This window comes from Argiope bruennichi, chromosome 10 (assembly GCF_947563725.1).
Source record: "Argiope bruennichi chromosome 10, qqArgBrue1.1, whole genome shotgun sequence".
Lineage (NCBI taxonomy): Eukaryota > Metazoa > Arthropoda > Arachnida > Araneae > Araneidae > Argiope > Argiope bruennichi.
The window spans coordinates 17702811-17772880 of record NC_079160.1 but is presented as its reverse complement, the minus strand read 5'-3'; the positions used below and the strand labels follow the sequence as shown (position 1 = coordinate 17772880).

The window sequence follows — 70070 nt, the reverse complement described above, 5'->3', positions numbered from 1 at the left end:
TTCATGGAAAAAAATGTTTACTTGTTATGCCATTGAAATTTTCCAAGAATTTTTCAATAATGTTTATTTAATGCATTTTATATTTTTAAACTTTTTTTAAAATGTATTTTTGTGAATCTTCGAATTACACAGAACTAAAATTATTTTTCTTATTAGAGGAATATAAAAGAAGCAAGTCCACAAATGTAAATCTATAAAAACATTCCCTTCACTACCACAGTTCAAGGTCTAGTTCAGGTCACCAAGTTTATAAACCTTTCTCTGCATGATTTTATCTAAAATGCGATTAGAGGTAATTAAAACGTATTATTTCCACGATTATTATCTAACAATCGATTGCAAAATAGTTCCTAAGAAACTACAATGCACTTCTTAAAAAAAACTTTATTGTTGTGATTACGTTCAAAATAGACTTGCTTTAATTGGATTCTTGAAGACATCTGCGCCGTTGATGTTATCGTAACAGTTGGCGCGTGTCTAAAGTTCACGCGAGCATGGCGAAAGTTGCAGTTAAACTCCTATCTTCAACAGTTGCATCAAAAATCTTTTTCTGTTTTTCATGCTCAATGGCACTGAGTGTAATATAGTTAGGAATAAACTAACAGTCCACTTTCATGAACTGACTTTTTTTTAACGATAATGTAGAACCTGGTGCTAACTATAACTATGTTCTTTTATTTAATTATAAATGATTAACTATAATTTTGTTCTTTTATTTAATTATAAATGATTAACTATAATTTTGTTCTTTTATTTAATTATAAATGATTAATGAAAATCATTGAAGCTAAGAATTTCAATTAATGATATCGAGATTGCATTTTTGTTTTTGTTTGACTTTTCAGGTTTCTAATATACTAAGAAATCAGAACTGTTCTATTTTGGGAAATTAAAACACCGTAAACTCTTAGCAAAAAAAAAAAAAAAAAAAAAAAAAAGTGTTTTTTAAAGTAAGTGTTTTTATTGTCAAAAGACATGATTAATATTAAAAAGGCAATTAATTTGTAAAATTTACCCTTTATATAAAAATAAATTACTGAAAAGAATAGTTTTTTGTTTTGAAATTAGGTTGTTAAGAGTCTTATCAAGAATACTTTTTTCTAAAAAACATCAATTTTCCATTTATAAGAAATGAATTACGCTTTCTTTAATGAGGAATTCTTGATACATTCTTTCATCATTCATAAAATCTTTTTCTTATATCATAACAAAATGAAAACTATATATGCCTTTTTAATTCTCTTATTTCTGATACGTTTTCAGTCTTTCCGAGTTCGAAAATTGTTATTGCAATTAAGTCCGTTTATTTGTTCATATGTATATGGATATAAAAACTCAAGAAAAGAATAAATTAAATGGATAAAATATAATGTTCAGTTTTAGCACAAAATTGAGGATTTGTACTGAATTATTGACGAAGTTCTTTTTAGAGAAGTCTGTTAGATTGTAAAACTCTTCGTCTGTTTGCGAACAGAATAACTCATTTTAATGTTACCCATCTAGCAGAATGAGCTAGAAGAAATTTGAAACAAGATCTCATCAACCAAATACAGATTTATATCGAATTTTGGATTATAACCAGGAAAAAGGCTTCCAGTTTTATTTTTTTCAAGATTTGAAAATTTTACTTTTTTAAGACAAACGTTTTTCAAATTTCAAATTGCTGTTTTATTCATAATGTTTATTCAACTGAATCTGCATTGCTGAAAAAAATCCAAATGAAAAATACTAATATAACTTATTAAAAATCTAAACATTCTTTTTATAAATTTCAGTTGCCTTTTTTTCAAATCCTGTCTTGCAGTTATTTCATGTAGGTAAAAATGTTTAACAAAGATTTTTCCAACATGGTTTATCTAGTCATAAAAGTTTGTAAAAAGCTTAAAAAATAAATATCATTCTTTTATTAAAGAAAAAAAAAAAAAACATCGACTTTATTAATATGTTTTGATACGTTACTATATTCCCGAATACAATCAGTTTTTTTAGCATTTTTTATTTTTTATTTTAATGAGATATTCTTTCTGTAAGAACAGTTCTGTTAAGCATAATTTTTTTTAAAAATATAGTTTCCAGTTTTTGAGAAAATTCTTCTATGCTAACGTGTAAAGAATTCTGTAAACAAATAAAAATATTAATTGTTTGCTGCCATTTTCATTTCAGAAATTCTAAACATTCAACAAACAAGAGTTCTAAACATTTCAGATATCGAATAAGAGAAAATCGTAATGAATTTTTATAAATATGCCAAATAAAATCAATTGCGCATGTTTCGATGAAGTTGAAACTTTCTTTCAAAGATCATTTTAAGTAATAACTGTCTCTGTTATAAATATTTATTAATTATCTTTCTATTTATGTCTCATTAGCATCCCTTAATTTACATGATACTTCTTTTTTAATTTCATGGTTCTTTTTCAAGTACAAACGGAACAATGTTTTAGAGAAGAAATTTATATTTGCACACAGAATAAAAATATAATCATCGAACCCAGCAATGTGCAATGAAATTTTTATAGTTGTATGTTGTTTCTTCTGCTCTTTTTTTCCCCCTATTAATTACATTTAATGAGATATTATTACCCGTGGTAATATAATAAAATAGCATTAAATATTTTACAGATTCGTTTTGAAATTATGTAGTTCTATTGCTGATTTTTTTAAAGTCATATTTCTGATTGATTTAATCTTATATTTTTTTTTTCTGTTCATTGTTTTACTTAATAAAATCCACAACAACAAAAAACACGATATTTTTTACATTATAAGGAAAAAAGATATCTATATTGCCCAAATGTTTTAAATTTTGTTAAGTTTAAAAATGGGAATTTTGTAGAAATAGATCAGAGATAAAATGATAGGAAATGCTGAATTTTAATTTGGTTTCTAGATTGAAAATTATTTGCATTGTATTATAGGATGGTCCATAAGCTTAAATTCGCTCCACACATTCTTCTATTTTTTACTAATTACCGTTGAATACTTTGGTTTTATGTATAATTTGATACGATAAGTTTTTTGAATAATAAATATCAGAAAAATATTGACTACACATTTTAACTTGGTTATATTTTTTTGGCTTGCATATACTACCTGTAAATTACTTGATATTTATTATCAAGTAATTTACAGGTAATTATTCCAGATACAATGCTAAAATCGTTATGTAAAAAAAAAAAAAAAAGACATTGATTTTATACAAAGCTGCTATAAGACAGGCGGAAAGAATATTTTTCTGTTAAGTAAAATGATAGAAAAATCTTTGCATATTGAATGCAGCGACTGATGCAATCAAACCAACAGAACAATCGAAAATGCTGAATTTGAATTAGATTTCTAGATTGAAAATTATTTGCATTTCATCATAAGATGGTATGTAAGTTTAAATTCGCTCCACACAGTCATATATTTTTTAACTTATTATTGTAGAACACTTTGGTTTTATATATAACTCGATGCAATGAGTTTTTTGAATAATAAATATTACAAAAATATTGACTGCACATTGTAACTTCATTGTTTTTTAGGCTTGCATATTACTGCCTGTAAATTGCTTGATACACAATGTTAAAATCGTTATGTAAAAAAAGAACTTAATTCTATACATGGCTGTTATAAAACAGGCAGAAAGATAGGTGAATATTATTCTCTGAAGTAAAGTGTTATAAAAATCATTGCATATAGAATGCAGTGACTGATGCAATCAAGCCAAACAAATCAATGGTAAAACATTCTCCTGATACGAGATTTCGGTCTAGAAATTCAAAGATTTTTTTCCTAAAAAATTATTAAAATACGCTTGATCATTAAAATCTTCTTAGAATTCGCTACTAATCTTCAATGATATTATTTAACATTACTGAATGTGGTATTTGCCACTTTTTGTTGTTACCTTATTATTTTAGCTTCGAAGATCGTTTTTCACGTCTTTTGGCACATTACAAAAAGAGCCAGGAAAATTACGCAAAGGTAACGAGCAGTTTCGAAGAAGCAAATTAATTAGGTAACATTTTTTGCCAGCGCAAAATAAATATATAAAAAAGGTATCTCGTTGTGACTTTTCCATGGGGAAGTTAAAACAAACAAATAATAAAAAAAAAGGGCACTAAAGCTTCGCTTTGTAGTATTTCGTAAGCCTCGTGGCGGGAAGGCAGCTAAGCATGAAGAAGCTTTTTGAATTTGAACTCCCCTCGTGTCGAAAGTGCCAACATCCGGTGTCAAAAGAACGAGGGGATTTGTTTCAGCTGCAGTTAACACGAATCTGAATATGGGGAAGTAATTTTCGTTTACTTTTGCTACTGATATACTCGACGATTCGCCGGATAGGATTGTTTTCATTATTTGAATTGATAAAAAAAATCAACGGTTTATTTTATTGACTCAACATATGTAGCAGTTTGGAATTTTGTAGCTTACAAATTGCAGTAAACGCAAATTTATCCGCGGTAGTAAAATACCAACAGATATTTCATGAGATATAAAAAAAATATTTTTTAATATGCTAAAAAATAAACGCTTTTAGTATAAAAAAAAGTAATTAACAAATTTATCAGTTAAGCAATATATTGTTAATGATCCTGTATTTTCATATGTTAGATCGTCTATAAGAAATCAAAAATTTTCAAGATTATTTTCATGCTATTTGTGTTTTTTTACGGTCATTATTTGGATTATTAACAATTGCCGCTTCCAGTATTGAAGATAATCTAGAATTTTTGTATTTATGGATTTCTCTTATATTTATCGATGTATTAAAAATAATTAAGAAAATCAAAGACCTCAAAACACCAACCATTGTAAGATTCAAACAAATTTTATATCAGATGAGTCTGTGAATCCTAGATATATCATCAATGATTCACTTCCCCCAATTTTGTATAGATATCCCTATATATGTACTTGACAGAATTCCCAGCCTCAATATCTGGACATAGTAGCATATTAATTTCGCCATTTAGCGATCTTATTCACTAATCAGAATGCTCCGTTTGTTGTATAAATACGATTTAAGTAATATTTCGTTTTATGTAATAAAATGCATATTATCAAATTTGGTTGATAATACTAGATGAATACGATTAATATCCTATGCGAATATGTGGTTGCCGAAGGCGATTGGCATATATAATAGTGAAAAATGTAAAGTATGATAAAATAAATTGAACTTCATGTTAACTTGCAAATTTTACCATTAAAATAAAGAATTGAAATTATAAAAATAAAATAATAATAATGGAAAAATTAAATAATAATAATAATAAAACGATAATAAGAAAATTGACTATCCTTATTTCAGAATAAAAAGTGTGGATTTGTATAACGTCTTAAAATAATAAATTGAATTTTTTTTTAAAAATGATAAAGTTTACTTTATAATATTATTAATACATACTTACATAGTAACAACTAAGGAACAATAAGAAAGTACTTCTTGAAATCGATCGCTTTCTTAGTGATAATGCGATCGATTTCTCTGATTACAATTTTAATGCAATAGATCTCTTCTCTTCGAAATATGGTAAGTGTTCCATGTAAGTAGAATAAAAGTTAGGAAAGAGCATTATACAGAATTCAACTATTTAAAAAGTGGATCTAATTAATCTAATTTTTAAAATTTTTGATACTTTTTATTTACTTAAACTGATAAGGGCATATCAAGGATTTTACTCAAGCTAGAACTATCTAATAGTTCAAGACATATGGTCAGGGAATTCTGTTAAAATGTCCTTGCTTCTTCATACTAGAAAATGAGTCCGTCTAAACGGCTATTATTCTGTTAACAATACCTCGGATCAGACTGTCATACATTAAGTAACGAAAGTTGTAGTGTAAAATCTCGTCCGCATTGGCATAAAGTAAATAATTTTTCCCCCTTTCTTTAACACCACATTTTATATGTAAACATATCGTAACATTATTTTTTTTTCTTTTTCTTTCTTTCCTCTTCCATTCTTTTCTTTCCTCTCTACCCATAATGCTCATGAACATTCAAATGAAAATTAATTACTAAAATCGGTTTGAAACAAATAGCGGTCCATTAACAGAAAAAAAAAATGTAATTCCAAATTCAAAATAAAAGCAATGCTGAAATCAAACATAAACAATAGTAGCCAAATGTGAATATTATGAATCAACAAGCCTCGCCTCATAAACCTTTGCTATAATCCAGCGTTTAAAAAAAATATAAATGTAAAATTTAAGATTTCATAACTAATTTTTCATTCATGCGCTGTTTTATTCACATATATATATAGAGAAAAAAAAATTAGAATATTTTTAATTTCTTCCAGCGATACAGGCTGCGTTGGATAATTGTATATACTGATTACATAATGCATTCATAAGGAATAATTTAAAAAGGTGATGTACGGTTAAGTAAGACTTGTACATTTCGGTATCTCTTTAGAGATGGTAAAATCTCTTCTATAACATTTAAAATATTTTTTTTAATGGAAGGAGGAGAGGAGGAAGGAGGTTTAGGAGGCAATTTTGGTAAAAAAAATCGCCATTTTATTTTATACAGATTTTGTAACATTTTTAAATTAAAAATGCATTCTATTTTTAAAGCCTTAATAATCGAATTCGTTTCTAATCTGCTATTTTATAACTGAAGCTTTAGTATAAATTTGTATTTTGATTTAACCCTTCAACCGGCTGGAACGTAGGAAGTTGCTTTCCGAAAACTGTTTTGAACCCGGCTGGAACGTAGGAAGTTGCTTTCCGCAAACTGCTATTAACCCGGCTCCAACGTAGAAAGTCGTCAATGCTTTCCCCCTTAAATGCAATAAACGGGGTGGGTCATCTGCTTGTTAAGGTCATTTTGTGGTTTTCGCTGACAGTTAGAATTTGGGTGGTCCCTCCAATTAGGGGAACGAACTCCCGAAAAGGGGAAATAACGCTTTTCGTAAGAATTCGCGATTGCAGGATCGATTGGTGATATGAGCTGTATACTTCATTTCTGATTTGGATATTTCATTATTTCGCCACAAATTTAATATCCAAATGAAAACTATTATACTTATTAAAGGTAGGGAATCCCTCATATTTACATGTCATAATCATGTATAACAGTTAATGATTGTGATTAGTTCGCAAAAAAGTACGTTTGAACTTTTATTAATACTTTTATTAAAATGCTGTAAAATATAAAAAAACAAATCCTTATATAAAATTTTTAAATTTATTTTCATCCCAATTATTAAGCGAGACAAATATTTATTTATAAATGTAATTTTAACTATTGTTTAAGCTTTGTATATAGATTTTGGCCAAGCATTTAATACGTAATGAAAGGCAAATTTGAAAATTTTTGGATCTAATTATTTATTTTTTACTGTTTAGAATGAGTTTTTAGTAAAAGCGTTTTTTTTTATAGACGTTTTTATTTAAAGTATCTTGATAAATGTAGTTACTATTATTCTCTTATACTGCTTAATATTATTTTTTATTTCACTATTCAAATACAAGCGTTGTTCACTGGTTTTTGCAAATCATATTTGTCTTTCGTTTTTTTTTGGGGGGGGGAGAGGGCTCAGGTTATAAAAAAACCCGCTTTTTTTATAAATATAAAAAATATTTTTTTAGAAATTATATCTTTAAAATATATAATTATATTATAAATATATATTTAAAATCTCTATAAAAAAATCAAAGCACATTCAAATGGGAGGAAGAGTTGTGTCTTGTGACGGGCTGCGAAAAGCGTAAATGAAAAAAATTACTTGGTAATAATAAGGACTATTAAAAAAAGTTTGGCATATGAAAGAAAGAAAATATATTTAATAAATGGAAAACATTTATTTATATTCTTCAAAATTGGATGATGTGTATGATATTGCTTTGAAGAATAGAATTAATGAATGTATCTGTGCAATTATAATTATTGCTTTGCAATAAAACAGCATTAACTATTTAATGAAATTAAATAAATGCATTAAAGGCTGATACGATTTCTAACTGTTTGAACGTATCACAAGGCTGTGGATTCAGAACTTTTTTTATCTATGGATCTCGGTTCCTTTCAATTGCTAGTATTCGGTAAGAAAATCCATGTGTTTCTCTATGTGAAAGTAGTTTTTCGGCTTGTTCGCATTGTTAAAAGAAGTTTTACGATCAAATCAAGCAGTAAAATGTCGGTAGGTTTAGTGCTTAAAGTTGCCCAAGTTACATTACAAAGAGAAGTGCTACATCTGGTGAACAACAGCCTATTCAAGGAAAATTAGTGTCTCAAAATGGGTTATATAGAACATGCGCCAGGCAGATTGTACAATAGAAGTACTTTTAATACGAATCTTGCATTGAAAGGGAGGATATTTTCCCTTGCTAGGCATTCAGCAAGACAAGAATTAATTCTTGAAAGAGGTTTTGAGTAGTTCTTTTAATCTTTACCATTCTTGAAATTTATGAGTCTTGGATTCAAAAGATTAATTCATCACTCCTGAAAGCGGTGTTCTTTTTATTAAGTTAACGTGGGTATTATGGCAATAATCTATGAAAAAAAGTTTTTAAGCTTTGCTCTTTAATCAGTTTTAGATTTTATGTCAAACAAAGTGTGTGCTCTACTATTTTTGATTTTCATATCCATTCAAGTTTTTTTTCATAGAAGATTTAAAGACGTATTTCTTAATATATTCAATAATAAGTAATGACTAAAAAATAAAATAAAAAATTCGATTTCTCTGTTCACTAATACAATGCAAGTGGGTTTTCTTACTACATTTGTTTATATTCTGGTTGAAATTCGGCTATTGATCAGATACTACTGAAGATTGTTTCCAATAGAAAAATTGCTTCCTTTAGGAAATTTATTTCTAATGCACTTCCTAAGGGCAATCCTAATAGCAATTTTCAAAAATGAGCTAAAAATGTTTCACCAATGCTTGATTCTGCACTTGAACTTTATCTAAAGTATAACAGAATTTTTAACAAAAGCATACCACTGAAAGATACTCAGCATTAAATAATTAGTTGGATCATATCTTGATATCAACAATGGAAAAAAATTAGGTTGAAATGATAGAAGCAGCAATGAAGACAATTTAATTTCACTTCCATAATGAAATATATTGATGTAAAATATGCTTAAATTCGATAAATTAATATACAAATGTCAAATTAGTTAATTTACTTTTCTTCGAATTACCACGGAAAAATTTTAATTAAAATTTTTACTATGCTTTAAAAATTCATAATTTACGAAAATAGTAGCGTTTGGATTTTTAAAAAGCTATTTGTGAATATTATTTTTGCTTTGATAAAAAGTAGTTACAGATGATAAGAACATCATGAGACATTTAACATTATGAGAACATTTTAACATCATGAGACCACGATGAGTCATCTGTGACTAGACCACCAATAACTTGCTGCTTTATCACACCAACATGATTCTCCGACCTGTCTTTGCTAATTAATTCTAGGATGTAACAATTCACGCTTATCTCTATTTTTCTTAAAAATATAAAATAACTTATATATATATATTATTTCTGATTTAGCACAACCTTCTTAATATGTAATGTCATTGTTAAGCAAATTTTCTCCCATCCAATTTTTGTGACCGGAGGATAAGATCATTTAAATGAAGAATTTCTGCCCTTCTTGCACAAACTGGAAAAATAAGGAACTGGTAAAATAATAAAATAATTACAGATTCATTAATATCTATAATTTGTTTTATTTTAATGAGTGTGCCAAAATTTGTAGCAAGTATTTTTATTGTTGCAATGAAATAAAAACCTTAATTTTCACTCACTGGTTTTAAACGTTATTGAAGTTATGATTACTTACTCTAGATTGTTTTTCATTTATTTTATTGTGCATCTACCTTTTGAAATTCACATGCAGCGAAATACCTTATAAATATTGCCAGTGAAATTCGTTTCAATTGTTCAGAAATGAAGAGCATGGAAGCAAGAGTCTGAAAGGGTAATTCTTAACTGTTGGACACATGCAGCTAAGTCTCATTTTTCGTAAATTATCTACGAGATAATTTACGAATTTTCATAAAAAATCATAATGTTGTAACTTAATAAAATGGGTACAGTTGAAATTTTGATTTCATTGATGGAGTTAGATGAAAGAAAGATTCTTCGCAATATTTAACGGCAGAGAAATGCTTGGATTTATGAAAATATTTCTGCACTGACTATAAGTCATTTTTACCAAGATTTGTGACAAAATTAGGAATGATATAAGAAATTGACATTCAAAATATTCACTTATTAAAAATATGAATGAAATGATGATTTTTATCAGATATAAGCCTCGTGAGTAAATGGATACACTATGATTTCTTATTTTAGCATTAAAATTAACTTTAAAAATTTATTATTTCAACTTATTTTTTAATTATTTCAAAATAAGATAATTAGTCAAAAATATTCAAGTTAATAATATTTTCATCAACATATTATCATTAAAATATTCACGTACTATATATTGACAAAAGATTGTTTTATTATTTTTCAAAACTTAAAAAAATGAAATGAAAAACAAAAATCAAAAAATAAACAAATTTTTTATAAATTTTTATTTATAATTTTCAATAACAGATTATAACAGATTTATATCCGAAATGAATGTAGTATTTTTAAATTAATAATAATTTTTTATAATTTATTTCAATCAGGGAGCTATAAATCATGCTATTTTCATTTCGAATACCAAATATGCGAGTAAAAGGCTTACAACTAAAAATTAGAAAAAACTTAAGTAAAATTCACTGAATGTCAGTAAAAAGAATGTATTATATTCGTAATGCAATTTGATGAATGATAATTCCTTTTAAATAATTTATTAAACAAATTTTTCTATTACTAATAAAAATTTATAAAATCATACTGCGGATTTTTTTAAAAATTTATTTTTGAACAAATTCTATTTTCTGCAAACATTGCAGATTAAAAGAGAAGTTCTTAGTTCTCAGAGCGAAAACCAACTTCTTAGTTGAAAAACCGCATGGCAATTGCCCTGCGTCGACAGATTTATTACTTGATTGATCAGTCAGTCCTATTCAAAATCCCCGGTGTTTAGGGGGTGGCGATGGTCGAGACGCGGGAAAGTTTACCCCCTGTTGTTAATGGTCAGGGGAAAGCAAAAACATACCAGGCCGGTTTAGGAACGTTCTGCCAATTTCTTTTCTAGTAAATTGTGTTCAACCTTTATTTTGACTGCGGCCGTTTTAAGAACATTCTTAAGCTGGACAGCCGACGCTCGATGGGTTAAAATATGGCTTTGCGTCGTCATTATTAAGGGTGTTTATACTTTTATAATCGGTATTTATTTACATTGCATTTGTAAACTGTGAGTTTGAGGGTTCTATATTTTAGTTTCACCGAGTTTGAACTTGTTTGAAAAGCACGTAAATGTTCGTACACATTGTGTAGTCACATCTAGCGCGCGAACTACTGGTGAGCAACCAATCCCAAACGATTTTTTTCACCCCCTGAAGCAAGTAAATTAAATCTTGTCAATTTTTTGGCGAGCACAATGAGATACGTGGAGGGGCTCGCCTTCCTTTCTAATCCTCGCCTTCCTTTCGAATTTGAAAATCAAGGCATTTGCTGTTAATTTAGATGTCAATCAGATGGCATTGTGTTCGCTTCGTATCCTTTGTTAGCGATGGGTTTGACATTAAAATAATTTTCTCGAACCATTCGCAAACGTTTCATGAACCAGTTGGTTCGCTGGTATATAACTTCCAGTTTTCGTTCATTCACTAATTTTTGCTTTTTTAAGAAATAAAGAATAACAACCAATGAAATAGAATCGGATTTATATATAGGATTAAGGAATTAAAACTAGGTTTCGTACTTATTGTTTGAAAACGCTTTCAATGCATCGGAAGTTATCGAATCAATGAAAGAAAAATATTTTGAAAAAATAACGTGTAGAATGTTAACATTGAGAATTTGCATTCATGTAATTTCTGACAGATTTCGATGCTTTGCTGCCATCTATTGATTGAGAGATGAAACAGAAAACAGAAAAATATTCGTACTTTGTTCATTATCATTCATGAAAAAAAAACAACAAAACAATGCATTTATTATCAAGATCAAATAATAGACATAAAATTAATAGAAATAAATTAAGAAAGAGAAATTGATTTATATAATAATAAAAGAATCTAAAAGTTAACATTCGATATAAAATCCAAAAATATCTTTTTTAGAAAAGGCAACTATGATAAAAAGAGTAGAAACATCTTAGCATTTAAAAATTGATCTCATTTTTATGAATAATTTTTTTGATTTCTGAAGATTTTGCATTCTGTTTTTTAAATGTATAATGAAATTCACAACTTCTAATAATATACTCGTATTATATTACAATGTTCAAAATGAAGAATTTTGATTAAAAAATCGTAATCATGTTTAAACAGAATTGTGCTGCCATCTAGTGTTAATAAATGATATCCAAATTTTTTTAATGGCTAATTTTATGCTTCTATATTACATTTTGCATAAAATGCAACATTTAAGTATAGAATAAAACTTGGAAAAAAAAGGAAAATTTTTGAAATTAACCAGGATTTTAATGAAATTATATTTCATAGTACAGACGAACCCCCCCCCCCCCAATTTTTCTTTTAAGTTAATAAACAAATTGTGTTATTGAAATTTATACAACAAAAACAAATGCAAATTTATGAGCTAACGCTTTCAATAGTATTTATTTTTTATTAACACTTCACGTATAATTTCATTTTGGCACAAAGTATTTCTTTTATTCAGGAAATCACCATAAAACACATTTTTCTGTGGGATTCATTGGAGAACCAGGTTTGCAGTGATACGCCTTTGCAAATTCTTTAAAATTGGCCAGAGGGACATTGACCCTGAAAGGAAGCAAAAATTGTAGCTAATTAAGCATTTACGAAATTATACCACAAATATGGATTTAATTACAAACAAGTAAAATATTTGCTCTTACAGGTCTCTTTTAAAGGTACACATATAAAGTCTTATTTAGAAATCTTGTATTGGGGGCAAGGATTGGCATTGTTTCAGATTGCAATAAAATATTGAAAATAAATAATATAGAATAGAAATATAATTTAAAATCCTTAAAATGAGTTATTTTTTTATCACTGTATATAGCAATAATCTCAGGAAAATATATTAGGATTCATTAGTTGAATTAGAAATATCTATTAAACTATACACAACTATTAGGAAAAATATATTTATTAATATCAATTCTTTTTAAAATTTTATATTATCTTATTTTATAAATTTTAGAAAGTCATTAAAAGATCATTCCAGCTTTAAATTAAGAACAGAAACATGATCCTAATTCTAAGCTAAATCCAAGGAATAATCTCAATTTTTTTCTTTAATTTTTTAACAAAAAAAAATATAGAAATAACAAAAGTGTAACATTATTTTTATACATTTATAAAAAAAAGCTTCAAATCTCTTGTATTCAGAATGAATATAAATATTAATTTTTAAGAATCTAGCTTTAAGTTTCTCTTATAGATAATTATTCTGAGTATAATTAACCATTATTAGAGGTATGAATTTCGAATGAATTACATAAAAACAGTATTGATCAAAAAATTACTGTAGTAGAAAATTAATGTAATATAATTTGTTATAAAAAAAATCTTGGAAATAAACTTGGTATTATTGTGGCAACGTGTAAAATAAGCAAAAAGTAATTGTAGTGCAAAGATAAAATAAATAAATAAATTTAAAAAAATGGAACATTCTCAAGTAAAAATAATTTTCCGTCGAGCCGGAGTCGAACCAGCGACCTATGGATTTCTATGGTTTACCATCTACAGTCCACCGCTCTGCCAACTGAGCTATCGACGGCTGTTTATTCTGAACGCAAAATGGAAGTTAAGCCATGCACAGTATATCGTTATGAAATTTCTGCCTGGGATGTTTCTTTATGTTTATTGAAAGAGGAGGAAAGTTTTTTTTTTTCACTAATTATTGTCAAAGTCTAGACAACAAAGTTAATATTAGAGGAATATGCTATACAAGTTAAATAGAATGATGGTTTCTAATATTTCAAAATATATTTGAAGCTTTGTGAATTTGACAATTTTTTATTCAATCCAAATATTTGATAGCGAAATGAAGAAACATTCATGTCAGAAAATAATATGCTAATTTAGTTTCTAAATATTTATGCACGCTTTTTCTTTTCTTTTCAGATTTAAGTGAGGAGATTATTTTCTGACTCGGTATAACTGAGCCTAGATAATCAGAAGCTTTGAAATTTTAAAAAGAACCTACAGTTATTAAAATGATATCGAAAAGTTTTAAATAACAAAAAATTATTTACTTTCTAGGATTGTTTATATTTATTTAGAATTATTTATAATATCATTTATTTCTTTGTTTTACAAAAGTAAGTTATTTGCCCCAGATAAGTGGAACTGTTGCGGATAAATGAAGCTGAAACTAATACTCAGAATTCGATACGATTCCAAATGTCATATCTCTGAAAAAACTAAATAACTATAACAACCTCTCGGTTGTACTGCCTAAAAATAAATATTTCCCGTGATAAATGCATTGCTCAATTAATATTTGAGCAAATTAAGCCTAATTTTAAGTGAAATACGTAGACTCAACAATGCATATAATTTTGTTTCTCACAATTAAATTTAAATTTATATTTTAAAATTTTCAAAATGGTTTATAAATGAACGCACACATTTTAAGATAAATTTTGTGAAACCCTGTTTTTTACTAAGAAGTCAGAAAATATAAACAGCGGATTATAGCCTTAAATAGATATTTTAAATGTTATTCACCTGGTTAAAAATGAGCATTTATAAAATTTAAGCCTACCGGCAGAAGCGGATATTCAAATAAGTGAGACAGTCAAATACTTATTTTAAAAATAATGTAATTCTGCATTATTATTTGATTTACAGGGGCTGTTTCTTTGAATTTATTTACTTGAAAGCTGAGAATAATCTGAATATCAGTAATTCATTATTAGCAATTTTTGGCAGTCGACTGATTCATTCACAAGTCAACATTTCTAGCAAATTTTGAATTACGATATTTTGAAATATGAAAAGAAAAACTTTTTTTTTAACCTAAATTAATTTATATTCCCTTATAAGTGAAACGAACTATCTTATTGAATGCAATCCGAAATTAAATTTTTAGTTTGCATAGAACCTTATGCAAAATAGGACACTCTGTTCCAATCCGAAAAAAAAAATACTCAAAAAATTTATAATATAATTTATTATTTATAATGCGTTGCCTAAAGGCTTCCTTCAAAATTGTTTGAAAACAAGACACAGTATTATTATTAAATATGTTTGTGGCCTGTATAGCTACTGTCTTATCAGAATAATACTTCTCAACATACGAAGCGTTAATTTCCTTTGCTTTAAACATCTCCTTAATTTTAGTGGAAGATTGTTGCTCTGTCTTCTCCTGACCAAATCTCTCCTTTGGCTCTGGCTATGCTCTTCTACCAGCTCATCAGTATTGTTCCTATCTGCCTTTAGCCCTAAAAATTATGCCATAGATACATCGATTAATGTCCAAAGGTACTTTTTCAACCTCCACGGAGTAGTATTCGACTACGCTATCCGATCAAAACTTCCATGTTTATATAGATCTTAAACTGACGACTCCGACCCGTCCTAAGACACACTCAACAAAACTGAATGACCGACTGCCGCTATAACAACACTGGTGGGAACTAAAGTTGAATCCTAAGTGCCATCACCGTTCACGGAAAACCTTTCCAGTGGGAAGTACGTCCCGTTATTGATAGGAGGTAGCCAACCCCCACCATTTCTGTACATATCAGGGTGGCGAGACGGTACAGATCAGGGTGGCGTAGGGGTAACTTGATGGAAGATATAAAGGGGGGGGATATTCACCATGTAGATATAAAAGTTGTCTTCAAATAAGCGTTCAACAAAGACTAATACCAGCCAATCCAGTGTGTGACGTCACGGTATCTGCAAAAAATTTCTCGTTAAGTATCACTTTTCATATTTGTTTTGAATTTTATGCGAATTACTCATTAAGTACTCGTTAATCGAGATTTGACCGTATTTACTTTTTTCAATTAGTTTTGATTAATCTTTTTTTTTCTTCAACATAATAGAATATAGATTTTACTTAACGAAAAAGCTATTTCACGGAGTATCACAAATAACGCTGCGTCAAATTGCGCCAACACCTGTTGGTACTATTTAAATATGCTCTAAACGTACATCCACTTACTTTTATTTATCGCTACGACTTTTAGAATTCTCTTAATTCAAATACGTTTACAAAATTAAAAGATTTTGAAGCGTTTAGGAAGAGGAGAAAAAAGAAAACAGCAAATAAATTGCAGTTTGTTTGTCTGAAAGCATTTTGTGAAATCACTCAACAAAGAATTGTATTAAAAAAAGTTTAACAAATAGAAGGAAATGCATTGCATTGTTTTGTTGCGCAATGATGTCTTTTTTTAAAATTTATTTATTTTTAGCAAACAAAAACTTTAAATGTACTAATACACTAAAAAAAATAATCAAAAAAAACTTAGTCAAAACATTTTTTTAAGGATCTTTTATATTTTCCTTTTAAGAAAGCATTTCTTTTATTCTTTGAAAAAATAAATAAACGAAAAAAAAAAAAATAACAAAAAATTAATTTTTATTTCCAAATAATAAAATTTCTGTTTGGTTTTCAAACAAAAGCAGTTTATCTCGGATTTTTTTCCTGCTTGGAAACATTTTTCAGAAAACCGGATTTACAGAATTTTTTCTTCAGTTGTGAATTAAATCCGTTCCTATTTTAGAAAAACACCCACCTATTTCTCTATATAATATAGAACTGCGAGGTAATACACCTATTTCACGTAAATAAATCTTAAAAATAGAAAAGGAAGGGCGTGGAAAAGGGGTGAAAAGGAAAGAGATTTTTTTATTTAGAATTTAAGTATTTTTTCTTTTAATTCCTTGTTACTCATTCTGTTGTAACCATTATAACAGTTTGCGATTTTCAATTTGTTAGAATTATTTTTTAATAAAATTAGAATTTTGGGAACCAAAACTTTTGGAAGAAAGTCATCGAAAATAAATTGAAGAATATTAATAAAATAATTATTTTTTTATTTAATATTGAATACAATTATTGGTGTTTTTCTGAATTCAATAAAAAAAACTGGAAGAATGTGCACCATACGAGATTTAATTTATATATAACTTTAAACTTAAATAGCTCTTCAAAATCTCACTAGATGTCGCTACGTGTGGGAGAAATGAGAGATGGCATAAAAGGAAATTGGTAAAGGTCAATTACAGTCTTTTAGAATATGTATCCAAACCCTCTTATTTTATCAAAAATCATATTGTTGTAAATAGTTATTTATGAGGAGAAAATGGAAACAATAATTCTGTGGAAATAGTATAATAGAATACTGAGTTGGGATTACAAGTTACTTGTCAGTATCCAGTTCGTTATACTAGTGAATTAATTGCAATTGTCCTATTTATTTATCGAATATTAATTCATGTAATTTTTTTTGTCATATGAAAGATTTGGTTTAAAAAAGTAAAGTAACTGAAATATCTAATTAGACTCACATACGTGATAGCTAACTCATTTTAAACAAGAAATAACCTTGAATTTGTATTTTGCCACTTTTTAACAATGTTATGTTGTCTTTCAAATTAAAAATGATAATTGATTGAGTGCAGAGGAGTTGAGAAAAGAGAAAGTCGATTTTTTTTTCGAAGTAGAAAAGAGCAAAATTTGCTTTAATCATTAAGGAACACCACGTGTAGCAAAATCGTCTTCTTTTTGCAAAAAATTTGCTTATACCTTCTATTTGATGATAAATAAGAGCACTCAATATTATTCTAGGTGCTATATTGGAAATTAATATTTCCTTTTAAAATTTAGTAGCATGACTGAATCTTTTTACCTAGCAGTCTACCTACATACTTTACACAGTGATGTAAATTCGGTAAAATTTTGTACTTTTAGATCTTTCAGCAAATGACTATTTTACTGTTAAATCACAAAATGATTTTCATATGGAAACTCATTACCTTATTTTGTTAGGACTATGATTGTCATTCTCCTTGAAGCCCATGGCATATTTATGAGTCATATTTGCGCACCAAATCTGCAATCAAAGACAAATTAAAAAAGAAGAAAATAAAAATAATTAAATTTTTAAATATCAAATAATTAAACATTTATATCATCAAAAGTTAAAAATAAATTTTGCATTAGATATTCTTAACCTTTCACGCCTTAATATTTAAAATAAAACATACTTCTTTTCTGTACTTGCTTTTACTTATGAAATATACTTGTACTTTCTTCTTGTATATAATACCGTTCTTAAAGTTAAGAATAAAATATAGCTTCATATTTTTAAAGATACATTATCTTTGTTTTTTTTTGTTGAGCATTTCAATGCATAATTGTATTATTTTCGAAGATTAATTGTATCTTAAAAAATATTGAAAAAAATGGGAAATTTCAACTTTAAGAATTCAAATTTCCAATTGCTTATAAGCATCAACCTTTTTAATTAAAATTACAAAATGTCATATGCATTTGAGTTATTTAAATCTGAAGAATTTGGATATATAGAAAGAAATTGATCTAGAACAATTATATTTGGCAAAGTCTAAATATTGCTCGAATATTTTGAAATTCATAGGATTTTTGTTTTTAACAAATTTTTTTTTCAATTGGACGAAGGAATTCTTTAATTGATCTGCTTCAGTCCTTCCTTTTAAGCCCAGTGGCCGTAGGCAGGTATTTCGCCTAATCGTAAATCTACGACTGACAATGCACAGTCTATATGAGTGGCATTTTCTTTTCTTTAATTCTTTGGCGAAGAATCATTTTGTTCCAGATCTCGTAATCTGTCGCAAAGATTATTTTTTCTGTGTGCCTTATCTACCCTTAACTTAACAAATACGGGGATGCCGCAAACTCCTGTTTAAAAATCTAAATAGCCAGCCCGAATGGCCTCGATTTCCCTGTCAATTTCCTCACTCTTTCGTTAAATGCGAAGTAATACCTATGGTGCATACTTTGTTCATTAGAAACGCTCGCCCATAAGGGTTTGTTTGATAGGGAAGTTTTCTAAGAACATTCAAAGGATGTATGCATGCATACATTTGCTTAATAGCTATGAACTCAGTAGAGACCTTTATGTAACAACGCCTTAAAAATAAGGGCTGTCATTTCGGTTTTTGATGGCTGGAGAATATTTCTTATATTTGAAATATATACTAGGGGATTCCAGTATTCCGAGGTGCCTGAACTGAATTGATCTTAGGAATGAGAGAATTAAAGTTTGTAAATGATCTTTTTGGTACACTAAAAACACTTACAATAGTCTTGCGGGTGCATCTTTCATTAATTTTTCGAAGATTTCTTCTTATTTATTAATTTATCTTTATATAATTCCTTTACAGAATTAAAAGCATCTCAAAGACATTAGTAATGCAATTTTTTTAATTATAAACACAGAGGAAAGAAATTTTTATAATCATTTTAACATATCTGTAAAAAATATAATTATTGAAGAGTATATTCCACTGCTTGGAATATTTTTGAAAAACAAAATCTTTTTATGAAATAGTGGAGTGTAGATTCGAAAATTGCTCTTTGGAAAAATTAATAATTTCAAACAGCTTCTTATTTTTTTTTCTGCCCTTCTTCCCATATTTTTTTTTACTGTCTACTATTTTGAAAGAAAATATAAAAAAAAGATCTTACTGATGCATAGCCCAAGAAAAAGAGCTGTTCTGGACTTGCAGATAAGCCAGGCAGTCTTTTTCTATAATTCAGTCCTTCTCCTGATAGAGCCAAGTGCAGTCGAAATGCCTGCAAACATGACAATGCATAATTATGTTCTGTAATTTAGCATAGTTGTGAATATATTGATGAATTACTTTTGTTAAGCATACATCGCTATTGATGTTTATTAATTGTTATGCAAAGAATTAAGTTTAACAGAAATGAACACAAAGCTACTTATTTGTATTAAAAAAATGCAGATTTCAAATGAGAAAACGTTGGTAAATATTTACAATAAAAGCGATAAGTTTTCAAGCTACACAAGCGATGAGTTTTCAAGCTACACAAGCGATGAGTTTTCAAGCTACACAAGCGATGAGTTTTCAAGCTACACAAGCGATGAGTTTTCAAGCTACACAAGCGATGAGTTTTCAAGCTACACAAGCGATGAGTTTTCAAGCTACACAAGCGATGAGTTTTCAAGCTACACAAGCGATGAGTTGATAAAGCTTCAAAGTAATTAAACTTAGTAATGACCATTCTTATTTAAACTCTCAAGTTTTCAAAAATTTGATTTTCGCGCATTTTAACAGGATTAATAAAAATTTGTAGTAACAAAATTTCTTATATTGAAGCAACAAACAATTTTATTAAAATCTTAACTTTTAATGATTTTCTCAAAAATTATTGTAGTATAGAAGTGTTAATAAGAAAGGGTTTATCTATTTTCTAACCTATATTCTAATATTTTCACAACTGAAGGTAGGATTTCTAATTTATTCTCTTTGGGTTTTATTTCAATCTTATAGATGGCGCTGTGATAGTTCAATTTATTTCGTACAGTGAGGAAATGTTGTAGGCGTTTTCAGTTTTAAGCGCGCGAAAGTTGAATTTAGATTAATAAAATTGTCTGCAGTAGAAAGTTTAGTTTTCCTCATAAACTCCTTTTGGAGTATGCTTGTAATTCAACTGGTATGTTCTTTGCTTTATATCTTATTAATAAATATAGATAGTTTGATAACTGTCTTATCGTAATTACTTTGATTCAATTTTGTTGTGGTTTTACTTGGATCTGTATTTTGAAATAATATCTTGCTTATTATTGCCGAATTTTAATGTCATTTCTTTATTGCTATGGATTTTTGTCTTTGGAAAAACCTCAATTTCTTGGGAATTTCGGGTCACGAGGGGTCAATACTTGGATGAAAGTCAGACTCCTCACAGAAAAAATCTCTGGTTTGATTCCCTGTCTGTCCGTTGAAAAAGTCTTCAGGTCGGATTAATCATTTTCCTTTTTTTTATTTCATTTTATTCTCTCTCTTTTTTCTTTTTTTGCAATTTAAACATAATATATATTTCTAATTTGGTTAGGTTAATTTGTTTGATTAGGTTAATTTTTAGTTGTAGCAGCATTAGTGAGCGCTAAATACAATATATCTTCCTTTTGACGCAGAAAATATTTACTTTATACGTGAGATTCACAAATATTGCTTTAATTTTATAATTTGTAGTTTCTTGAATACAATAAGCATATAAAAGTGTAGACATAATCGAAATTCACCAAACTCGTGAGCTATCATCTCATAATCGTTTTCGTATAACAAGTTTCTGCCTGATTTATCGAATTATAATGTTCTACATTCAACTGAAGAATGAAACCAAAGTAGCAATTAATAACAGGTGATAGGAATGTCAATGCCAATGATATGGGATTTTTGGAGAAGCTCCTAAGCTCGATGGCCTTTTATCTTCTATTCGGCTTAATGGATGGATAAGTAACAGGCAATATATGTTGAACGTAATTTTGAGGGTATTATTAAATTTTTTATATTAATTATGAGGAATATATTGATAAAAGAAAATAAATAAAAAATACAGTAAAAAAGAAAAGGAAAGAAAGTTAAGAAAGGCAAATAATATTAATAGATGATAAAAAGAATTTTATTAATTGTTAATTATTATCATTTTACCTAACGTTACTAATATCTGTTTACTAGAATATGTGCATTGTACAATGGCAGGGAACTTTCATGCTGACGAGGTGCTGGGGTCGGTCTCTTAGTGGAGTAGCTTCCGAGGTCTTCTCCTATTTCTGTTACTTTCGGGGTCGTGTACGGTTATTTCTTTTATTGTAGCATTGCTATTGCTATCCAGTTTTTGGTAGTATTTGATGGCTAGTTTTTTAAAATGCTCTTCTATTGTTGTAAGTTCGATATCTTTTAAAATGTTTTTATTTCTGATAAACCAGGGAATGTTTGATATTTGCCTAGCAGTTCTGTTTTGTAATGTTTTGAGTTTATTTACGTGGGTTTTTGCTGCTGCCCCCCAAACTGGGGAAGAATAACTTATCAGTGGGCGCAGTAGTGACTTATATAGCAGAAGTTTATTCCTTAAGATAGGAATATCTTGGCCGCATTGGAGTGTCATATACGTTATTATATGGTTTACTATTTAATGCTTCAAACAGGAAATAATTCTAGTCGGTGATTTAATGCTTTGTGAAAAACCAAGTTTTTCATTATGAAAGACTAATCTACTGATTTTTTTTTCTATCACTGATTGACTTTCACTGTTACAGAAATAAATACTAGTGGGGGGGGGAAGGTATACATATTTTTGGAAAAATCCGTGAGTTTATTTTGCAATAGATAATTCAGCTGAGATACTAATTTTATTTCTGATAAACTAGTTCAGCAGGTTTCTAATTAAATGTTATTTTATCATTTGCACACTTACTTTAAAGGCGTTCCTTACACCTCCGTTGTCTGCTATGTTTTCTCCGAGAGTTAAAGTTCCATCAACCTAAAGCGGAAAATAAAAATGCATTTGAAGTGTTATTATAAACATTTTTAGACCTATACTAGTAATGAATTTCTGACATGTAATTTCTAATGAGATGCATTTAATATAGATTCTAGAATGAATGATGTTGATATGTTTCAGCAGTTGAGAAATACAGGGTGATTCAAATTAAAGTATCCCTGTTTAGATGCCCTGGCGAGAGTGACAGCCGACGTAACACCTTCATATGAAGGATATACATTTCAGGCCATGGAGAAATGATTGGTTTGCACCAATCACCACTGTGACTCATGCTATAACACGGTGTAATCTTAATAGCCTGAAGCAAGGTGGGCAAATTGAAAAACATCTGTGAAACTTTTATGTGCTGTTTTTGCTGTCTTCCTTTTGTTACTATCATTGAAATTTCTGTAGCAATGGAATTTTGTGTTGTGTAGTAAAGTTTTTTACATTTTGTAATAAACTTTACTACATTCTTTACTGTTCTTTATTGTTGGATCTATGTTTCATACTCATTAACTTAAACAGATTGCAGGACCACGTTTCACCTAGTGGAATTTTTTCGAACTATTTTTACTACATCAATCAATTTCCCATTAATTGAAATGTATATCCTCCAAATATGAAGGGGCTATGTTGATTGGATCTCTCACCAGGGCGTCCCAAATAGGGATACTGAAATTTGAATCGCCCTGCATCTTGTGTACGACAACATATAATTACTATAGAAGTCTTGCCGTCCTGTTGTACTCTGTCTTGTAATTAATAACATTTTCGAATACAATTAGAACGAGTTTTTATTGTTTCAACTTTCTATGTAATACTATATCAAATGCTGTTTGTTCGAATGACGTATTGCTGAAAATACAGCAACGTTTTCGTCTTTCATCAAAGGTACGCACCATTTAATGCGTGCAAATTTTTAGAAAATAGTGGTTTGCTTTTCATTTATCAATTTTATTAGTACCATTGAAAGATGTATGGAAAGTGTGTGTGCGATCTGTTTCCATTTCAAAAAGTGTATGTCGCAAGTTTGAAATGAGTCCATGAAGATGTCTGATTATTTCTCGTGGATTATTACTATGTATAGATGATAATGCATTTTTTCATATACGTATAGGGATTGCAATACCGGGATACCGAATACCGGTATTTTGAGCCATTTGTACAATTTTGTAATACCGGTATTCACAAGTTTAAATACCGGTTTTTCGGTATTTACTAGAAATTTTTAAAATTTCTCCACTATATGTTCAGGGATCGCGAACATAGCAAAATAGTATGCGTTTTTGTTTTTATGTCACCCTAACGGTCGAAATTAATTAGCTAATTAATGGCTTAATTATTTGCTTAAATCTGAAGTAACGAAACATGGATTATCTCTGAAAGAAGATATTGTACCCATAACGACTGATGGAGCAACAGTTATGAAAAAAGTTGGAAAGTTGATTGGTGCAAATCAGCAATTGTGCTATACTCATCGAATTCAATTAGGAGTAATAGATGTATTATCCCCAAAAAATAAAGAAGAATCCAAATACTGTGGATACAGAAACTTCGGATTCAAACTTTGAAGAGAATAAGTGTGAGTGATATTGACAATGAAGATAATGACATCGTAATTGTTGAAGAAGATATTGCTAATGTGGATGAAATATGTACCCATCAAGAATTGCGTCCTATAATTTATAAAGTTCGAAAATTTTTAAAGATATTTGAAAGTTTCCCTATAAAAAATGACATATTACAAAAATATATACTTACTGAAAATAAAACAGAATATATGTTAATATTAGATTCCAAAACACGTCGGAACAGTTTACTCCTAATGATGGAACGATTTTTGAAACTGAGGAATCCAACCCAAAAAGCAATAATCGACCTAAACCTGTAAATTAATTTTTCAGATAGTGAATTCGACTTAATATCCAGAACTGTATCAGCTCTACTTCCAGTAAAACTGACTATTGATCCATTATGTCAGAGAGATTCCAATTTATTAACAGCTAATGCAACAATAAATTTCATGTTGCAGTCACTGAAAGAACAGCGTACATCACTATCTGAAGAACTATATATTACATTGAAAAATCGCACAGAAGAAAGGCATATCGAAATAGAAAATGTCTTATGGTATTTACATAATTGTAAAGACTTTGAAAATGAAAATGAAAAAGAAGAAAAGAAAATAACCAATACAAATCTGATCAAGTTTATAGCAAATTTTCTTAAGAAGATTTTTTTTACCCACAAGCCTATACACGTTTAAAAGAATTCGGTTCAGTTATCGAAGATTATGATGATACTAATGTCGATAGTGAAAAGGAACTGTCTCTTGAACAAAAATTAGAATTAGCGGTAAATAAAAAAAATGTTAACGAAGCAAAATGCAATAAAGAAATTAGCTATACCCCAAACCATCTGACGAGAAATCGATTTATTTGAAGATGAGGGATTTAGAGGTAAATACTTAGAAAAAGTATATCGCGCATTAAGAATAGTACCACCAACAGGCATAGATGCCGAAAGAGTGTTTTCGACAGCTGGTAATTTTTGCACAAAATTACTTTAAAATTGCTTTCTTTTTTTTTTTACTTGACATTGCAATTGATGCATTATGTTTTTTAGATCACTTTTCAAAAATTTGCAATAGTACTACAGACTGAATAGTGATATTTACAGTTTTTTGTGATTTAAATAAATAAAATGGTCCTTTACTTTTTTGGGATTCCTTATATAGTGTTATAATTTATAGGTTACAAGTTATTTTTTGAGATATTTACACTCTCTAATTAAACTGGCAAATTAAACAAAGAACACCTGTGTTTTCGTTCTTTTTCCAAAATTTCTAATACCGGTATTAAAACCGGTATCCCGGTATTAAGATCTAAAAAATACCGAATACCGGTATTGAAATTTTGGTCCGGTATTGCAATCCCTATATACGTACCGTAACAGGGGAAAGCAAATCTTTGTAATTATTGTACTGATGCGCGAAACATGCTGCTTTTTCTAGGAATTTCACTTTGGTTCCGTTCGTCCACCATTCTCTCAAATTGCCCAAGTGGTCGAAATTCCGGCCTGGAAAAAAGAAACAAGCATCGATGTTAAAGGAATGCAATGTTTTGCTGCAACATTTTATGAGAGAAATTCATTGAAGGTTTAAGAATTTAACTATTGTTTCCAATTTTGAGCATGAGCTGGATGACAAGAATGATATTTTGTAGTTGATAACAAAAGTCTTGCACGATAAATGCATCTATTTCTACCGCTATTTATATCGCCAATATCGTGTAAGGCATTCGCAGCCTTACCCAACGGCCCGCAATATCTTTCAAGTAATTTAGATTATTCGAAATCTTAATTTACTGTATTTGAGGACATGAATTCTTTCATCTTCATGTGTTGATGTGTATAAGTTGATTCATTTGTTAGATAGATAAGTTATTCCTTTATATGTAAGCTTAGGAATGAACATATGAAAAACTAACTTTTACCCGCGACTTCGTCCGCGTGGAAATAGATTGGAATTTATAGCATCAATGGCTTTATCTTCTATTACTCCTGCGCATGCGTGAATTTTCAACGCCAGTTGGAGCAACACAAATGTATGAATTTTCTACGCCATTTGGGGTAATGCAACATAGATTATAAATTTTTAATTTCCTTTATTCTGCTTTATTTTAATTCAAAAGTACTTCAGAATGAATCCGAAAAATCGATTCATTAACAATGTTTAATTTTAAATGTAGCGAACACTAAGAAAATAAACAGAATCGTTTGAAATAATAGTCAAAATCATGTTGAGCCTAATCTCATTGGTGTGGGGGAAAAAAACCCTGAAGAAAACCCCCTCATTTGGCAATTTTTGGCGGGAAAGTTAGTTTTTAATTAATAAACAATTAACCATTCAATTAAATGGAATAAATAGTAGCCTATGTCCTATTCTAGACTATAATCTATCTTTCAGGTAAATTTCATCCAATTCTGTTCAGCCGTTCTGGCGTGATTGACTAGCAAACATCCATCCATCCATCCATCCATCCAAACTTTAACATTTATAATAGTAGTATAGATTGACTATATCAACTTATAACACAGAGAATCAACAAATAATTACATTTAAGAATAGTAAACGAATTCGAGCGAGAATTATTCAAATTTGGAATCTAGGAATAAACCCTTGATCTGCGAGTTTATTTAGTCTTTTAATGAATGATATCCGGTTTTGAACATGACTTTAACACTGATATTTGAATTCATACGAAATCATAAGATACTAGAGACCCTTATGTTTGTATAAGTGTTTTTTTTTCTCTTAAAATAATTACTTCTTTGACATAGCTGAACATCAGAAATTTTTTAACAGTCAAATGTATGATGTAACAGATTTTTGAATCTAAAAATTTAAATACATTAAAAGAAAACTTACCAGTAGTGTCGAAGGCGTGGCTTATTTCATGTCCAATAACGGTTCCAATAGCTCCATAATTGATAGAGCTGAAATATAATTTAAATTAGAATTCTTTTGTATGTTGTTCAGTAAATAAAGTTCTAAAGCGATATAGTTACTTACTCTATTCTTCCATATTTATAATAGGGATAGCCAAACATCCCTGCCGGTAAAGCTGCATGCATAGAAATTGGGTTTATAAGTATTTAATGGGCGTGGGTAAAACTTTCATAACTCCCTAAGCGGAATATCCTTTGAATATTCGTTTCTTTGATATTTATTTACTTCACTGGTGAAAATAATCGATATTCCAATCACATGATTAATCTTTAAATTTTAGAAATCTTAAGGAGAATTTTTTCTGTCTTTCTTGGCATACCATATACTCTCCCATGAAAATAATATTTTATAGTACTGTTTTTTTTTTAGAGATATAACGATTTTGAAATGTTTTTGTGTACTTCTTGATTTGAATTCGTACTTTAAGACGAGTCCTCAATAAGAGTTATTAAATAATTATAAGAGTTGAGAGAAATTTTAACTCAATAAGAGTTGAGAGAAATTTTAACTCTATAAGAGTTGAGAGAAATTTTAACTCTATAAGAGTTGAGAGAAATTTTAACTCTATAAGAGTTGAGAGAAATTTTAACTCTATAAGAGTTGAGAGAAATTTCATGCACCATTCGTTGATATTGGGCATTTCATGCTTTATTGAATAGTTTATTATATTGTTTGGTCTGTAAGAAAAAATATTTTAATTGAATGCAGCTAAAGTCAGAGGTTAAGCTGCTTTATAGCGAAGTTAAAACTGTTTTATAGCATGAACTATTCGTACTTGTGGTTTGACTTATTATTAAGATTTAATTACATTTCTATTTAAGAATTAGAGATTAAGTACCGTTTTATAAAGGACTTTTTTCTCCAAAACTACTTTTAATGAATTTCTACTTTATAACACTGATTTTGTATCGAGATCACTTGAAAACACGTAAATAAAGGGAGCCATTGAGTAGTGCCGTTGGCGGAGTTGCTGTCACTTGTCGCCAAGACGGGGCGATGTGAAGACGAACTATTACGACGTGTTGTTTAAAAGACGACATTTTATGCTAGCGCTGAACCTGATTATAGTAGTCTCATCCTGTAAATTTGTCATCAGTTTGTTTATCATAATTTGTGCATCATCATTAACATAACTATATTGTTACTCATTAAATTCTCAAATACCAACCAACTCGAACTTGTCATTGCTTGGTCATTCCCCCTACCCCATTAATATTGAACTACTGAACATTTTTGGATTCTGAAACCTTCAACGCTTTTGCGCATGTGTCCTAAAACCGGTATTTTGTCAAAAAAAAAAAAAAAAAAAAAAATAGAGGGGAGCGGGCTAAGAAGGAAGATCAAAGGAGATGTTTGCATTTAGTAATAGGGAGTCTTCAGATTATTCGCGGAATTGATAATAGTTTGTGCAGGTTTGTGACGCGTGAGGTTTGAACCTGGGACCTTTAGGTTAGCAGTCCAACAACTAACCAATTTTGCTAAAACAGCTGTTTTGGCAGAAGCGCTGTTACTGGCTTATATGCGATTCATCACAAGTTCATCATCAGTTAATAACAGTTTATTAATTAATAACAGTTCATAAGTAACAGTTAACAGTTTGTGGTGCTTAATATCAGTTCATCTTTCTGCGTACCATCTCCTTAGCGAAGTACAAGCATCAAAAAGTGCTAGTTTCGAATTTATGAAACGAACCGTGTTTATCACCACTATTTTTATATTAATCATTTTGCATATATATATATATATATATATGCCAGTTTTGAATAAAGTCAGCTTTGATTTGCTTGTCATGTCTGAATGGCTAATCAACCATCTACACGTCCATAAGCCCACTTATTAAATGCTACTACTGTGTCATCGCATAGTGATTCAAATTCCTTCCCATGGTGGGGAGGGTAATTCATACTCTTCTGATTACTTCGCCTTCTTGTCGCAGCTTCGTAAATGACTGCACGAACGAGCAAAATATTACCGAGTACCTGGTTTCAAAGAAGGGAATTTTTACTCCTTGGTTGATTTTTATTATATTAACATCTCCTTTTGTAACAACGCAAGGGCTATTTCTGGAGGGACCTAGTAATTTTAAACCACGGGTAGATGGGGCCGACATTGGAGCTGCCACTCTCTCTCGAAACTCTCGCGAAACGCCGGCGGGAGAACATTTGGCACCAACGGATTTAGCTTGCACACCTGAATTGCTTACAAGACGGTTGTTCGATGAAATCTGATTTTGAACATGGAACTGTTCAATTCTGAAGCTGAGACGTACCAATAGGCCATCGTGACTTTCTTCTTGTTTGAAATATCATCGCACGTCTTAACCGTTCAATTTAAAACAACCTTCTTTCTCCGCTATCTGAGTTCAAAGGCGGCATTGATGACGTAATCAATTTTCACGATGATTTGGTAACCGTTCCAAACAACCCAGAAAGACTAGTTCGAATTTTTCACGTGGGTCGCCATTTTAAGTTTCTTTATGCATTCCTCAACGTGCACATTTTTTTGTTCTACAATTATCATGTTATAAATTTTATTAAAATCAACGAGCTTTCAAATTACAATTTTTGAATGATATTCACTTCTTTGCAAATAATTGAGAGGACAAGGACAGAATAAAACTTTTAGTCTTGTAGACCCTTGCCAATACACAGCATTACTACAATTTTTAACGCATTCTAATTTATATAAAAAATATTTAAAAAGACAAATCAATACTCACAAATAAAGTTTGTACTGGGTATGTAATATGCATTCACAACAACGGGATCGTTGGCCATCAAGTCTCTAAAAATAATGAGAAAAAATATCGAAATGTAAGTGGTAAGAAAAAATTTATATTCTTAACATTGAAGCAATAAAAATGCTTTTGAACTTTTAATTTCCACTTTTTAAGATGCTGACTTTTAAATTAAGAGATATTTTTGTAAGTCTCTAAAAGATAATATCTACTGTATATTACTCAGATAATGCGCAGCATTCAGTTAATCGAAATCTGTTTCATTTTGGTGGGGAAAAAAAGGCTCAAACAAAAGTGAAAACTTGTAATTAAAGTGGAACGACTGACTTTGGCTCATGTATTTAGGCAATGATATTGCAATGCAGAACTGAAGAAATGATTAAATGTTTGATAAATTTCTATTAGAAAATTTGGCTGATTTCAAGAATTATTCATCCATTGTCTGCAATGTAATAAATAACTTCATAATCAAAGCCTGTTTCTCTAAAAATTCATATTGGCTAATAAGTTGAAATTTGTTATAATCAGTTAGTATTTTTGTAAATATTTTTGTTGGTAAAAAAAAAATAACAGTAGAACTAATACGAGTTTCATTAGGAATTAATTTATAATAATTTATTTTACTTTTTAATTTTTTAATTCATATGTAATGTTTCGTAATAGTTGATAAAAAATCAGAAAGTTAATTTTTGATTATAAAATTTAATTGTAGCCGTTTCTTAATTCTTTTAAAATTTTAATTATTTCTATTTAAGTAAAAATAAAAATCAACTTGCCCACGGCATATTATTCGACACCGAGAAAAACGAGGCAAAGTTTTTTCAAACCCAGTTATAGGACCTCTGACTGCTTATCAAGGATAAGTTAGATAGTTTTCCGAGTTAATATTTATACGAGAGTTAATATAGTAGATTATATAGTAGAGAGTTAATATAGTAGTATTTCAGAGTTAATATAGTAGATATAAGGCTCGAAATTTACTAAAAAGTTACCTTCTTCAGGGCAATTAAGAATAATTTAACTTGTAAGGTTTAAGTAACTTTCCATGGTGTTTTAAGCTGAAATGGAATTTATTAACACCATAAACAAATACCCCCCCCCCCGCCCGATTATTCGTTAAATTGAAAGATTTGCATCATGGGTAATCCGCAAAAGATCAAAAAGGATTTAAATCAACTCGAAATATTTTTGAACAGTTGTGTTTATAAAAAAGAGGCCTAAACTTACAATTATGACATCATAAATTCTAGATATCTGTTGTTGCAAACGGGTCGCATTACTTCTCTTTCACAAAGAAATATGGGTATTTGATTGTTTTGGATTAAATTACTTCTTTTTGTTACTGAAGTATTTTAACAAAGTTTTGGAATTAATTGTGGATAGTTAAGAATTCATCGCAAATAAATTTTTAAAAATTTCTCGAACTTTTGGATATTTTGTTTTATGATATTCCATCTGTTAATTATTGAAGAATGATATGCAAAAAGTCATCACTTTGATTCCAAAAAAGAAAAAAGACAGTATTTATCTAAATGCAATAAACCGATGAAAGTAGGGATATCTCCATTTCTCATCTACGAAACAGATGGGTGCAAATAAAAAGGAGGGTTACTCTTGTAAATTTAATAGGTACATATTTAGAATATTATAATGGACGTCATTTGAACCGAATAATTCGAATAAACCTTCAAATAAAAGTACTGAAAGTTTTTAAAATGCTTTTGCTGTCATGCCAACGAAACAAAAAAAACTTGCTGAAAAGAGTACTTGTAAATTTACAAGTACAAGAGCTCCATAGCTTATTCAAAACTCATTAGAGTTCAGAATTTAAGGATCATTTACAAAGAAAATACTCAACTAAATGCAATTTCGTGCATTTACTGTTTGAACTATGGAAAATTGATTTACAAAATTTTCTGTGAAAATAACAAATTTCTCATCTCAACAATTTTCTATCAAGTTTATAAGGTATGTGCGATCCTTTAGTTATGTTAAATTATTTACTTTTACAGTAAACAAGTAGTTTTAGATGCCTTCGCAATCAGGAATGAAGGATTTTATACAAATGAACATAATTCATAATTTTAAAACTTTTATCCCTAAAGATAAATTGGAAATCTTAAATAACAAAAAAAAATCATGAAAACATTTTTTAAATATGTGCATTAAATATTAGTTAAAACATGTGATTTTAAAGCCGAAATGTACTGTTTAGGTCAGAATTTCATTCAAGATAGTCTTTCTATGCAGTCTAATATTCTATATTGTTATTCCGATTTGATTAAAATGTAAGATGTCGGAGATATCTAACCCTAAATATTCAAATACAAGCCGTTATACAATATTAGACAATTTTAATATTTTCAATTTGTTATCCGTCTGTATGGAATACAGGTAAAAGAACTATCGTGAAACTAAATTTGTTTTTGACAAATAATTCGCTTATTTAATTGAAATCAACACATTTACTTACGTTTCATTTCTAACACCTGTTTTGTTCCAACGCGAGTATTTCACGTCATTTAAAATGGTGCAGAGAGTCACGACAGCGTCAAAGAAGTTATCTTCTTGCACATCTCCGAGCTGGAAAAAAATTATTTGTAAATGAAAAAAGATAACTGATTTTATGAAATAATATAGAATGAAAATTGTTGCAGAATGATATTCTAAGAAATAGCCTCTAATATTTATCGTTTCCATCAATGATTTTTTTTAGCATCTGTTTTTTCAAAATTAAGTTGTGAGAAATATTTTTTCTATTCTAATTGTATATCTTTTTATCCTCCTAACTATTAGATTGTTATAAACGAAATGTGGGATTTGGACGATAAACTTCAACGAACAATAACTACGTAGAAATCGATGTTTATTAACCCATTCCGGTAAAATGAAGAGTATTGCTCGTCACTGATTTTTCATGCCATATAGCCCAAGGACGGACTATACTGGTCATGCACCTAAAATTACTATTGAATATGATAGTAAATTTAGCTTAAAATTTCTAGTGCACTAAATCTGGCAGTACGTTCATTACTTATATTGATATCATGGATCACTATCGCATATTGTTTACCGTTTGATTGTCTCAAGTCACGGCCAAATTGTTGTTGCTCAGTGGATTTCATTCTTATAAACATTTAGTGTGAACATCTGTTTTACCAAGGGAAAAGCATGAAGTTAAATAAACACCGTAACGAACCATAAAACTAGGTACTAATTCGAAGTTATTGGTGCTTTTGGAAGAAGTGATGAATATGTACTTCCGAATTACAATTATATCCACACCAATAATATAATTTTATTCAAAAATATGTAAGACTTATAAAATAAACTAAATTTTCTTAAACAAAAAATTAAATGGTTATTTCATGCACAATTTTTCATTATTAAATCTTACTGGAAGGGGTTAATCAAAAGGGGTTCCATTAGGTGCTATGCATCTCTCTCATCGAGACACCAGACCATTTATGACTATCTCGTAGAAGTAAATCCTTTAAAGACGTTTTTGAAAGATTTTTCTTTGGTAAACCTTTTCTCAACTAAAAAAATCCTTCTTATGTTTTAAACGTGATATCAGCTGGTGTAAGGTGGTCTCTAGAGAATGGATGGCGAGACAGAATCTCATAGAGCAAAGTTTTAGGATGGTTATTCTGGGATCTTATGGTCTCACATTTTCATAAAATAATAAAACTTTTCTTTTTTATATTCAATAGTTCTCAATGGGAGCTTGCAACTAACAATAAACTACATGCTATTAAACCTCATGCGCAACTGTGGTCTACATTATCGAATCGAAAAGTAAACACAGTGTTAATCCGTTTACGCATTGGGCATACTAGATTCACATATCTCCACTTGTTGTTAGGTGAACAACCACCTCTCTGCTCTCAAATGTCTGTCCAACATATAATATCAGAATGCCCAAATTTCAGTGCTCAATGTTTGCTATTTTTTCAAAACGCGAACTCTCCATTACCTTTATTACTTGGCAAGTCAAAACATGCTCAAAAGTTAGCATTTTTAAAATCTATCAAATTTTATGCACTCATATAAACTTGGTTGTTTTTAAGCATTTTTATACACTATCCATTTATAATTATTGAATATTGATATGATTTTAACCCTGGTTTGATGCAGTATTGTCAAAACTATGGCTCTTGAGGCGGAAAAATCCAAACAAATCATTTCTTTTCACCAATATCAACTGCATAATTCCTAATTTTTGGTTCTCGTATCAAACAGGACGCAGTATTTATTCGCATTAATAAATCCATCAGTTTTCTAAGAGCCAGTGAGGATTGCACCAACTGTATACCACGGAATAATTGTAATTATTTTTTTAATAATAAAGTTTGACTCGAGTCTGGTTATCGTACAAGATCAACTTAAATGAGCGAATAAGTATTAAAATAATGAGAAATTAAAAAAAAAATGAATTTTTTTGGTGGGGGGGGGCAGATAAGTGCAAACGATTTCTTTTAGGTTTTGTTTAGTGATCTCATAGTGCTCATTTTACTAGATTTTTGGTTTTATCAGATGCATATAAATGATGAGAAACTATATAATAGCACTTTAATTAATTTATTTGCTATATCCTTCGATTATAGACGACGGTTTGATTCAACAAGTGGTTGAGGCTGTTTTGAATGACTGGGGCTAAGTATCCGATCGTTTCATTTCTCAGATTTATGCAATCAGATCGTAGTTTCTTGAGCCATTGCTATGCGATATATTCCTTTACTGTATCATTTCCAAATGTGTTAATGATATTCCTTGCTGTTTGTGCTGCAACGCGGTTCCACTTTGAAATTAAAAGGAAAAAGTATCCTTATTGGTTTACGCCCACGTTATGTCTGTACTTCAGCACTACGAGTTAACAATCTGTAATGATTCTTGCCTTGTGTGCTGGAATATTTAATTTTCCTGATCAACATCGCTTGTGCCATCTAACGGTGTCTAGGAATATGTAATTTCTTTCGTTCTGAAATCTAATATTGTATTCACCACAACCAAATAATTAAAAATAGGAAGGCAAAAGGCTTATCTTTATGAACAAGCATTATCTTTTATTATAAAACCTCAAATGGTGTAATTCGGTAGCTTGTAATTAGTTTTGTCCAATATATGGGACTGTACACATTACTCGTGTATCTTTTAAGAACGACATTGAGGATGTTTCAGATTTTAGGAACAAAAAAAATCCCTAGTATCCGGCCTAATATGGCAGAAGGATAGGCAGCATAACAAAAAAGCCGGATAGGTCGGAGTTCTATGATATCATTTATTTACTCACCAATACCAGGGGACATTATTTTCATACTAAAACTCACTTCCATAATACGCATTTACTCACTTCTTATTGAGTACCGAGCCCTACATTTATCTAAAGCCATGTAGAATGTGAACACGGCCGCGCCCACGCCCTGGTAAATCATAGAAATTGCCGGTAACGTGTCTAGTTAAAATAGAAGTTTCTGTACTGGTAGTTTATATATTGCACTGCACGTTTCAAAATTTTTTCGGAGAAAATGTAAATTAAAGATAAACTGTTCATACTTTAACATAAATTCTGTAATCCTCATTAGAGTATACTAAAAAATCATTGAGCCATCACAGGAGCTATTTACGATTACCGTACGTACTGTGTAGTTGTCATCGGGAACAGTGGCAACAATTGATGTCCGTTACACACTGACGGAGCAATGAACAACGAGCAGAACGCTGCTCGATTCCTGTCACAACTTGTATTTTGCCCACGAAGTTTGCAACGTTTTGTTGGCGATAAGTCACCAAATGTGACAACCTTCTTTATCATTTTCTAATAACCTTAAAATCGAAAAATTGATTCCTCAAAAGTGATAAATCGTTAATTTTCTGCTCGTGCATTTTTGAGGCTACAAAAACTCCAAACCAATACCATGTTTTCACATAATAATAAAAAAAAAAGCCATTAGGGAAAAAAAAACTTTTTTTACCTTTCCGTAAAAAGCATCGAGTGCCACATCATCGAGAAGCCAGTCTTCGTAACCAACCATATTCTGTATACTTTGCAGCTGCATGAAAAGATGATTTGATGAAGAAAAGATGAAAAATTTTCCACGGAATATTCATAACAATTAAATTTTTAGTATTATTTTATGATTTTTTTTTACGAGACGAATATATTTTAATTTTTTAAGTTCTCGATGATTATTGGAAACAGTTTTATTTAATAGTAGGTTTTTATTCAATATTTAATTACAAAGGAACGATCGGGCAATTTAAGTTGCTTAAAATATACATGTCTGCATTATGAGAAATATAGGATGAACAATTACAAATATATATAATTCAATTCTAATATATACAATATAGGATGAACAGACATTACGATTTTCTAACACTTCTGCTTTTGAAGTTCTTATTCATTTAGTATATTTTAATTAATATTTAAAGATTTTTTTTTCTTATGATCTTACTGTAACTAAATTACGTTATTTTCTGGAAGTACTTAACTACTGGAAGAACTGAAGTAAATTACCTTATTACTTTATTTTCTTGAAATTTTTCTTCTTATTTACAATATTTCAAGCTTTTGCACTTTTGTTTTGATCTCAGACTTTTGGCTAAGAGAATTCCGTACGTTTTAGTGCCCCAATAAATAAAATTGCGTTATAATAGAAATTTTTTTAAAAAAAAATTATTTTTAACAAATTTTTTTCTACATTTTACAATTTAAATTATGAAATCTTGTTATTAAGTTTTTTTTTCAAATTCACTACTAGATGCTTTTGGTGGGACTTTGAAATTTTTGTTAAATTAAAGGATTGATGTTTAACTTTTTGAGAATATTATGATTTTTTTATCGAGAAAAATTAAGTGTACAAAATTTAAAATCATTCTAGGGTGTGAGTAAAAAAACTGGCTTTCATCTTTGCAAATTTGAAACAATTCAATGTAAATAAAAATGAATTAAAAATGACTTTTTAGAAACACGTTGAGTCAAATATTTTTTACATGTTGACGGCATAAAATCATTCTTTCTCTTTAAAATAAAACGGCAAATGAAATTTTTTTAAAATAAGTGTATAGCTTTTAATTTTAATCATGAATTGCTAAATGACTCCCACACATATTTAATTCAATTTTACGTTTGTTTCTTTTTATTTCAATATGACTTTTAAGCCAACTTTAGAAGAACTGAAATAATGTTCTGTGTTTTATCATTAAAATTCATTATTTGAGTTTCGAATTCAGATAGGTAAAATGAGAAATTTTGTAACAGAATTAAGACTTAAATTTAGAATAGGCTTTATAAAGTTTAATTTTAAATTACTATTTGGTAAAATTTGAACAATTTAACGAATGAAGTTAACGCCAACGAATTTCCTTTTAATAATGCTTATATAGAAAAAATAACAAACTGTATTTATGCAAAATTGAGCTACTGAAATATTCCAAGAGAATTTTTCAAAAATTTGTCTATTTTTTACCTTGACTAGAGCATACAGCAGGGTGTTCTCATCCATCCAGGTATTTTGATCGATTGTCGAGCTGTACGCCAAGCGTATCATTTCAACCATTTTCTTCACCTGCAAGAAGGGAAATGAATTGATTTTATCAGTCGGAATTTTGTATACTGATTTTAAAATAGTGAAATATTTATGTACTTACAATATATGTATTTCTTAATATGTACTTACAATATATATATTTCTTAATAGGTACGATTATATACAAAATTAAGCTATGTGTTACAGCAATTCCGAACTCAAAATGAATGCGTTGCAGCAATTCCGAATTCAAAATGAATGCGTTACAGCAATTCCGAATTCAATTTTCTGAACATGCACATATATATATGTAAAATATAGAAAATTCGATTAATTTTCTTTCTTAAGATTCGATATTTTAATTGAATAATTAGAAGATATTCCTATTTGGAAGTATTTTTATCGTCATTTTCATATAATATATCTAGAAAGTTAATGGCGAATTACTGATATGTTATTATAATTTAACTGATATATTTTGGTTTCATAGATGTTTTTACGATTTTTCTGTATGCAAATATTCAAAAATATAACTAGTTTCGAATGTTTTTCAAAAAAAAAAATATTCCGAACGTAGTCGAGCATTTTTCTGCATTGGAAAAACATTGGAAATATATGCTTTTCTCTAATGGTTTAGTAATTAGTCATTGTACCACGGCTGGAATTGGCATCTTGTAGAAGTGTATGTCACTGCCATGATCGTTGACTTTTTGTCTAAAGCCATGCGCAAAAGGGCACAAAAATGGAAGTGTGCTCTACGTACATGCATTCGTGTAAGAGGAGGGAAGTACCGGTCTATATACATCCGCCCGACGGCCAAAGACATGAAGGACTTGGTTATTCGCTGGCACAATCTTGCCTCAGATTTCTGCGTTATGGATTTGTTCCCATAAGTTAAATTACGAATTTCATCCGATGAGTATTCGGCGAAAAAGTAGACGATGTTGAAGGCGATGTAGTTGGCTATCGTTCTGAAATGAGAAGAATGAAAATAGATTCGTTACAGCAGCAGTTCTGAAATTTTTGGTATTTCTCTAAATGTCGTATTAGTTTTAACATCGATACTCTTTCAAAAAAATGTTTTGAATCTTTTTTTAAATGGACTTCGACAGCTTAATTCTTTTAAAAAAAAAGTCCTTGACAAGAATATTTGTAAGAAATTCATTCATATTTTTAATGTCCATGGTAAGCTATTATCCACTTCTAGTTAGAGATACTAACTTTTAATGACTTCAGAAACCACAGTATTAATAGTTTGATCACATTGTGTGGTTTTAAACAAGCAAATGATTTGTCAGTAACAATGATTATTATTGTTTTGCCACAGAAATTTGAAAACACACAGCACTGTAAAAAGGGATAGCATGAACTGTTACAAATTTTTCAAAAAAACAAAATTCTAAAAATTGTCTTTATTTGCTTATTAATTAAATTGCTAACTAACCAAATTAATCAGCTATTTAAATTCATCTTATCTAATAAAATCTTTTAAATAAAAAATTAATATACTGAAAAAAAATATATATAATATTAAAAAAATTAATATACCTTTACGAAATGGAGATTAAAATGCTAAATAAATGAAATATGTATTGAGCTATAGATAAAAATGTATTCACCAATGTTTAGAAACAATGTTTCTCTTAAGTATTACCATAAGGTATTGTGATGTCATCAAAGTACAGCCGACTGAATAGGCTAAATTTGTCTTTTAAATTTGTTTATTTATAACATCACAGTCGGACAAAACACATAACATAAAAAACATTCACAACATATAAACTATAGAAAATTCATACATTACAATATTTGTAAATCCATTTCCACGACCATTATCTTAATCCACAAGATAGAACACCATCACAAGGCATCAATGCCTTTTACTTTCAACACCACATAACACAATACAACACAACATCACACAGCACAACACCACACTGACTCTCGCCAATCTCCATCTGCCAAACGTACTACCGGTGTGATGTCATCACATTTTTGATCTACATCAATACGGTGCTGCCATCTATCTTCTGACAATTTTCGAGTCAAATTTTTTACAGTATTTATTTTGGTTCCATGATCATATTTCTGAATTTTTGGAGCTTATTTCGTACTTTGCTAAGACAGGTGCCTTACCGGTTGAAAGTATATTTGATAGCTTCTAAATTCTTTTAAATATAATCTTCTTTCCAGCAGTATTTTCAGTCAAGTGTAATAAATATTTAAACTTGAATTATTTTTTTTTCTTAAGCCTTGCAGAAACTATCCGCTATTATTTTCGTAAAGGTAATGAAGTGGAAAATAAAATTTGTAGACTTTATATTGGTCCTTCTGGAAAAACTCAGATTTATATTAACATATTCGAGAAAAATATTTGATGATGAAAAGGAACTGAATGAGAAACCCACGTGAAGTGAAGTTAGGTTATGGATCGGATTTTAAGTTTGAACGGAGTTGGATAGCTTATTATTTAAAATATAAGACTGAATGTCAAATATTATGTTGTGAAATGCTGAATTAATTTGAAAATGTATCGCTTCCAAGTAAGGATAAGGAATAAAGTATTCGTAACTTTAGCAGTAAGTAAACAAATTGTAAATGTTAATTATCGTTTAATTTATTTTGGAAAATACTTTAAATATTAATGATTCAAATTCAGAATGGCAGAAAATATAGGATTTATGTTTTTTTCAAAGAGATATAAAATAGAACGATTTAAATAATGCCAAGAAAATTTTCGGATAACACATGCGAACTCTGCCCTTAATATAATTTTAGAAGAAAAGCAGTTTTAACTTTTGATATTGCTAATTGATGATTGGGGCTATATTATTCCAAATATTTCTGATTGATGGTTAAGGCTAAATCCTTCCAATAAGATATCTTCTGTTCAATATCTTCACGATAACTAAATTTCTCATAGAAATCCTTTAAGTCAAATATTTTAGGTGCTCAAAAATTGCCATGTTTCTTTCTGGCCTTCAATGAACCCGAGTGGTCTTCTCTTGCGAATTGTATGATAAAGTAAAAGTTTTTAATGTAGAAAATGAAATTTAATTTACCTTTTCTTCACAGAAGCCATTATGCTCGGAAGCCTTAAAAAGTACTCCGGTTGATACACGTATAAAACCGTATCGTTTTTAATCGGAGTATCGCTCTGAAGATGATGATTAAGGAATCCTATGTAAGAGAATGTTTCGCCCTGTAATGGAAAATGTCAGTAGAATCATATTCATTATGGACATGCTATTCATCTAATTTTATATTATTTAACAATAAATAAAAAAAAATCATAAAATTCTTAACGACTCTAAGGATGTTTGTTTATAGCAAGGGATGCATGTTTTATAGCAAGATATTTAAAATATTTTGAGTGAATATAATCCATCAATGCCGTCTGTAACGCTGGGCGGAGTTAAACATATATCTGTTCTTTTGGTCTGCGTCATTATCGAATGCGAAATCCCAACTTCTGATTTGGGGTATAGCAATCGAAGTAGGTTTTCTTATGTTTAATTGATTGATTTATTATTGGGGGAATAAAGCTAAGCATGATTAAAAATTAGTTATAAGATCGTAAACTTCACAAAGTAAAAAAAAGATTAATGAGTAAATTAACCCTTTCTAGGGCCGTGGGAAGTATGCTTCCCACCAAATTTATCAATCTTTGTATGAATTTGTATAGGTTGGCATAAGTTCTGACAAATTTTTTCAGAAAGACAGAAACTTAAATGCTTTAGTTCTTTATCTCAGACAAAATGATGTGTCTTCATTTGTTAATTATTAATGAACCAAATTAATGAATGAATCAAATTAAATTTATCTAATAAGCTAAATGAATCCCTTTTCTTATTCTAATTTCAAGCCTAAAAATATTTTAATATGATTAGAAAAAAAATGCCCCTTTTAAAGGGTTAAGGAAAATGGCACTTTCATGGGTCTTTGACAACTTGTTGATTATACATACAGTAGACTCCCGATTATCCGCGCCTGCCGCACTAAGTTTTTTTTGCTTCCAAGCAAAGAGAAAATGCTTCCAAAGCAAGAAGCAAAAACAAATGACTGATTTCTTCAAAAAGGTGTAGTTTTACAGTTATGCTTTTGTAATTACATAATACATTACAGTATTAAAACAGTATATATGTATTCATTTTTCAATGTATCCTTGACGCCTCTCGTAAGTAGAAACACTTTTCTGTTTTCATTAACAAAATGCATTTTAGGTTAGTTTTGAGTGACATACTAAAATATTAAGCGTTAGTTAAACATTTCCTGCCGTTTATTTTACGTTTTATTGTACATAAAACGATTTTTCAAATTTGGAATGACTGTTTTCTCTTTTGCTATACCCGATTTTAGCTTTTTTTCGGATGATCCGCGATTTTTGTTATCCGTGGCGACCGCGCCACCCAATTCCGCGGATAATCGGGAGTGTACTGTACATATGTGTTATCCGTTGACGTTTTGAATATCAGTTTAGGCGTTAATCATTTGCACTTGGATGATTCCTGTCAGAAACATTCAAAACGATGTATCATTTTAATGCTTTATTTATTTATTTTTTTAATTTTGATTTTTAAAAATAATAGAGTGGAATGAAGATGTAGTTTAATTTTTTGGAAAAATTCAATTTATAAAGAATTATACCTATTTATTTTTTCGAGTCATATTTTGAATATGGTGCAGCAAATTGTTTGTACGAGAGCAAATGATTTAAGTGCAGTATTGCAGTTTAAATATAACATTTTGTGATCCATGCATTTTTTTTCAAGCTCGATTATTAAGAAAATTGTTGCATATAATAAAGGCATTAAATATAATAGTGATTCCATATCTGCTTGATTATCCATCGTCGATCAATCCATTTATAAAGCTGTGGAGAAAATGATTGTAGAGAGTTTATCAATTTACACGAGGCTTTCGAGAAATACTTTTGCATGAGAGCTCGTGTCAGTACGCAATAGAGATAAAGAAGAAATATTCTTCAGCCGACAATATTTCTCAAAATTCTCAGTTTAGTTCCACGTGATAAATATATCTATAAGATAGCAAACAGTTCAGATATCAACTTCTTATCATTAGTTTCACATTTCAACGAACAAGTTAATCACATAAGAAATTACTTTCGATATTTATTTATTAACGGTAAAAGAACCCAAACTCGCCAAATGTAGCACAAAAAACAAATTGGCATTGCAACCCTATGAACTTATAATAGAAAGAGCCAGAACTCTTATTAAAAAAAAAAAAAAACCCTAATAAATATTTTGTTTGGTTGTTTATCGTTTTTTTCGCCAACGAATCGCCAACCTTCACCGTTAATTAATAAGTATCTACCTTACTTTCGTAGTATCGATTATTTCAACATATTTTTGGCAAATTTGATTTTGATATTTTTGTTTATATTTATTTTATAGACTATAAAGGGTGATTCTCACACTTTGAATAACAGTCTTATGATGAAAAAATATTTATTCAGAGAATATGATTTCAAGTTTTTATGTTTGATATGGATGTACATTTCAGATTCTGTTCATTCTATTTATTTCTATCTACACCTTTACGTTTTGAATTATCGTGTTAACTTGGTTAGTGGGATATATAGACTTTCTCTTAAAGGATTCTTTTCACAATTTGATAGAAATTCTCACAATTAGATAGCTAGAAATTGATAGAATAGAAAAAAAAATCATATTACCTTGAAATTACCATAAAACACCTTGAGATAAACAATTGAAATTTTGTATGGTCTTTATACCAAATTTGCTGATTTCTATCAAATTTTGAGTAAAATCTGTTCAGAGGAAGTCGGTCTGTCCGAATATAAGTTAACGCGATAATTACAAAACGAAGAGAGCTAGACTTATGAAATTCGGCACACTGATTTAACATCTATAGTCAAGACACCTGTCAAATTTTGAGCCAAATTCAACTATGGGTCGATTGTCGGCTAGTTTGTACTTTCAGAAACATGTAAACGCGGTAATTCGAAAACGCAATGACTTAAATGTATCAAATTTGGTATGGAATCTTCTGATTACAAATAAATTTTTGTGTCAAATTTTTGATTTAATCGGTATTGGAAAACGTGTCTAAAACACAAATTCAATTTTCGGAAACTATTAATGCATGCTAGGGATTTATCGCCAAATAACTCGCCAAGAATGACACGATAGATTCAGTAAAAATGCAAAATTCACGCCAAAAGTTAATATTTCGTAACTATTGCACGCCAGTGCCATATAAGGCGTTGTCTGGCATGGCGAGTTTATTAAAGAGTATGCGAGAAAGTTTGAGGGGACTACTCCCACTGGTTTTCTAAAAAGCTGATATCTTTTTCTTGTCACTTCACATCCCTTGACTGCATCTATTGTTCTAATTTCAAAATTGATCTAAGGAGAAAAATGAGTCATTCAGGATGTCACAGGAGGCTTGTTTTCTGTTATAAGCTTAAATAATTGTCCGTATAGATGACAACGATGTTTTCAAACATATTTGGAAAATATTTGTTAAATGGGTGCACTGTAATTGCACAGAATGTGGTTTTCTGATCTGTACAACATTAGAACTCGATTCACCTCCATTTTTATATGTGTAAATATTGATTTTGCGTCTATGGAGAAAACAGAAAATTCTCCTTGTTGGAATAAAAATCTGCAGACATAACTGCTGAAGGTGATTTGAGGGTGAATTTTTTTTTTTTAAGATCTAGGTATAATTATTAGCACCCAAGAAGTTTATGACACAAGGCTTACAATAATTCAATACTCATCCGATAGTGGAAGGAAGTTTCTAATGGAAAAGATACATCCATAAATACAAAAGAAGGGAGAAAAACAAGAATATATACAAATACAAACAAAAAAAAAAATTCCCTACATGCAAACAGAAGGATCCAGTAATTAAAATTATACAATGGGAAAGGTTTAGAAACATGGCCGAAATAAGATATTTTGATGCTTTTTATGTATTTGTATTTTGAATAAGTCTGTAAAATATATGTAAGCAAAAATGCAGAAATACAATCGAAATAATACGGGAAAAACACTGTTAATATATGTACAGAATGAGAAAAAAGACTATTTTCTCTGAACAACGACAGCGAGAGGAGGAAGCCAATACTGTACTGTTCTTTCGAAGACAATTCATAAGGGTACGTCTTTTGAAAATGAATTTGTACATTCAAGTATCAAGTGTTTGGTGTCCTAGACTTCATTTCTGTAGCAGAAATACATGTCAGTAAGCGACAAATGACCAGTCCCAAACTGGCTAAGCTTAAAATTGGATTAAAAGTACTTAGCCTTTAAACCCCTCGAAATGGAAGGAATATAAGGTATTCCATTAAGATATAACTTTTTTCTTAATGAATTCTTAAAATTCGATTTAAGGATACTCATAAGAATCAAATTAACTAATACTGTTGTTTCTTCGGCAAGCCAATCACGCGTTTATTGCTATGGATTTCCGTATGACCTCGAGTAAAAGAAAAATACACTTCTGCTTTGAACAAAAATCCCATTAACTTGTTATTTAACAATTATTCGTTTTGGGGAATTAATGTTATTTAGGGCACATAAAGATGAGAGGGTGTCGCTGCAAATCAAAAAATTCATTTCTTTGGGACTGTTTGGACTATGTAGAGTAATTCAGCCTGGAACACACTACATTCATCCCTTATTCTAAATTGGCGAGCTTCGATTTTAATAAAATCTTATAAAATAACAAATGTTCTACCAACCTTACTGTTCATTTTGCTACCATCTGTAAAGCAAACGATGGGAAAGTCGTCTTCAATGATTTTATGATAACTAAGTTAAGAGGAACGATATTGGTACTAACGTCGTGTTTAGGTTAACGAGTAATACTGGTAGTGAAAGAAAACTACGGACCTTCTCATACATTTAAATAAGATTAACACATTGCGTACGGCTCATGGGATTTTTTGTTTTTAGCAGGCCGAACGTTGTGGCTGGGTCACGAGATATCTCGTTTTCATGTTTTTTTCGGCTAAATTGATGCATAACCAACCAGAGGCAAATATTTAACACATTAAGGACAGCAAAGAAATCTGTAAGACATACGCCTGGGATAGCACGTTTCTGGGCAAACTTATACATTCTAAAATCATAACTTTATTATTTATGGAGCAATAGCAGACGAGACACGCAACACGGGAAAGCTCGTGAGCGGTCCGTAACAGATGCGACTTGAAACACGAGAAAAATCGTGAGCGATCCTTAATGTCTTTAAACAAGATACTGCTGCAAATCGTGTCTAAGACCATTGTACAAGGTAATATTATGCTTTATCAAATATCACACTTTAAAACATTATTCAAGTCTGTGAAATAAATAGTTAAAATGTAAAATGTAAAAAAATACATGTATAAAATATATAGTAATATTTAAGAATATTTTAAGTAGATGTAATACCAAATGCAAATTAAAAATGTGCATATATGCATCCTATTGCTCGCCAAACATGCTTCTAGAGCCTTCAAAAATGTGCGGGTCCTGGGAGCGCGTTGAGCACGCAGTGTGTCGTGCGCAGTGTTAAGAAAGATTATAGTTTGATTACTCAATCAGGGTCCGTATCTTAGGAAATATTTTGAGACTTCACAAGCCCTTAATCAAATGCATCAAAATGCAAACTTACATTGACTTCCGAGTTCAATTCCCCAACTGCTTTTGCAAGGCTCTCCTGTTCATCTACTGATTCCATGCTAGCCTAAAATGAGATAAAGGTTATAAAAAATGTTTGCAATTTTTGTTACAACAAGTTTGAAGTTTGGTACTAAGTGATAGTCATTTGGTAATTAGAAACATACAGAAATGATTATTTAATAATCAGAGATTTGCATTATTTAGTGTTGTCAAGCAGTTGTAAAAAATCTTATAGGTCTATAAACATTTTTTCTCTAAGTGTTTTCGAAACAAAGATCTGAATTTGTTCCAAACACAACTTGTTTTAAAAATTCGATTTTTTTTCCTTTTAAACAAAATGCATTGATGCTGGTGAAGGATTTATATTCTTAGTAGAGAAACAGCTAGCTTATCTAAAAATGAGAATGAAAGTTGACAAAACCGAAAAAAAAAAAAAAGTCAAAATTCTCGCTATCAATGCAATGACGGCCTTTTTCTATTATGATGTTGTGCTTTATGAAATTTTGCCAACTTGATAGCCTATCGATGAGAAATATTGAGAATTTTGCAGAAGTGTCTTGAAATAATTCTTCACAAACAATCTGAATTTTGGCGACAAAAGTCGCGGATTCTACACCAAAATAAATGAGTTTTTTCACAATATCCTTATTATTCGTAAATTGTGAAAAAATTTAAAATAAATAAATAAAGTATTACATTTTTAAATATTTTTTCTTCCTGGTCCTCATTTTTAGGCTATTGATATGCTGAAAGGTTTTGGTGAGAATATCTTTAAAATAAGTTGAGAGAATGCAAAAAAAAAAAAAAAAAAAAAAAAAAAACCTTTAAGTGTATTGCAATTGGAAAAGATTATTTAGAAGGGAAAATATTAAATATTGACCAATTAATTGATATTTTTTGTTATCTAAATAGTTTTTGATAGTAGTAGTAAATTAGACAGTCGCTACTTATTTTTTTATAGAAACTTAATCTACCTAATTTATAATCTCGAAAAAATAACTACATTTTGAAAAAAATATAATATAAATCGGTTATTTTTTCATTTAGAATGCGTATTTAATTTTTATCGGACCATTTCTATTTAAATCTTACTCGGAAATATTACTATAATTTTCGACCATACGTACGGCGCACAGAATAGTCAAATTGGCTTTCGAGCAAAAAAAGAAAGAGAAACAATTATGTGGATATATAATAGCGGATCTTGTTGACAGTGTCTCTATTGGTTTTATTCTGTCATTCTAGAAACAGTTTTGGAGTTTCTTTGACTTCTATATCATACTATTTATTGAATATTCTTATATTTTTAAAGCAATAGGGTGCTTACGTACATTAAAAAAGAGATAATCTAACTCCACTATTTCCTCGGCTTGCTCTCTGAGTGTGTCATCGTCGAGCGTAGAGCCCATAAGACGAGCGATGTCCATGATGTCATCGCACGTTTCTTCTCTGTAAGTTTCGTTCAAGAAATCGTGATCTCTGCCACTTGCGAAAGGAAAGAAACCGCTTTGCAGCTAATAAAATGAGAGAGAAAGAATATGAACAACACATATGCACACATGTTACGGTAAATGTAACAAACGTGATTATGCATAATTATCGGTGATTATTCATAATCGCTTTTTTCGATATCTTCTGGTTAAATGATTATGAATAATCACTAGTAATTATGCACAATCACAATTGGGGACTTTATAAACTAATCTTAAATGTGATAAATATTCATTAATTTATTATATTTAGTGGTGATTATGAATTATCACGGGTAATTATGCACAATCACTATTGGGGATTTTATAAACTAATCTTAAATGTGATAAATATTCATAAATTTATTATATTTAGTGGTGATTATGAATTATCACGGGTAATTATGCACAATCACTATTGGGGATTTTATAAACTAATCTTAAATGTGATAAATATTCATAAATTTATTATATTTAGTGGTGATTATGAATTATCACGGGTAATTATGCACAATCACAATTGGGGATTTTATAAACTAATCTTAAATGTGATAAATATTCATAAATTTATTATGCTTAGTGGTGATTATGAATTATCACGGGTAATTATGCACAATCACAATTGGGGATTTTATAAACTAATCTTAAATGTGATAAATATTCATAAATTTATTATGTTTAGTGGTGATTATGAATTATCACGGGTAATTATGCACAATCACTATTGAGGATTTTATAAACTAATCTTAAATGTGATAAATATTCATTAATTTATTATATTTAGTGGTGATTATGAATTATCACGGGTAATTATGCACAATCACTATTGGGGATTTTATAAACTAATCTTAAATGTGATAAATATTCATTAATTTATTATATTTAGTATTACCCGTGATAATTATATTTGTGTATAATTATCATGGGTAATTATACACAATTATCGTATTACATTTACCTAAACATATATTTAAGTAGTGATGGCTTAGATTTGTACTTGAATGGCTCGATTGAAACAACTTTTTACTTTTAATTAAAGTATAAATTAATATGATTTGTTTGTTTTAGATACTTGTCATTATACTTTTGGTTGATTTTACCCTAAAGGAGGGGTGATATGCAGTAATTAAGATGAACGCATTTCTGGAATTCTTTGTCAGCCTTTGATCTTCTCTCCGTTAAAGGTGTAATCCTTTAACCCTGTTTTATTTCCTGTCATTTTTAACTATTCTAATTTGAAATGTGTGTTTATTTTTTATATGATTTCTTAACTTTTGCTGAATATTTGTAATTGATACGCGACCTAATTTCGGATATCGAATCGATTCGGATAATTCGATATCATAAACACTGAAATTTTGATCTCATATAAAGTATTCGACATCTTGACTTACAATATAAAAACAAAAAGCATATACAACTTGTAGACTCTTTTACGTATAATTTCATTAGTATTGCTATTACTTAAATATCGCGTGTTCATTACTATTTATTATTTATAATGCGTAAAGAGTAATGCGTGTTCATTACTATTTATATCGAAAAAATATTACGAAAAATAATTTTTCAAATTATTTTGCCGCTGAAAAATGGTTGATGGTATTCTAGTAGCATTGAAGACTAAATATCTACTAAAAAGTACCTACAATGATACAGATACATTTAATGCACAGAATAATAATGTAATTATTATTTTTGCTCATTGCTTATTTCTAGGATTTCTAATTTTAGCTTTTGTTGAGGAATAAAATTTCGTCATTTTTAAGATCAATTCATTTTCTTTTGATAAATCCATAATATTTTTAATATCTTAATGCATTTTTGACTCTCTTAAACTTCTAAAATCGTTGTTTACTTAATTTATTTTATTTCCCATTGTTCATATCTAGCATTAACTCGTAATTTACAAAACCCAGCTTTATTCCCTCACGCCTGCGTCACGTCTCAAATAATAAATTGAATAACATAAATGGAAGACAATAATTGAATGAATAATCAAAATAATGAGAAAAGAACCTATTACCTCCATTATGTAATATCTGTTATCCACAAGATTGTTCATGAAAGATATGTCCACAAAAATATCTGTGAAAAGATTTCTATTTGCCTTTGCCGCTTTTTCTTGCCAATCATAACCGTCTTCTGTCCATTCGTTGTCGCCAATCATAGGCCACCCTCCGTATTGCTTTACAAGATCCTGTAATTGCTTCATTCCTATTTCATTTCTGGCATCTAAAATCGTCACAGAAGAAACGAGAAATTGTTTGGAAATTTGGTATAAAGAGAATTATATTCAACTTTTTAAAATGTCATTTCGTTTAATAATGATACATTAATGGATTTTTAGAATTCAGAACCGATTTAAATTTATTACATACTATTAAATTGAAAAGAAATTTTTATAGTAAAAGGTAGATGTCTCAATGTCTACGGGTTCTCGGTAAGTAGGTGGACATAAGCATTGTATGCACAAAATGTTCAAATGAGGCTTTATATAGTTTAATAAATGTATATTATTATAGATGGCTCAGTAAATAATTTCAGAAGACGCGTGGATCTTCGTTTTCTTCTTAGATAATTGGCAGTTTAAAAAAGCATCGAATTAAATGAAATTATTCATTAACAATATCTCAAACAGTACAATTTTGTTGTATATGATATTACGATACGATTGCAAACGATATTACGATTGCGATGCTGTATACGATACGAGTGGAAACGATACACAAGTACTATACCATTTGCTGTATTCCTCTTGAGTTTTGTTTGTTTCTTTTTTTATAAATAAACAAAAAGATATTGCTGAATTGAATCAAAGTTGCAATTGAGGAAATAAAAACAAAAATTTGTTGTGTATGTTTTCCTCTCAAAAGTATTTCAGCAATTATTATTACGGCAATTTTAATACGTAAGTTTAATTCAAACCGGTTGAAGAAAATATTAACCGAAAATCTAAGAGCGGCCCAATATTATATAAAAATGTGAAATTTCAATACTATTTTCATGAAAGTATTCTGAATTTAGTCTAATTCAAACGTCGCATGTAGATTATTCCTTATTAACTCATATTTCTTGTCTTTTTAAAATGTATTATTGGATTTAGAATATACTCTTAAGAAATAATGGCTTTAATAAATAAATGTTTTTTACATCTTTATTAATTTTCTGGACACGTAGGCAGATTAGATTATGCAGAAAATAATATGCAGTCGTTTGAAATAATAAATAAAAAAAAATCGATTCTTTACCGGAACATTTTTTGAGTGGGTACCTACTGCTTAATATGCTTTAATGGTTAAAATGACTGATATTTCTACAGAGGATACTAAAAATTGAATGAATTTTTTCTATATATTCCATCCATCCATTCTATTCATTCCTTTACTATATATAAAATATAGATAACTTACAAGGCGTTTGAACAAATGTTATATCACTAGGATGAAAAAAAGATGCATCAATAAATATATATTGTATCAATATATATATATATATATATATAATATTACATGGATTGATGCCATGTCACGAAATAAAAATAGGTTTTTGTATTTGGATATTTAGATGTATATTTTACATGGATCGATGTCTTTCCATCAAACAAAAATAGATTTTTCAATTTAGTATTATTTTGCATCTTTTATTTTTAGATGGCAACGATTTGTTTCGTTTAACATTTCTTAAAATTTTTGTATTATGCCTAGCGCTTTTAGTTCATTTTGACTAACCTCATTGCTTTGTTATGTAAAACCATTCAATTTTCCATTTATTGTTAAGTGATAATTTATTGTTGACAGAAATCAATATTTTGACCTATTTTCCTATATATCAACTTTCAATAGGTACAGAAAGATATACAAGTTTCGATTTTCCCTAAATAACAAGAAATGTTTGTGAAAAAAAAGTTTTTTTTCTTCTTCTGTGAGCTGTCGATGACCTCTTTCATAAATTTTGATGCATTTTTTGCTCCTATTTTGTTATAGAAAAAAAAAAATCTTCGGAAATATTTTTTTTTTCAAAATTGCATCTATTTTCCAGATTTCGATGTGCTATTTCTTTCCACTTCAGTTATTCTTTTAAAACTATGAATATTAAAAAAATAATTTTTTAATTTTTGAAAAAGTTAAATTTAAAAGAAAAATTAATAGAAAATTTATGAATAGTAATCAAAACTGAATTTCTGATAGTAAAAAAAACTTATTGGGAAGCATCAAATTAAAAATGATTTTATTGTATAAAAATCACCTGTTTGCATCCATCTATTAATCTAATGAACCTGATTTATGCATTAATTTATTCTTTTTTTTCAATGGATCAAAATTATCTTGATGCTATTATGTTGAATATTTTCAACTATTTATCTTGGATAATTTATTAGTTAAGATCTTGATTTTTATTGAAAGTCAGATTAGAATTATCAACTACTCGTATTTTTCTTTACTAAAGTATATTTTAAAACAATCTTTTTCAATAGACAGAATTTGATGAAAAAATGCAAATGAACAGATTTTTTTTTTGTCAAGAAAGATACAAGTACTTTTATTAGAGAGTTCCATGACTTTTCTTTATTTGATACAAAATGAATATATGGTATTTGTTGTTTAAGGTGATTTATTGCATTATATATTAACTGTTCTGCTCTATGATCTCCTTTCATCTCTAGGAAGCTTCATTATTCCCTCTTTATTAGCAAAACATTCCTCATAAAGTATATTATTTTACTTATGGATAGGAAACGTTTATCAGGGAGAGAATTTTTTTAATGATGGTAACAAGGAGTGGTTGGATGGAGCAAGATCTGGGAAGTTCCGAGAAAGCTAGAAAACGGTCCAATGAAACTGTAACAGCATTTCTTTTACTGCCAATGTAATAATGCTCTTCAATGAGAGTCTGCTTTTTTAACTACACTTGGAAAAGTAATCCGAGTAAAATTCACCCAATACAAGGGCTTGTTTATTGTTCCGAAATATAAATACATATATCTGTTTTGAGGTGAATTTCCCTGAAAAATGAATCTACATCTTTCATCATTCTGTAGGAGTTTTTAACGATCAAAATTTAAAAATAAATAAAACGTCGAAATGATGCGCCGTCTTGAATGGTGAGTGAGAGGCACCTTCCAAGTGCAAAAGGGTTAAATTGTTTTCAGGACTCAAGACTATTTGTCATTTTCTATAATTATTTATAATTATTACAATTTCTTATTTTATTTAAGGGTGCATTTTAATATTTTGTATTTATTTCTGTCATCAGAATAGAATACTATATGGCATAGGAAACCAGAATTTGAACCATTTAATTTTATTAAAAAGATATATTATTTGGAAAATTCTGGACTTACCTTTATTCATGCAGGCTTTGTAAAGTTTTCTAGCATTTTCAACAGATTTGGAAGTTGTAGTTTCATTACTTTCATTTAATATTAAATCTAGAAAAAGGTAAAACCTATAAAATTAGTTCTTATGTAAAAGATATAAAAAGGAACAGGAACATTTGTTTGATAAAAATGTCGATGGCATCAATTTTGTCAAAAATCTTTTTTTCTGAAAGCATTTAATAGCAATTCAGAATTCCTACTACGATCAATCATTGATTAATCGATGGAATCTTTTAGAGAATGCAATAAGGAAATATTTACAAAATATGTTTCAAATAAATGTTGGAAAATTCGAACTTTACGAAATTTAAAAAAAATAAATAAATTTCTTTTTAAAATTGCAATCATAAACGACTACCTCTTTAACATTTAATTAGTGTCAAAATAAAGTTACAGAATTTTTTTTACAAATAAAGTTAAAAGACAATTATCAAATTTCTTTGTAATCAGACTTACCTGTAATGGAAAGTGTCATTTCTTTTTGACGGTCCTCATGAACCATATATGCCTGTCTTCCTTTTGGAATGGGATGTTTTTCCATCCATCCACCACATGCATATTGGTAGAAGTCCACGCAGGGATCCGTGCTCGGATCTAAATTCGAAAGGAGGCCTTTGGCTGGAAAAAATTATGTTGTTGACATTTAATAACGTATTACTAATTTTAATTTTGCAAAAATCTTTTTTTTTTCATTTATTAAAGCATAACTCGTTTTCAGTTAGTCAAAGAGCCTTCTCATATATAAAAATGTTCATGCTGTTGAAAGAAAAAGAAATTCAAGCCACAGATGGGGCAATCTTACCAGGATGACGATAAATCCTGATTTCTTATGGATAATGAGTCAGTGAAAAATTGGCTAACTGCGTCATACGTGTAAGAAAGCAATTTTGTGGGAAGTATTATCGTGAAGTAAACATACCAATACAAAACGATGTTTTCACGACCGTGTTTACTTTAGTTTAGTTAGTCCCGTTGTAAAGCAACACTAGGGCTATTTTGGGACGGATCTCGTCATTTTGAACCGAGGTCAGATGACGAGGACGACACCTGAGCTGGCACCCACCTCTCCACACCACACCACACCAGCGGGAGGACATTTGGCATGACAGATTTAACGTGCAACAGACCCCCTTACACGACAGTTCTTCGGTGGAATTGGGTCTCGAACCTGAAACCCTACGGCTCACAAGCCGGGACCTTACCACCAGGACACCGCGGCCGTTTGCTTTATGAAGTCAAGTTGAATAAAAAAAAAGCGGTGGAGTCTACTAAAAAAATGTACTCTTTCTTTAGGGAGACTAAATTGAATAAGCATATTACGCCGAAGTTGTAACCGATTGAAATAGGAATATATTAGAACTTCCAAGACAAGACAATTTGGGCATCCATCTAATATTGAAGAAGCCATTCTCAAGGTGTATATGAAGTGTAGTTCAAAAGAGTTCGCGCTAGGGCTTCAAATATGGGATGAAACTATATGATTGCATCTTCATAATCGTGGGAAAACATGGAAACTTATGAAGCTCATAATTAGCTCTTCATGCCTATCGCAAGAACCCTTAATATCTGGAACAGATATTGGAATGTGTCCGGAAATTAGTGTTATATAATTAAAGAAAAACATTTATTTGGTTTAACTTTGGTTCTATGGTATTTGTTTTCAAACATTCATCAGTAAAAAGTACGACTTTGTCTCATGGGCCTATATTGATATTTTTTTATATTTAATATGCATAGACAATGGCAAGACCATCACATTCAAGAAGTAATTGCTCCACTTACAGAAGATTGTATCTGCAATTCGTCAGAAGCAGCCAGCAAAAGAGTGATCATAATGCTCAAAAGCAAAAGAGTGACCATAATGAAATAACAAACTTCATATGGACAAAGCGACAAAGGAAGTGACCAGCAGAGTTTTTTCGGAAGTTTTGCTTCAAAAAGTTCAGATGTCGTCCTCGTCATCTGACAGCGGTTCAAAATTATGAGATCCGTCTCAAAATAGCCCTAGTGTTTTACAACGGGACGTTAATATTACTAAACTATACTAATGACCAACTTCTGAGTGTTCCCATCGTTACTGTACCTTAAAACTTGTTAACCGATTGTGTGAAAATTCTTCCTATTCATCTGTACTCGTTTAGAAATATCCCACAGTTCCTTACACCCGATGGTTGGGAGAAAGGATAAAACAATAACATAGTTCCCGATAGTTCTTTCTTCATAACAGCACACAAATTAGCAAATTTTTTTTCAAGAGTGGAAAACCTTTTATACAGAAATGCACTAGATAAAAAGAAAAAAAAATGTTTTAATAGCATTTTTAATGGTAGAATTATTTATATAACAGTCATCTTGGTATTTTCTCAATCTTCCTGAATAAATTTTATTCTGTTACTGTTATTGCCACATATCGGTCTTTTCTGAAAATATTTATCAAAAATTTTTTAAAAAGGACTTCCAATCATTCATTATTGCCATTTGGAACAGTAATGTGAAGCGTTTGAATGGGAATAAAGATTTGTAGCCAAATGATTACACGATGCACTGTCAGGTTAAATGGATGTTTCGAAACAGAGAAATGCTATTATTTAGAAATTGGTAGTCTTAAATTATTTTTTCTTTGAATGATAATAAAGTTTGATACCTGTTTTAATTCTGTACATATAGGTATGTACTAAATCAGTTTCAGTTTATGAAAAAAAAAGCATTTTTAAGTCATTATTAAAGAAAGAATTTACTTATCATTAAATAATTTAATTCAGACACTGACTGTAAGATTGTAAAGTCGAGCTAAATGAAGATGTCTGGCTGAAAAATCTTTTCAATTGGAAACAAAAATATCAGTTATGACAGTGATTTAATCATCGTGGATAAAAATTGAATTGAAATAATGTTTGTTTCTAGTATTTTTAAACATCTGGCTAACGTTCACTGTAGAAAGTGTAATAAAAAGGATAAATAATTGTACAAACCTGTTTCTTTGCAAGCATCTGTATCACAAATATCATCTTCTTCTACATAAATACTTTTTAGTTGCGACAATGTGGCTAAAACAATATAAAGAATTAATAATTTTTGGTATTTTAAATTTTACTAAAATTAAATATTCGAGAAAAAGCAATTGAAAGAAATTTCTTTCTATAATTTCTACTTCTGGAAATGTAATTGTTGTTCATAAAGAAACTTATACAGTATCCTACACAATGTAAATTTCATGTCAAACACGTGAATCTTTGATTATGGAAATTTATATCCGCAGAATGTACTTAGGAGAAAAAAAATCGAGTCGCTATTTACCAAATTGTATTTATTGTATTTATAATCAACTTTCAGTGAAAATATAACTTCCACGAATCGGCTAAATTATTTTTAGCATATCCTACTAGAGCATTGTCTATTTAAAATTTGCCTTAGAAACTAAAACTACCTGGTATCTAGGCACTTTCCAAAACCAAAACTAAATTTACATAACCATGCAAACACGGAAAAGGGTTGTTCCTGGAATTGCATGTTAGACGTAACGATTGTTTTATGATCACGAGTTAACTAATGGAGATGGATTAGTGTTGATTTTTATTTTACATCGAAATTGAGTCAACAAATGAATAATTCCTGAAACGAATCCATAGTTACATTTATTGATTAACAAATATGAGAGCTTTGAACTTTCAGTTACTCGTTTGAATGGAAAACTTTTTTAAATTTTCTTTTTGTTCTCGGGTTGTTTTAGAGATTGATATTTAAAGCATTAAATACTTAATATATTTTTTTTTAAATGGAAGAGACTTTCTTTGAAATTGTTTCAAAATATAACCTCAGTTGAGTTGAGAGGTCGGCCACAAATTATGATAAGAAATATCTTTTCCTTTTACTTTTTGCTATTTCCTTTACTCAGTTTTACATTTACATCCTGTAAATAAAATGTGATCTATCTGCAAGTTTTATCCTTTTTAGATACATGCTTATTATTTCTAAAGTTCCAATGGTGAGGGAGGTAATCTCAAGAAGATATTCAATATTTAAAAAAAAAATGATCCAAACTGTGTTATTTGAAAGTACGATTGTTCCGTTTTTGTTCTGCTTCTTTAGGACCAATAAAACATTTTTTCTCGTCATCTGCCTAAAATTCAAAATTATAGACTCATTACTTTTGTATTGCTTTAAAGTATGACTATTTTTTTTTTTTTTTTTTGCATTCTACTTTTCGCTGCTATGAGGATATTTGGCATTTTTTCTATTGGTTTATAACACTTAAATAAAACTTTTTTTTATTTAAATAATATAAAGAAACCTTTACTGAGAGCACAACTGCTGATTTTGGTTGCTAATCAAAGTAATTGTGGTGTCTTATATGAAATTTAACCGGTGATTGTGACCAAGAAAATTTTAAGCATCTGATTATGTTATAAAGGAGAGTTAATGAAATAACAATGATCAATAAATCAAAACATAGGGCCAGATGAAAGGTATGGTATATTAACTGATGGATGAGGATTGTTTATTAAAGTTATATTTTGGTACTTGAGTTCTTAAACAGGATTTTTACGAAAAAATATTGAAATACTGAATAAATACAAATTAATCACTATTTCTGAAATTTAATTTTAAAATTATAAATGATTCATTTTTAATAGTAATCTGCGATGTAGAAATTAATATTAAATGTTTTGTTTCCTTAATAACACTTCTTTAAAAGTAATTTGATGAAGTGTATATTTATTCCTTTATTAAGTACGGAAAAGGAAAAAAAATATCGTCGGAGTGGCATATCTGAAGTAGTTTAATGAGCTTTAGATTTTGAAATAACCAAAATCTGCATCAGCTGTTTCAGACCAACAAGCATTTTAGGAAAAGAAAAAAACATTTACAAAACGGACCAAATAATTGCTATTGAAAGACATTGGTTGTTTGTGGAAAAGAAGATAGTGTTGTGCAAGATATTAGCGGATATACTTGCGCGTTCTATACAGAAATGAATGAATCGCATCAATCATGAAATAAATGTTCCATAATCAATTGTTTGAAAGATCTTAAAGATCTTGTATTTTAAATACTAATTGAAATCTTTTTCCAAACAGTTATTACAGTAGGCATTCTTTAATCCAGACAGCTAGAGATAACATTGCCTGAATATAGATTATAACCTGATTATCCAACATCCATGTAGTTTTGACAAGAAAAATTAATATAGTACATTAACATTTAAAACAAGTTTAAAATAAGTTTCTCTCTATTATAAAAAATTTCTCATGATGCTAATGTTTTAAAAAGTCTAATATCCCGTGGTATTCGTGTTTAGATATTTTTTTCAAATAATCATGAAGGATAAACTTATAAATGCAGCCCATTTTTAGCCTTTCTTGAATTTGCCAAGTTTTATAAACATTTTCAATATATTAGAGGTCTGTTTCCATGAGAAACCACTTCATCTGCTTTGACTGCTTCTTAATCAGATTTTATCTCCTAAACTGAGGTTTCTTAGGCGTTCTTAAAATTTTCTATAATTAGTTACTCACTTAGTGCATCGAGCATTGGCACACTTTTATTTATTTCAACCTCAATAGTCAATAACTTACATATCAGGGTTAGACTTGTGGACTGATATTTGATGCATTATTTTATAGAATTTAGTTGCATATTTCAACCACTGGTAAAGTTTGGACATTAATCAGTAATCAACAACGGAAACCATCCGAAAATATTCCGCGCAAAGTGGCTTGGTCGCTACCGGATTATGAACGAACGGGAGAATGTCAGATTAAAGACATCTACTTAGGTATAATAAATGAAGCATGTCTCTTGTCAGTGACATACCCCAACGTTTTGGGGGGCATCAGACCTTCCCCTATATCGAGCATCTTCTAACGTCCATAGGGAGAATCGGGTAATCGCATGGATGTATGTCACGTAACCATCAGAGAAGAGGCTATAGTCGAAAAATGGAATCTGAAATGTTTTTTTTTAATGGGATGTTACGTATTTTCGTACGTGTTATATTTTTTGAGATATGAGTTTGAATCTAAAAATTATTTGGCATTCCCACTTTATAGTAAGTTGGTTAACATATCTCTGACTTTTATCCACTTTTATGATACTTTGAGGCAAAATGGTTTGATTCCAGATTTTTTTTTTTTAATTTGAAACATTTAACAGAAAACGCAAGCCAGAAACGGAATAAAATGGTTAATAAAGATTTTTCTGGCAAATAATTTCGCTATGGGAAGATTGTGTAATTAAATTGATACATTGTCTACAATACGTAAAAAAATAATTTTTTCATGTTTCAGTAGCAGTAGCAGTATTGTATGCAAAATCAACTGCCTTAATCCTTACTGTTAGATTTCCATAAGTAAAAATTGTATTTTTAAATAATATATAAAATGTATTACTATTATTATTATACATTATATATTCAATACTGAAATGTATAACCATTTTAGACCTTAAAAGACGTTTACTTTGTGAAAACACCAAATACATATTGGATTTAAAATCCACGAAAATATATTTTAAATCAATAACATTTTTATTACGATAAACAACTAAACTTCTGTCAGAGAAGGACTACATTTTGCTCTGTCTACCTAAAAAGCGATATTCCCTTTTGTAACCCTGAAATTTGCCATCGGGACTTCAGTCACACACATCAAAGTATTATTGATTTGAAGCGAGATAATTATGTCATTTACGCCTGTCTTTATATCCTTCGCTGCAAGTTGCCATTTTCTCACAACAAAAACTGTACTACAAATCTTCTATATCTTCTTTGTTATAGAGAATCGATTTTGTTTTGTCGGATTATTTAATCGATGCATGTCGTTAATTTTTAATATTCATTACTGAAATTCTGAAATTGATTTCCTTACTGAAGTTTTAAGGTGTCCATAGTTGCTGTATTTTCATTACAACTGAAATTGGAAATTTGGTGGATATTAATTATTAATAAGCTGTTTTTAAGTATTGCTAGGGTAAAAAAAAATTGTGATTATATTTCAATGTTATATTTTCTTTTAAATCACATACTGTTTCTATTTTACATACAATAATAATTTCATTTTGATTTTTGTTCTTGCATATCCCACCTCATTCATATCTTTCTGAACCAAAAAAGAAAAAAAATCGTAAATTTTGACTGATAATCATTTTAAAACTAATTTTTTCATTAATCAATATAATATTTATACTATAACAGCTTTGGAAAGAAAAGATATACAATACACTCTCGAATATCCGGTTCGTGATTATCCGGCCTAGCTTTCATTTGTCGTAATTAAATGAGGAAGGAAGGCTTTGCATTGACAATATTGCTAAGGCAATGGAAGCGGGCGTCTGTTACGAGCCTCTTACGTGTCTTGTGCAAAATACAAGTTGTGACAGGAAAACAGCAGCCTTCTGTTCGTTGTTAATTGTTTCGTCAGTGTGTAATGGAACTCAGTTGTTGCCGCTGTTCCCGATTATAACTGCACAGTACATATAGTATTCGTAAATTGTTCCTGGAGTATGCATAATGTTTTTTAAAGTGTATCACCGTGAAGATTTTAACCCTTTAAAGGTACATTTTTTTCTAGTCATATTATGTTAAAATATTTTTAGGCTTGAAATTAGAAAGAATAAGAAAAGAGATTCATTAACTTATTAGATAAATTTAATTTTAATTAATTAATTTGGTTAATTAATAATTAAGTAACTAATCAAGACGCATCATTTTGTCTGAGATAAAGAACTGAAGCATCTAAGTTTCTGTCTTTCTAAAAAAATGTGTCAGAACTTATGCCAACCTACATAATTTCATACAAAGATTGATACATTTGGTGGGAAGCATACTTCCCACGGTCCTAGAAAGGAGTAAAATGAGTGATCACCGAAAAAAAGTTTTAGTGACTATAGAGGAGAAATTACGCGTTATATAGCGACCAGACTCTGGTTTAACAGCAAAAACCGGCAACTGCTTCTATGATTTACCAGGCCGCATTCCCATTCTACGTGGCTTCAGATAAATGGAGGGTTTAGTACTCAATAAGAAGTGAGAAAATACATATTATAACAGTGACTATTGGTACAAAAACTTTGTCTTCTGGAATTGGGACAAAGAAATGAATTCGTAGAACTCCGGCCTTTCCGGCTTCTTTGTTATCCGGCCTACCCTTCCGCTACATTAGGCCGGATACCCGGAAGTGCACTGTACTTTCCATAAATTGGCATTGCACCAATTCCTTCTATTCATTCAGCATTTAAAAAAAAAGGGAGGGTGGCGTGTCTAAGAGAAAACAAGTCGTTCCATGCGGAGTCGGTTAGCCATTAACATCGTAAACAAATAGGAGTCTGTTCAGATTTTAAATGTCTTTTGTAATACTTATTATAAACTAGTCGCCCTTGGCAACCAGTTAGTTCGTTAAGATAATGAGTATTAAAAGCTTCATTTAAATATTTTATGTAATTTCGCAATGTTTTTTTCAGTAAATTATAGACGTGGATCTTGTACTAATTAAAAAAATTACTCCGTTGTATTCATTTAACTAAATAAAAGATAATCGTCAGTTTTCTGATATTCCATTTAAAATTTGGAAAAAATTATGATTGCTGTAAAATTTGTCAAAATATTTTGTAAATAATTTAAAAATTTTAAAAAATGATGTTCGACAAAATAAGAAGTTTTTGACTATTAAAGTGATATTAAACCATTTCTGTACGGCATTATTGTTTTAAGTTATGTCAAAGTCAAAATTTTATCTAATTTTTAAATGATAAAAATTTCTAGAAAATCTCTCCATTTCAATCTTCTAAAGTATATCTATGCCCACAGTTTAATAGTCAATTTTGTAGAGCGTTGTTTCACACACGCACGTTAAGCGCTTTTATTACAACAGAAAATAGATTATAAATTTTATTGTATAATTTTATGCATTTTTTAATACTTTGTGTAAGTTTTGGTATTAAAATGCAATTTCCTAATGTAATCTTAAATAATATGATACTTTCATCTATTAGTCAATTAGAGAACAGAATAAATTTTTATATGAATTATTGAATATCTACATCCATTAATTTAGAAAATAATTTTCCTCTTTGAATTTTCATGCAGTTTCCTTGAAAAATTCGTGCCTGAGTATATTGAAAATGAAGTTGCTATAAATTGGGAAGGGTACAAAGCTTTGTGACTTTGTTATAATATCAACTACTTATCCAGGAAATCCTTTATTTTGTTAATTATAACGAATGAAAGGAGTTGCCTTACTAGACTAGATTTTTTGTTTTATATAATTACAAAAAAATAAACCTTTTAGAATATTCTTTGTTATTATATCAAAATCTTTTGAAAAATAACTATGAAGACCTTATTAGACAAAACAGGAAAGTTTCTAAATTTCTGAGGCATTTAAATATGGCTTCAATGATAAATGGTTTGCAACTATAAAAACACAGATAAAAGAATAATAGATAAAATAAATCAGAATTTAAAGATCTTTTGCATTAATGAAATGTTTCCATTCAGTAAAAAAATATAATGATTAAAAGTGACAGGTTTCTTAGAATTCTAAAAAGAAATAAAAATTCAAATACTCACTTTTCCATCTGCTTGACATAATCCAAAGAGAAATTAAGAAAACAGTAGAAATGATGAGAAGGAGACATGACAAGAGGACTAAAACTTTTTCTTGCAAAGATTTAGGTGCGCGAAATATCCTGAAAAAGAATGAGTGCTTTTGCATTTCATATTTTTGACCAATTATAAAAATATGAACAATGTGCTGTAATTGAGTAATTATACTTCCACTGAAAAGCATATTAAGTGTATATATATATAATATATAATGTAGAAGCACATATTTTTGAATAGTTTCGTGATTGAATAGAAGACAATTTTGAGTTTTTTAGCTTTATTCCATCCTGAGAAGCATAATTAATGTGGGAGCAAGAAGCGACGAGATACGTCATTCTACAGCGTGACTCAAGAGCAAAAGAGCGAAATATTTCCCCCCGGTGATTTTATACTGTGAGATACTGATAGGGATTCACGTGCCGTTTTAGGTAAGGGAATTTAGGCATCTTTTAAAAGAATTCGCTTAGCATGACAGATTTTCATCCCTTCACTTAAAACGTGTGAAAGTGCTGATTAAAGCAGTTTTACAGAGCTCGTGTAGCCTTAATTAAATAAAAAAAGTGGAATTGGATCAGGAAATAAGAGAACATTTTAGAATGCAGTTATAAATATATGGGTTGAATTAAGATAAAAATTAGGAAATTAATTGGGATTTAATTTAGATTTAGAGATATCATTACATATATACAAAAAATGTTGACAAATATTCAGGATTTATTAAAAAATATAGGGAAAAATAATTTTTGTAATCAAAACTATCAATCCATAAATTTAAAACATTACCTTTTTCGTAAATCAATACAAAAAAATTATTCAAAATTATTCGCCGAGATTTACATCAAGAAGACATAGAAATTAATTTTATTAATTGCCTTTATTTAATGAGGAATCGAATCCTATATATCTATCAGTCTTTTTTTTTTCGTGTTAAAGACTATTGTATCCATACGTACAATCAGATCAGTTTATATTTTTTGTATATGTATACAGATTTTAAAATGCTAGAAATATTAAATAATTTCAAGGACTAAAAAAAATGCAAGTAAACAAAAATGGATTGAAATTGATACCATCTGCGTTCTTAAATATAGTATAAAAATTCTTATTTTCATCTCCATAATATTAGAAAGCGAGGATAACAATTTAATTAAGTCCAGTTCCTTAAATAATTTTTTTAACGTTCTAGATTTCACTGCTTATTTAACAATGTAAAACTATGAGGAAAGTTATAAACCAGGAAATATGCGAAAAGCTTCAAATAGCAGGCATTGAGGTAATAAAGATTTTTTAGAACTTATGAGCATTATGAACTTTAGAACATTTTTTTTTCTTCTTTCTTTTTACAATTTTTAGTTTCAATTGAGAATTATTAATACTATTCAAAGAATTCAAATTCCTCCGTGTATTTTATTAAATCACAAATGAAAACTAGCAATAATGGTTTTATCACTATATGATCTCATTTGTTATTATGCTAAACTTACTCTTATAATTACAATAAATTTATATATTATAATTGTTATATTCATTTATTATTCTTTAAGCTGTGTTATTATACACTTATTTTAAATAATTATTATATTATATTTTTATACGAACACAAAAGATTCGTTGCCTTTTTATAAACTTTTGCTTCATCGAATTTGAATTCTTTTTTGAACAAAACACTATGTTAATGATTTTAATTTTAGAATGGCAGTTAATGAGTTCGATCATTAAAGATTTGTAGTACAAAAACAATTATCAAAAAATGTACACTAATAATCTGTGGTAAAAAACTGACTGAATCAATTGTATCATGACTTTTTAACAAGACGATCAAAGTTCAAGAAATTTAAAAAATAATTTACTTACGTATTTCTTGAGTTTTTCTTTTGTTCATTTACATTAATGAGGAATGTATTTGAGTTGCTGCTTAAACTTCCACTTTGTATTCTAAAAAAAAAAAAAAAAAAAAAAAAAACTCTTAAGTTGCTATGCAAACTTTTGCGATAAAAGTCTTTTTTTAGTCTTTTTTTATGTTGTTTGGCGTTATTCTTAATTCATTAGAAAGAATGGAATATTAATTTAGTCTAACAAAATAAATACGATTGAATTAATTCCAAATCTTATTTGGTTTCATACTTTCAAAGCAAATTAGAATATCTTAAAAACAAATACATCCCATCAAATTTATTTAACCTGTTGCCAACAAATTAAATGAAATATCAAAAGATATTCAGTATATTAAAATGAAATGAGTTGTGAAATTAAACCTATTGTTATATATGCTACAATTGATCAATTATAATTTTATAGAAAAGTCTATAAAGCATATATATTACATTTTATGTATAAAGTATATTTTATTTGCAGTTTTCTCTGGAATATTCTAACTCAAAAGGAAAAAGTTCTAGAAAACTTTCATCATAATATATTTAAATAAATTTCAGCTAAGCCTTAAATTATATTTAATAACATGACTTAATACTAAATTATATATTTTAATCTTTTAATTTGAAATTTTGTGGAACATGTGGTTTGTGTATAATTATAAAAACCATAAAATATTGTGAAACATTTTTTAAATGATTGACGTCCAATAATAACTATTATATGTAATTGAATTGTTTCTCGCAAAAATAATTTTATATTCTATCTCTGTGTTACATTTGCCAACTGAAACTGCATTTCACGCCAAACTTTCAGAACTGCATTTCACTCCAAACTTTCAGAATCAGAGCCCGGAATTTTATCTCTTTCTACAATGGATAAACATTCAGAAAAATGTCCTTATCATTGTTATTATCTTGCATATTACATTCCATTTTAAGTTTGTATGTAGTAGTTGATGATTTCATATTTACGTAAAGATATAATATTTTAATTTAGAATGCTCTTGTCGAAGTGATGAAATTTATTTCATAATATTTCAGAAAGATGTTTTGATCTTTTTTTATAAATAAACATGATATTTTTAGATTAATATACTTTTGCTAAATTGTAAGATGTATAACTAGTACAATTTGTAACTGATATCAATGTCCTACAGAGCAAATTGTTGCACCCAGTAATGCCAGATTTTGGATGGATATTTCTTGGGGAAAATAATTCTATGGAAGGTTTTTAAAGTTTAATTTATTTTTAAATAATTAGTCGGAAGTTTAGCTTTTTTTTAAAATGGCTTTGGATGTTAGTATTCATAAAACATGTTTTTATATCTTTCTGAAATTAAAAAAAATTGTCTTTATGTTTAATATTTCTTAGAGGAAATTATTTTCACGTATAAATTCTTCTAAGAAAGTAGCAAATAATATTTTTTCTGACCCATTTCTTGTCATCTGCAATCCAGTTATCAAACTTTTTAAGAAAACTGCAACAAAATTTGAACAATCTTTTCAAAAAATTAACACGAATTTGAATATAATATAGAAAATCATTGAGTAAATACTTCTGTTCAGTGAGTGTATTAATTATTAATACAAAATATAATATTATGCAACGAATAATTTGCAAAGTAATCGCATATGAATTCCTGAAGAAAATATTTCAATGGTACTCCCATTTCAAACATTTAAAGATATTATCCCCCCCCCCCAAAAAAAAATTATTTACTTCCTATTTTTATATAAATGATAGATAGTTTATTTTATCAGAATTAAAATAGAATCTACAATCCAATCTTTCGAAAATTGCAATAGATTTGGAAATAGCATTTTAAGATTTAATTCAAAACTAACGACTTAAAAAACTTTATTTTATTTAACCTTTTAAAAACTTTACTTTCATTAAAAACTTAACTACTTTTCATTGAAAATTACTTAAAAAGTGTCTTAATTTCAAATGAATGATTTTTCTGAAAATAGTTTTGTTAGAAGAGAATATCTTTTATCCCGAAAGTATGTTTCTTATGAATATTAAACCTTAGTTTTTCTGCTTTAATTTAAAGTTATGAAGCTTATTATGATTTTATAAAGATCTTTAAGCAAATGAAGAAACTTACCTGTTTGAAGGCATTGCAATAAACTCCGAATTAATTCGCACAAAAGGAATAAAAGTTAAAAATTTAATTTGCAGCAGCGCGAAGTGATGTATTATTTTATCACACGAACCGTTACATAATAAACTTTTCCGTAGACGAAAGAAGCACAAAAACGTTTGGCGCGAATTTTCGATAAATATCGTCTGGTCTTCTTACATTCATTCCCTCGCGTGATTGTTCCATTTATTGGCCGCTTTGCATTATCGATATTCGGGGTGACCAATGGCCTTTATGAAGAAGACGGGAAGCCAGGCAGGTGTTAAAACTATGAACCTGGATTGTCCTCGAACTATTTTTTGTATTATTTGTTGTGAAGAGCCGTTTTTTAAGAAAGTGAAAAGGCTCAATTTGTTTTATCTTTTAAGAGCCGATATTCATTATAAATATTTCAGATTTATGATTTAAGTTCATTTCAGTTTTGGATCTGTATAATCACGCACTATTAAGAAATGCATTTTCACTTTCTATGAATATATAAATAACCATAAAAAAAAGCAGCATTTTTTTGCAGTCACATTTTGGCATGGAAATATTAATGAGTTTTTATGAAATTTATTAATATCAGTAACCCCCCTCCCCAAAATTAATAATTTTAATCAAAATTTTAAAATTAGAAAGTTGTTTGTTTATATCAATTTCTTAAGTCGAAAGCTAAAAAGAGCAAAACATGTGACATTTTGATATTATACCTGGAATCATTAGCGACGTACAGCATTATGTGAAAGCTTGTAATAATTTGATACCTGATGTAGCTAATCTGTGCATTTTTTTGCAATACAGAAATGTTTTGATGGACGACTTTCTGATAGAAGATTTAACAATATTCCTTAAGTAAGAGAAAACATAAAAGAGATGAAATTATGCACCCCCCCCCAAAAAAAGCTTTCTATAAAGCAAAATAACATGACGTTATTCTTTTGTTATTTTGATGTTATTAACAGAATTCATAAATATTTAATTTGTCGTTTATGTATCCACAGCGTTATCCGTTTTAATTTTAACTTCAAAGGTGCTCTAGTTATACATTGAAGATATACAGTATGCGTTATTAAACTCTTTTCTTTGAATTCAAAATTTCACATAACAGATCAACAATTTATTTATCAAAAAAATAACATTTCATTTATCTAGCTTTGTTACCTTTCGAATTATTTCGGTTACATAAAGGTGAACAGATAAACCAATAGACAGTTGATTAACTTATTTATGGTTTCTGGAGAAAACTTTCATAAAGTTTTATAACTCTGGGGTAGAAAACATATACTAGATTTCATCTATCCAGCGCGGTGTGTTCATGTGCTATCGTGTTCATAAGACGATGAACAGATTTCTTTTAAAATTTGATACAGATCTCCATTTTTTTTAAGTAAATATAACACACTAAATTCCACTTATGTAGCTCATGCTGTTTTCAATTTTTCTGTTTAGAGGCAGACAGCGATAATTCTAGCTTTTCTTCTGGATTGCAGAATGTGTATTTGTATAATATTTGAAAATTCATGTTGCAACTATAATGTTATTTGTCATATTGAGATATAAAAGATTATCTTGTGAGTTGTTTGTATTTGCTTTTATGATTACGTTGTTACCCAACGGGAGTATTTCAACAAAACTTTCTCCATAAAATCCTCTCCCCCTGCATAAAGTTTAGTTTTGTTATATTAACGTCCAGTTTTAAAGCAACACTAGGGCTATTTTGGAACGGACCTCGTAATTTTGAACCACTGTCAGATGACGAGCATGACACCTGAGCTGGCAACCCCCTCTCCACATCACACCAACGGGAGGACGTTTGGCCCTGACGGATTTAACGTGCAACAGACTCCCTTACACGACGGTTGTTCGGTGAAATCGGGTCTCAAAACTGAAACCCTAAGGCTCACAAGCCGAAACCTTACCATCAGGCCACCGCGGACCCTCCCCCTGTATAAAACTGTGACCTTGAGTAAGGCCTCGAATATTTTGCAGGACATTAGTGAATGATAGCTATGACATCTTTAGCATAAACCTACCAATTTTATTGAATCTATCGTGAGAACATTGTTACAAATCTGTAATTTTGCTACCCGGTACGAATAGTGTCATCGTGGGGAAAACCGTTGTAAGATCTGTCCTGTGCTCAGAGCTTGGCGACGAGTTTGGCGACTAAATGGATCATACTGGAAAGTTCGAGAAGTTTCACGATCCATCCAGTAGGAACCAAGATACACTCAGATACGCCCTGATTGGTCTGGAAGATTCTAGTCCCGCCTCCCGGAACTATAAAGACAGGCACTCTGAAGTCGTGTGGATCGTCAGAAGTGTTGTGTGAGTGTAGTTGGAGTCTCCGACACGTAGACAAAATGGAGGATTAGACAGCAAGAAAGCTGCTGAACTAGCAATTAAATGTGCTGCGTCATTACGATTTATTGGCGGTATTCGTAGAAAAAAAATTGTAACAATATGTATTTTGAATGGCTTTTCGCCGACTGATTGAAAACAAAATTTGACACAAAACTGCATTTTTGTTCACAAACTAACATACCAAATTTTATTGATTTAATTTATCCGTTTATGAATTGTGTTTACATGCATGTGAAAGTACAGACCACAAACAGTGAAAAATTATACTGATTTGGTTCAAACTTTGAGAGGAATCGGCATTTTAGATGCTAAACTTATGTGCAAAATTTTAGCTTCTTAGCTCTTCGCCTTTTTTAATTGAGATCGCTTGAATGGATTCCGATAAAAAGTCGATGAAAATCTACAGATTTAATGGAAAATCCATATACCATACTTCATCCTTTTAGCTCAAAGCGCTATTAAGTTTTTGGGTTCAGAAACTTAATATCAAGAATGCGTTTTTCTGGTTCAGGGATTCCTTAAATGTGGAGATACCTGAAAATCTCAAATTCGAATTTTTTTGACTATTTCAACAGTTTTACTATAGTTCGTATATGAGAAAATAAAGAAAGACCTAGATATACGGATGAAATGAAATGAATATCCGGTTTTGAAAATTTTCCTGTTCAAAATTTAATTACTGTATTTATTGCTGTTCAATTTAATTGCTGTATATTTCAAAATGAAATTTTTGAATGTAAGCAAACATCGATATTTAATAAATTCTCATTTTGGTATACAATGTTCATCTTATCGGCAAAACAATTCTTGTCAAACTTTTTTCAATATATTTAGATGCCGGAAATACAATCTGAGATTCGAGATTTCAAGTTTGCGATTGTTATTGCACATATAGACACAAGCACGTGATCTTCCACCAAACCTGAGAAGGGATTAAACTGAATGCTATTTATGTACCGTAGTTACCAAAATGACTATCACCCATTGTTGAATGCCATTCCACTAAAGTGTTGACATGTCACTGAAGTAATGTCTCTAAATACAACAATAATCGCTGATTTGAAAATCCATGTCAAGATTCTTATTATTAGTGTAACGTGACTTTGTAACTGTATCTCTCATGTTTTCCTGCACGCGCATCATGTTTTTGTGTAAATTGAGCCATTTTCAAATTCTTTCCGTTTTGATCTTAATTCCGTAAGCTGCATCTTTTTTTTGCGTCTCGTTATAGGGCCGCGGTGGCCTGGTGGTAAGGTCTCGG

The 70070-nt window shown here is 29.4% G+C and overlaps 1 protein-coding gene and 1 non-coding gene across 2 annotated transcripts; both read right to left on the bottom strand.

The window, feature by feature from the left end:
• Positions 1–12663: 12663 nt before the first annotated feature.
• Positions 12664–66475, bottom strand: LOC129989115 (neprilysin-1-like). The gene is made up of 22 exons (XM_056097439.1): positions 66428–66475; positions 64300–64380; positions 62410–62528; positions 55817–55891; positions 53301–53462; positions 52809–52895; positions 49491–49699; positions 47330–47512; positions 45991–46062; positions 40398–40537; positions 38099–38306; positions 37276–37374; positions 35779–35856; positions 32277–32386; positions 29786–29850; positions 27130–27181; positions 26986–27053; positions 25504–25634; positions 22488–22553; positions 19731–19838; positions 18038–18114; positions 12664–12841 (listed from the first exon to the last, which is right to left on the bottom strand). The coding sequence occupies exons 1-22, from the start codon at positions 66439–66441 to the stop codon at positions 12742–12744; spliced, it is 2304 nt and encodes a 767-aa protein (XP_055953414.1). The 5' UTR covers positions 66442–66475; the 3' UTR covers positions 12664–12741.
• Positions 13735–13823, bottom strand: Trnay-gua (transfer RNA tyrosine (anticodon GUA)). The gene is given in 2 exon segments: positions 13735–13770; positions 13787–13823. It is a non-coding gene; the product is annotated as a tRNA-Tyr (tRNA).
• Positions 66476–70070: the final 3595 nt, after the last annotated feature.

Coding starts and splice junctions, on each gene's coding strand:
- LOC129989115 (XM_056097439.1), bottom strand. Junction 53,463..55,816: donor AGATGCTTGCAAAGAAACAG/GTTTGTACAATT, acceptor AATTTTTTCCAG/CCAAAGGCCTCCTTTCGAAT. Junction 19,839..22,487: donor GTGTAAGGAACGCCTTTAAA/GTAAGTGTGCAA, acceptor TCATGTTTGCAG/GCATTTCGACTGCACTTGGC.